Source organism: Solanum lycopersicum, chromosome 2, assembly GCF_036512215.1.
Source record: "Solanum lycopersicum chromosome 2, SLM_r2.1".
Classification (NCBI taxonomy): domain Eukaryota; kingdom Viridiplantae; phylum Streptophyta; class Magnoliopsida; order Solanales; family Solanaceae; genus Solanum; species Solanum lycopersicum.
Genome location: NC_090801.1, coordinates 32,960,091 through 33,032,179, shown reverse-complemented (window position 1 = coordinate 33,032,179; position 72,089 = coordinate 32,960,091). Strand labels below are relative to the sequence as shown.

At 37.0% G+C, this 72,089-nt stretch overlaps 1 pseudogene; it reads left to right on the top strand.

Annotated features, from left to right (window-relative positions):
* Nucleotides 1-11,937: 11,937 nt before the first annotated feature.
* On the top strand, nt 11,938-59,236 carry LOC138341994 (uncharacterized; annotated as a pseudogene).
* Nucleotides 59,237-72,089: the final 12,853 nt, after the last annotated feature.

The window sequence follows — 72,089 nt, the reverse complement described above, 5'->3', positions numbered from 1 at the left end:
ACCGAATATATTCAATAATCAATAACCCCTTCTTCATCAAGTCTTTAGGAGGTAAATTAGCCTGAATCAGCATTATATCCAAACTCATTTCTCTCCATTGAACTGACGATATAGTAATTTTGGTTCGATTTATTAGTCGAAGCATGAGACAATATACCTTGATATTTTCGAGCATTCTTTGATTCAAAGCACCGTTCCATCTCAATTGAAAAATCAAATAACGTTTCAAGAACAAACCTAGTTCTGCTTCCATGTTGCTTTCGTATTCTTTTTTATTTTTACCCTTTTTTGTGTCTGATTCAACGTAATACTTTTCAAGATCGGTTTGACGTTTTGAAAAAATAGGTCTCTGAATTCATTTTTTTCTATATCTAATCCACAATCTGTTTGACTTGGGGGTTCTTTTGCTTCTTGACTTCGATTCCTTATTTTCTTTATTTGATGGTAGAAAAAAGTTTTGGTTTTGGTTTTTATTTTGATTAACATTTTTATTTGTATTAAAATTAAAAAGAAGGAATTAGCTTGTTATAATCCATGGTTTTATTTTATAGACATTATAAAGTAGTACAATTTCTGGGAAGAACCAAAATTCCAGATTCAATATGGGACGATTAAATATTTTTCATTCATTCCCATCCAATCAAAAAAGTCCTTTTTTGAATTTTTTTTGGTTTTTTTTTTTTGGATTTTGATGAGTTGTAAGATATAAAAAAAACTTTTTCTCAATTTCATCAATTATTTGATAATTATTAATACCAATTTTAGTATTTGGATAACTGTTTGTATCGATCCTAACCCAGTCTTCAATATCTCCTTTTTGTCTAAGAGAAAAATGGATAATTTTTTCCAAACAAAATATTTTCTATCGAGATTTCTTTCTCTGTTTAGAATATTGCCCTTTCTTAGATATTTATTGATATGAAGATTGTCGGGCATATCAACAATGTTGTGTTTGGAAGTGTTGAAATTATACGAAATTTCTAAGTTCTTCTTTACTTGAAATTCAAAGGGTAATCTAGAAAAATATGATTCACTTTTACTTTCATAATTAATCGATTTATATGCTAAAATACTATATCCATAAAATTTTTGACAATTATCATTTTCGTTTGATAATGAATAGAGAACCGAATCATTTTTTTTTATTAATGAAGTAATTGGTCTTTTTTATATTAATTCCATTTGTTTAAGTTTATATTTTTATGTTGAGCCATACAACTTTGATTAAACCTAGTTCCCCATTTTTTTGGCATTAACGTAGACCATCTTATCTGAGATAAATCGTATTGATAATGCTATCTTAACCAGTTTTTCCGTTGATTTATTCTATAACTCTGAAGCTTCTTATGTTTTAATTCCGAATGAAATATTCCTAGTATTTTAAAATAGTCCTTTATTTTAGTCTTAAGGAAATAAGACGATGTGTTATATTGAAGAACATATCTAAATTTAGAAAAACTAATAACTTGGGTTTGTGATAATTTGTAAAATAAATAAACTTGTGACAAGTAGGATAAATCACAAAAACTATTTTTCTTACTAATACTATAAATTGACTTTTTTATAGTCGAAATAAACATAATGTGAATATTTTTTTTATTATTAATTTCTTCTTGATTTATTTCATTATTGGAGATGAATTTCTTAATAAATTTGCTTGTTGGTTTGAAAAATAGTTGTGTAGTAATTCTAGGAATACAAATTATAGATAATAATTGTCACAACCCAAATCCGGGCCGCGACTGGCACCCACACTTACCCTCCTATGTGAGCGAACCAACCAATCTAAACCTTAACATTTAGAGGTAATATCAACATAAAGTAATGCGGAAGACTTAAACTCATTAATAAAATCAATAACTATTATTATTCCCAAAATCTGGAAGTCATCATCACGAGAACATGTATAATCAAATTACTAAACTAAGAGTATTCTAAAAAGCTAAAAATACATACGAAGCTAGTCCATGCCGGAAGTTCAAGGTATCAAGACTTGAAGAAGAAGATCCAGTCCAAGCTAGAAGCATTAGCTCGCCCTGAATTTCCGATGTAGTAAGACTGGCTTGAGTTAATGTTGAGTCGAAGATGACGGCACGTTTGCTGCACTCCACAAATAAACAAGAAGAAAACAATAAAAGTAGGGGTCAGTACAAAACACGGGTACTGAGTAGATATTATCGGCCAACTCAAAATAGAAAACAGTATGTATTAAGCAATATCATAAAATCAACTAATATCCTTAGCATGCAGCATTTACAGTTACCATAACCCTTGGTTACAACACCAAGCACATCAATGAGGACTCACACCTCCTCATCATACTCATTTGGGAATTTAGTTCATTAGATTGGATATATTAACATATTTCAAGATTCATTATCTTTATTCCCCTCGTGTTGGTACGTGACACTCCGCTCCTCAATATACTATCCTGGTGTCGGAACGTGACACTCCGATCCTCATTCTATCCTGGTACTGGAACATGGCACCCGATCCATATTCTGTCCTGGTGTCGGAACGTGACACTCCGATCCTCATATACTATCCTGGTACCGGAACGTGGCACCCGATCCATATTCTATCCTGGTGTCGGAACGTGACACCCGATCCATATTCTATCCTTGTACCGGAACGTGGCACCCGATCCATATTCTATCATGGTGTCGGAACGTGACACCCGATCCATATTCTATCCTGGTATCGGAACGTGGCACCCGATCCATATTCTATCCTGGTGTCGGAACGTGACACCTGATCTATATTCTATCCTGGTACCAGAACGTGGCACCCGATCCCGTAATCTCACCACTTTCGTTCATCAAGCCTTCTTTTATACCAAGGCATCATCATTAACAAAGTAGATTAGGGTTTCTTTTCAAGATTTGGGATTTAATAGCTTCATCATGCTTATTTATTCACAATTACATAATCACATCATTCATGCAAGCATACAATTAAGCATATAGAAGGTTTACAATACTACTAACACATATCATTCGCTATTAAGAGTTTACTACGAATAGTGTATAAAAACCATAACCTACCTCCACCGAAGAATTGAAATCAAGCAAGTTAATCCTCAAAGCTTTGTGCTTTCCTCTTCTCTCGATCGTTTCTCTCTCTCCCTTCTTGTTCTTTCTGTTTTCTTATTCAAACCCTCTTTCTTTTACCCTAATTAGTATATAATTAAGAATAAAAGATGGCAATAATACCCCACTAATTAACTTAAGGTTACCTCTTTTAACCCCCAAGAATTTGAGTTATTAATATAAACCCATTAAATATATAATTATAGCAGGAATAGTCCAAAACGCCTCTTTAAAACCTAACCAGAAATCCGACTCCAACTTGGATTACGCAAGCTGTGACGGGCCGTCGCGCCTGCGACGGTCCGTCCTGCTGTCCGTCGCATAGTTCAAAAACTTGATTTTGGGTGAATGGCCTTTGACGGTCCGTCACACCTGTGACGGTCCGTCACACCTGTGACGGTCCGTCCTGCCACTCCGTTACGAAGTTCAGAGAGTCAATTTTCAGTACCCAATTTCAGATTTTCTAAGTGTTTTGAAACGAGATCCTGCGACGGTCCGTCGTGCCCTTGACGGTCCGTCGTGGGGTCCGTCGCTTCTGCCAGTTTTTTTCCAGAATTGAAATCTGTTGCTCAAAACGACTAAACATGTCGTTACAATAGATACCAATTTACCCATCGTTCGTCCCCGAACGATCACAAGAAGGAAAACAAGGGAGAAAAGGAGTACCTGAATCTGTAAACAGATGTGGGTATCTTTCTTGCATATCTGCCTCCTTCTCCCAAGTGACTTATTCAACCGGTCGATTCTTCCATTGCACCTTGATGGATGCAATCTCTCTTGACCTCAACTTGCGAACTTCTCTATCTACAATAGCAACAAGCTCCTCCTCATAAGACAAGTTCTCATCAAGCAAAACTGAATCCCAACGGATAATGTAGTTTCCATCCCCATGGTATCTTTTCAACATAGACACATGGAATACCGGATGTACTTCTGACAGACCTGGAGGCAAGACTAACTCATAAGCCACCTCCCCTACGCGTTTAAGTACTTCGAATGGTCCAATATACCTTGGACTTAGTTTACCCCTTTTACCAAACCGCATCACCCCTTTCATGGGCGAAACCTTCAGCAAGACTCGTTCTCCCTCCATGAACTCTAAGTCTCTAACCCTTCGATCTGCATATTCTTTTTGTCTACTTTGCGCCGCTAGAAGCTTTTCTTGAATAGATTTCACCTTCTCCATCGAATCTCTCAAAAGATCAGTACCCCAAGGTCTAACCTCGAACGCATCAAACCAACCAATGGGAGACCTACATCTCCTACCATACAATGCTTCAAATGGAGCCATATCAATGCTTGAGTTATAGTTATTATTGTATGAAAACTCCGCTAAGGGTAAGAAGCTATCCCAATGGCCACCAAACTCTATCACACATGCACGAAGCATATCTTCCAACACTTGAATCGTTCTCTCAGACTGACCATCGGTCTGAGGATGGAACGCAGTACTAAGGTCCAACCTAGTACCCAATTCCGCATGCAATGTTTTCCAAAACATAGAAGTAAACTGCGGGCTTCTATCTGATATGATGGATAGTGGAACCCCATGCAATCGCACCACTTCCGAGATGTAAAGTTTGGCTAACTTCTCTGCATTGTAAGTCACTTTTACCGGAATGAAATGAGCAGATTTAGTTAACCTATCAACAATCACCCAAATGGAGTCATACTTACCCATTGTCCTTGGAAGACCAACCACAAAGTCCATTGCAATTCTTTACCACTTCCATTCCGGATTGGGCATTCTCTGAAGTGTTCCTCAGGGCCTTTGGTGTTCATACTTTACTTGTTGACAGTTTGGACACTTGGCAATAAAGTCAACAATATCACTCTTCATTCTACTCCACCAAAAGTGTTACTTTAGGTCACGATACATCTTTGTTGCACCCGGATGTATAGAATACCTTGAACTATTAGCCTCTGTAAGAATAGTGTTGATCAAATCATCGACGCGGGGTACGCATACCCTTCCCTTGATCCTCAAAACACCTTCCTCATCAATTTGTGCTTCCTTAGACTCTCCTCGTAATACCTTATCTTGAATTCTGCGCAGTTTCTCATTATCAGACTGTCTTCCCTTAATCTTGTCAAGAAAGGAAGATCTTGCCTCCACAGAAGCCAACAATCCTCCCTTCTCGTTTACTTCTAATCTCATCAAGTCATTAGCTAGAGTCTGAACCTCTCTAGCCAGTGGGCGTCTAGAAGCTTGCAAGTGAGCTAGACTTCCCATGCTTCCCGCCTTTCTACTTAAAGCATCCGCTACAACATTCGCCTTCCCCGGATGATACAAGATAGTGATATCGTAGTCCTTTAGTAACTTCATCCATCTCCTCTGTCTTAAGTTCAAATCTTTCTGAGTAAAGACATACTGAAGGCTACGATGATCCATGTAGACCTCACACTTAACCCCATATAGATAGTGTCTCCATTGTTTTAATGCAAACACTACCGCAGCCAATTCCAAATCGTGGGTGGGATAGTTACGTTCATGCACCTTTAATTGCCTTGAAGCATAAGCAATCACACTCTTCTCTTGCATTAGTACTGCACCCAAACCAGAATAGGATGCATCACAATAAACAATGAAGTTCTTACCCTCTACTGGCAAGGTAAGGATAGGTGCGGTAGTCAACAAAGTCTTGAGCTTCTGAAAGCTTTCCTCACATTCGTCCGACCATACAAATGGAACATTCTGCTTAGTCAAGTTTGTCAATTGGGAAGCAATAGAAGAGAATCCCTTGAAAAATCGGCGGTAGTAGCTAGCTAACCCAACAAAGCTCCTTATTTCCGACACATTAGTAGGTCTTACCCAATTCTTTACTGTCTCAATCTTAGAAGGATCCACCATCACTCCTTCTTTAGAAACCACGTGCCCCAAGAAGGACACTACATCTAGCCAAAACTCACACTTAGAGAACTTGGCATAAAGCTTTTTCTCCCTCAACATTTCCAATACCATTCTCAAATGCTCTTCATGTTCCTTCTTGCACTTTGAGTATACCAATATATCATCAATAAATACGATCACGAAGAGGTCAAAATATGGCTTAAAAATACCATTCATCAAGCTCATGAACGCAGCAGGGGCATTCGTAAGACCAAAAGACATCACTACAAATTCGTAATGCCCATACCTCGTTCGAAAAGCAGTCTTTGGCACGTTCGTTGCCTGCATTTTCAATTGATGATAACCATATCTCAAGTCAATCTTAGAGAAGACACAAGCACCTTGTAACTGATCGAACAAGTCATCAATGCGAGGAAGAGGATACTTGTTCTTTATGGTTACCTTGTTCAACTGCCGGTAGTCTATGCACATCTGAAAACTCCCATCCTTCTTCTTCACAAAAAAAACCGGAGCACCTCAAGGGGATGCACTTGGTCTAATGAAGCCTTTGTTCAATAACTCTTGAAGTTGTGCCTTTAACTCTCTTAACTCTGCGGGAGCCATTCTATAAGGGGGTATAGAAATGGGGCGTGTGCCCGGTTCAAGATCGATACAGAAGTCAATATCCCTATCGGGTGGCATACAAGGAAGATATGTAGGGAACACATCCAAAAACTCGCGGACTACCGAAACCGACTCAATCGAAGGTACTTGGGTAGTGTAATCCTTGAGATGTGCCAAGAAAGCTAAACACCCTTTACTAACAATTTTCTTAGCACGAAGAAAGGAGATGATACGCACCGGATTGGAAGTGTAGTCACCCTCCCACACTAACGGATCTGTCCCAGGCTTGGCTAACGTCACCGTTTTAGCATTACAATCCAAGATCGCAAATTGCGGAGAAAGCCAAGTCATACCCAGAATTACATCAAAATCAACCTTTTCTAAGATAACTAAGTCTACATAAGTATTGCTCCCCACAAAAGTTACAAGACAAGACCTATACACCCTTTCAACTATCACAGACTCACCCATCGGAGTAGAAACACGAATAGGTATGTCAAGAAATTCACAATGTAAATTAAGACCATTAGCAAATGCGGAAGATACATAAGAAAATGTGGATCCGGGATCAAACAATACAGAAGCCATGCAATCATAAACCAGAAGATTACCTGTGATGACAGCATCGGATGCCTCCGCTTCAGACCACCCAGGGAAAGCGTAGCAATGGGCCCTCTCACTCGTTTGTCCGTTGCCCCTACCATGTTGTGATGTAGTGGCTCCAGTTTGCCCATCACCTCTGCCGTTTTGGTGACCACCATTGCCTCGACCACCACGTCCTCCAGAATAACGGCCTCTACCATGACTACCTCTACCTCTACCATGACTACCTCTACCTCTAACATTTGGAGGTTTGTAACTCTGTTTTGGACAATATCTCTTAATATGTCCAATCTCTCCACATCCATAGCACTCTCTGGGTTCATGCATAGGTCTCTCAGAGAAGTGTTGACCGGTCGGAGGTGGACCCCCAACTACAGTCTGTAGTGAAGACTGAATGGGTTGAACTGCGTAACCTCCGAAACCTTGTCCTCTAGAGTAAGAACCATTAAACTCACCTCCCTTTCGAAACCTTTTTGATGTCGATGTCGAGGTGAAGTCATTGGGCTTCACTCCTTCCACCTCAATCACGAAGTCTACCACTTCTTGGAAGGATATTGCTGTAGCCGCTACCTGTAAGGCCGAAATCCGCAACTCTGATCTCAACCCCTTCACAAACCGGCGAATCCTCTCTTGTGGACTGAAACAATGTTGCGTGGCATATCTTGATAGTGCGCGAAACCTAGCCTCGTAAGCATTTACGGACATCCTACCTTGCTCTAGGCTCAAGAACTCATCCCTTTTCCTATCCCTCAAAGTCTGAGGGATATACTTCTCCATAAACAAGCTAGAGAATGAGGCCCAAATCATAGGTGGTGCCTCTGTCGGTTGACACTCAACATGTGATCGCCACCACATTTTGGCGTTCCCTTGAAACTGATAAGTCACAAACTCCACACCAAACCGTTCTACTATACCCATCTTGTGTAGTAGCTCGTGACAGTCAACCAGAAAATCATAAGCGTCCTCCGATTCAGCACCCTTGAAGACTGGAGGTTTCAATTTCAAGAACTTACTAAAAAGTTCATGCTGATCATTTGTCATTATAGGCCCAGTAGTCAAACGTGGAAATGTGCGTATGTCCAATGAGGCCTCCATACGAGGAGCCATAGTGACTGCATGTTGTACTTCTGAAACCGGAGGTGTTGGTGTAGAAAACACTGGAGGTGCCTGACCTTGATCAGACAACACACTAAGATAAGCGAGAACATGATTGATCATCTCTGGGGTGGGTTGGGGTGGCAATTCCTCATTTTGCACTTGTTCATTCACCCCATCCTCCCCCTCTCTTATCACTTTCTCAGTCGGTGGAGGAGTCACCGCCCTAGTACCAGATGGGCTCGGTGCTTGTCCTCTTCCTCTAGAGGACGTCCTCCCACGACCTCTACCACGGCCCCTTGCCGCTGTTCTCCCTCGAGCCTAAGCCCCAGTGGCTGGCTCAGTTGTTTCTTGTCTCGCCGGTGTTGGTGTTGGCGTAGTCGGTTCTCTAGTTCTAACCATCTGCGAAAGAGAGTGAAGATGGTCAGATACCAATTCGTATCGCCTAGATACCAATTGGACTCAAGTAGTAGCACGAAAGAAAGAATGAAAGAGTGAAATTTTCCTAAAGTCTTATAGCCTCTCAAGGAAAAGTAAAGGCGTCCCCCTACCGTTCCTTAAGACCCTACTAGACCTGTTCTTGTGTGATGAGACCAACGAACCTAATGCTCTGATACCAAGTTTGTCACGACCCAAATCCGGGCCGCGATTGGCACCCACACTTACCCTCCTATGTGAGCGAACCAACCAATCTAAACCTTAACATTTCAAGGTAATATCAACATAAAGTAATGCGGAAGACTTAAACTCATTAATAAAAACAATCTAACCCTCCAATGAGTTTAAGTCTTCCGCATTACTTTCTGTTGATATACGTTGAAATGTTAAGGGTTAGATTGGTTGGTTCGCTCATATAAGAGGGTAAGTGTGGGTGTCAGTCGCGGCCCGGATTTGGGTCGTGACAAACTTGGTATCAGAGCATTAGGTTCGTCGGTCTCATCACACAAGAACAGGTCTAGTAGAATCTTAAGGAACGGTAGGGGGACGCCTTTACTTTTCCTTGAGAGGCTATAAGACTTTAGGAAAATTTCACTCTTTCATTCTTTCTTTCGTGCTACTACTTGAGTCCATTTGGTATCTAGGCGATACGAATTGGTATCTTACCATCTTCACTCTCTTTCGCAGATGGTTAGAACTAGAGCAACGACAACGTCAACACCAACACCGGCCAGACAAGAAACAACGGAGCCAGTCACTGGGGCTGTGGCTCGAGGAAGAACAGCGGCGAGGGGCCGTGGTAGAGGTTGTGGGAGGACGTCCTCTAGGGGAAGAGGACGAGCACCTAGCCCATCTGATACTAGGGCAGTGACTCCTCCACCGACTGAGGAGGTAATAAGAGAAGGGGAGGATGGGGAAACTGAACAAGTGCAACATGAGGAAATGCCACTCCAACCTACCCCAGAGATGATCAATCAGGTTCTGGCTTATCTTAGCGGGTTGTCTGATCAGGGCCAGACACCCCCAGTGTTCTCTGCAGCAGCACCTCAGGCTCCGGAGGTACAACATGCGGCTACTATGGCTCCCCGCATGGATGTTCCATTGGAAATAGGCACGTTTCCACGCCTAACTACTGGGCCTATAATGACAAGTGATCAGCATGAACTTTTTAGTAAGTTCTTGAAATTGAAACCTCCAGTCTTCAAGGGTGCTGAATCGGAGGATGCTTATGATTTTCTGGTTGACTGTCACGAGCTACTACACAAGATGGGTATAGTAGAACGGTTTGGTGTAGAGTTTGTGACTTATCAGTTTCAAGGGAACGCCAAAATGTGGTGGCGGTCACATATCGAGTGTCAACCAATAGAGGCACCACCTATGACTTGGGCCTCATTCTCTAGTTTGTTTATGGAGAAGTATATCCCCCGGACTTTGAGGGATCGGAAAACGGATGAGTTCTTGAGCCTAGAGCAAGGTAGGATGTCGGTTAATGCTTATGAGGCTAAGTTTCGTGCACTATCCAGATATGCCACTCAACTCTGTTTCAGTCCTCAAGAGCGGATTCGCCGGTTTGTGAAGGGGTTGAGGTCAGAATTGCGGATTTCGGCCTTACAGATAGCGGCAACGGCAAAATCCTTCCAAGAGGTGGTAGACTTTGTGATAGAAGTGGAAGGAGTGAAGCCAGACGACTTCACCACAACATCGACATCAAAAAGGCTTCGAAAGGGAGGTGAGTTTAATGGTTCTTACACTAGAGGACAGGGTTCGGGAAGTTACTCAGTCCGACCAATTCAGTCTTCACTACAGACTGTAGTTGGGGGACCACCTCAGACCGGTCAACACTTCTCCGAGGGGCATATGATCGACTCCAAAGAATGTTATGGATGTGGTGAGATTGGACATGTTAGGAGAAATTGTCCCAGACCAAGTTACAAACCCCCAATAGCTAGAGGTAGAGGTGGTCATGGTGGAGGCCATTTTTCTGGAGGGCGTGGTGGTCGAGGTAATAGTGGTCACCAAAACGGAAGAGGTAATGGGCAAACTGGGGCCACTACATCACAACATGGTAGGGGCAACGGACAGACGAACGACAGGGCCCATTGTTACGCTTTCCCTGGGCGGTCTGAAGCGGAGGCATCTGATGATGTCATCACAGGTAATCTTCTGGTTTGTGATTGCATGGCTTCTGTATTGTTTGATCCTGGATCCACGTTTTCTTATGTATCTTCCTCATTTGCTAATGGTCTAAATTTACATTGTGAATTAGTTGATATGCCTATTCGTGTCTCTACTCCGGTGGGTGAGTCTGTGGTAGTTGAAAAGGTATATAGGTCTTGTTTGGTAAACTTTGTGGGGAGCAACACTTATGTAGATTTGGTTATCTTAGAAATGGATGATTTTGACGTGATTCTGGGTATGACTTGGCTTTCTCCGCAATTTGCAATCTTGGATTGTAATGCTAAAACGGTGACATTAGCCAAGCCTGGGACAGACCCGTTAGTGTGGGAGGGTGACTACACTTCCAATCCGGTCCGCATCGTCTCCTTTCTTCGTGCTAAGAAAATGATTAGTAAAGGGTGTTTAGCTTTCTTGGCACATCTCAAGGATGACACTACCCAAGTACCTTCGATTTAGTCGGTTTCGGTAGTTCGTGAGTTTCTGGATGTGTTCCCTGTAGATCTTCCTGGTATGCCACCGGATAGGGATATTGACTTCTGTATTGATCTTGAACACGGTACTCGCCCCATTTCTATACCCCCTTATAGAATGGCTCCCACGGAGTTAAGAGCGTTAAAAGCACAACTTCAAGAGTTATTGAACAAAGGCTTCATTAGACCAAGTGCATCTCCTTGGGGTGCTGCGGTTTTGTTTGTAAAGAAGAAGGATGGGAGTTTTCGAATGTGTTTAGACTACAGACAACTAAACAAGGTAACCATAAAGAACAAGTATCCTCTTCCCCGCATTGATGATTTGTTCGATCAGTTACAAGGTGCTTGTGTCTTCTCTAAGATTGACTTGAGATCCGGTTATCATCAATTGAATATACGGGCAACGGATGTGCCAAAGACTGCTTTTCGAAGGAGGTATGGGCATTACGAATTTGTAGTGATGTCCTTTGGTCTTACGAATGCCCCTACTGCGTTCATGAGCTTGATGAACGGGATTATTAAGCCATATTTGGACCTCTTCGTGATCGTATTTATTGATGATATATTGGTATACTCAAAGAGCAGGAAGGAACATGAAGAGCATTTGAGAATGGTATTGGAAATATTGAGGGAGAAAAAGCTTTATGCCAAGTTCTCTAAGTGTGAGTTTTGGCTAGATGTGGTGTCCTTCTTGGTGCACGTGGTTTCTAAGGATGGAGTGATGGTGGATCCTTCTAAGATTGAGACAGTGAAGAATTGGGTAAGACCCACTAATGTGTCAGAAATAAGGAGCTTTGTTGGGTTAGCTAGCTACTACCGCCGATTTGTCAAGGGATTCTTTTCTATTGCTTCCCAATTGACGAACTTGACTAAGCAGAACGTCCCATTTGTATGGTCGGATGAATGTGAGGAAAGCTTTCAGAAGCTCAAGACTTTGTTGACTACCGCACCTATCCTTACCTTGCCAGTAGAGGGTAAGAACTTCATTGTTTATTGTGATGCATCCTATTCTGTTTTGGGTGCAGTACTAATGCAAGAGAAGAGTGTGATTGCTTATGCTTCAAGACAATTAAAAGTGCATGAACGTAACTATCCCACTCATGATTTGGAATTGGACGCAGTAGTGTTTGCATTAAAACAATGGAGACACTATTTATATGGGGTTAAGTGTGAGATCTATACGGATCATCGTAGCCTACAGTATGTCTTTACTCAGAAGGATTTGAACTTAAGACAGAGGAGATGGATGGAGTTACTAAAGGACTATGATATCACTATCTTGTATCATCCGGGGAAGGCGAATGTTGTAGCGGATGCTTTAAGTAGAAAGGCGGGAAGCATGGGAAGTCTAGCTCACTTGCAAGCTTCTAGACGCCCATTGGCTAGAGAGGTTCAAACTCTAGGTAATGACTTGATGAGATTAGAAGTAAATGAGAAGGGAGGATTGTTGGCTTCGGTGGAGGCAAGATCTTCCTTTCTTGACAAAATTAAGGGAAGACAGTTCGATGATGAAAAACTGCGCAGAATCCAAGATAAGGTATTGCGAGGAGAGGCTAAGGAAGCACAAATCGATGAGGAAGGTGTTTTGAGAATCAAGGGAAGAGTATGTGTACCCCGCGTCGATGGTTTGATCAACACTATTCTGACAGAGGCTCATAGTTCAAGGTATTCTAGACATCCGGGCGCAACCAAGATGTATCGTGACCTAAAGCAACACTTTTGGTGGAGTAGAATGAAGCGTGACATTGTGGATTTTATTGCCAAATGTCCAAACTGTCAACAAGTAAAGTATGAACACCAAAGGCCCGGAGGAACACTTCAGAGAATGCCCATTCCGGAATGGAAGTGGGAAAGAATTGCAATGGATTTTGTGGAAGACAATGGGTAAGTATGACTCCATTTGGGTGATTGTTGATAGGTTAACTAAATCTGCTCATTTCATTCCGGTCAAGGTGACTTACAATGCAGAAAAGTTAGCCAAACTTTACATCTCGGAAGTGGTGCGATTGCATGGGGTTCCACTATCCATCATATCAGATAGAGGTACGCAGTTTACTTCTATGTTTTGGAAAACATTGCATGCAGAATTGGGTACTAGGTTGGACCTTAGTACTGCGATCCATCCCCAGACCGATGGTCAGTCTGAGCGAACGATTCAAGTGTTGGAGGATATGCTTCGTGCATGTGTGATAGAGTTTGGTGGTCATTGGGATAGCTTCTTACCCTTAGTGGAGTTTTCATACAATAATAGCTATCACTCAAGCATTGATATGGCCCCATTTGAAGCATTGTATGGTAGGAGATGTAGGTCTCCCATTGGTTGGTTTGATGCGTTCGAGGTCAGACCTTGGGGTACTGATCTCTTGAGGGATTCGATGGAAAAAGTGAGGTCTATTCAAGAAAAGCTTCTAGCGGCGCAAAGTAGACAAAAATAATATGCAGATCGAAAGGTTAGAGACTTAGAGTTGATGGAAGGTGAACAAGTCTTGTTGAAAGTTTCACCAATGAAAGGGGTGATGCGGTTTGGAAAAAGGGGTAAACTAAGTCCAAGGTACATTGGACCATTTGAAGTACTTAAGCGAGTAGGAGAGGTGGCTTATGAGTTAGCCTTGCCTCCAGGGCTGTCCGGAGTGCATCCGGTATTCCATGTGTCGATGTTGAAAAGATACCATGGGGATGGAAACTACATTATCCGTTGGGATTCAGTTTTGCTTGATGAGAACTTGTCTTATGAAGAGGAGCCTGTTGCTATTTTAGATAGAGAAGTTCGCAAGTTGAGGTCAAGAGAGATTGCATCCATCAAGGTGCAATGGAAGAATCGACCGGTTGAAGAAGCCACTTGGGAGAAGGAGGCGGATATGCGAGAAAAATACCCACATCTGTTTACATATTCAGGTACTCCTTTTCGCCCTTATTTTCCTTCTTTTGATCGTTCGGGGATGAACGATGGGTAAATTGGTATCTAATGTAACGACCCGTTTAGTCGTTTTGAGCAACAGACTTCAATTCTAGAAAAACTGGCAGAAGCGACGGACCCCACGACGGACCGTCAAGGGCACGACGGACCGTCGCAGGGTCTCGTTTCAAAACACTTAGAAAATCTGAAATTGGGTACTAAAAATCGACTCTCTGAACTTTGTGACGAAATGGCAGGACGGACCGTCACAGGTGTGACGGACCGTCACAGACCCTTGGTGGAAATTTGGGTCTCTGAACTCTTCGACGACCTGCAGGATGGACCGTCGCAGGCACGACGGCCCGTCACAGGTTGCGCAAATCCCAGGCAGAATCGGATTTCCTTACACATTTTAAGGGACGTTTGGGACTATTCTTTCCTTAATTATAGATTTCGTGGGTTTATATTAATAACTCAAATTCTTGGGGGTTAAAAGAGGTAACCCTAAGTTAATTAGTGGGGTATTATTGCCATCTTTTATTCTTAATTATATGTTAATTTGGGGTAAAAGAAAGAGGGTTTTGAATAAGAAAAGAGAAAAGAAAAGCGAGAGATAGATTGATCGATTGAGAGAGAAAGAGTCGAACGAGGAAGAAGAATATCAAAGCTTGGGAGATTGCTTGTTGATTCCAATTCTTCGGTGGAGGTAGGTTATGGTTTTCATGCTTTCATAGTAAAGTCTTAATAGAGAATGATATGTATTGGTAGTATTGTAAACCCTACTATATGCTTAATTGTATGTTTGCGTGAATATGATTATGTGATTGTGATAAGATAAGCATGATGAAAATATTGAATCCCACATCTTGAAAGGAAACTTTAATATACATTATTAATGATGATGCCTTGGTATAGAAGAAGGCTTGATGAATTAAAGTAATGGGATTGATGATGCCTTGGTATAGAGAAGGCCTGATGAATTAAAGTAATGGGATTGATGATGCCTTGGTATAGAGAAGGCCTGATGATTTATAGAATGATGTAGGGGATCGGGTGTCACGAACCGACACGTAGAATTAGGGGATCGGGTGTCACGAACCGACACGTAGAATTAGGGGATCGGGTGTCACGAACCGACACGTAGAATTAGGGGATCGGGTGTCACGAACCGACATGTAGAATTAGGGGATCGGGTGTCACGAACCGACACGTAGATATAGGGGATCAGAGTGTCACGTACCGACACAAGAGGAATAATGAATATGAGGGATCGGAGTGTCACGTACCGACACAAGAGAATTAAAGATAATGAATCTTGAAAGATGTTAATATACTCAATCTAACGAACATAATTCCCAAATGAGTATGGTGTTGATGCTTGAGCCCTCATGGATGAACTTGATGGTACTTATTGATGATTATAATACTTGTTGTGGCTACATGTTGAGTTTTATAGTTGATTTACGATAATATTGATATATACTGTTCCCTATTTTGAGTTGGCCGATGATATCTACTCAGTACCCGTGTTTTGTACTGACCCCTACTTTTATATTTTCTTCTTGTTTATTTGTGGAGTACAGCAAACGTGCCATCGTCTTCAACTCAACAGTAATTAAAGCCAGTCTTACTACATCGGAAATTCAGGGTGAGCTAATGCTTCTAGCTTGGACTGGATCTTCTTCTTCAAGTCTTGATGCCTTGAACTTCCGGCATGGACTAGCTTCTTATGTATTTTTAGCTTTTAGAATACTCTTAGTTTAGTCATTTGATTGTAGATGTTCTTGAGATGATGACTTCCAGATTTTGGGGATGATAATAATAGTTTTGAATTGTTTTTATTAATGAGTTTAAGTCTTCCGTATTACTTTCTGTTGATATACGTTGAAATGTTAAGGGTTAGATTGGTTGGTTCGCTCAAATAGGAGGGTAAGTGTGGGTGCCAGTCGCGGCCCGGATTTGGGTCGTGACAATATATTGATTCTACCCTAAAGGAACTATAATAAACCTAGTTCAAAACATCAAATTCGTAAATGAATGAAACCCACTTGAAAACTCAAGTTATAAAAATACTTTGAAAGGGCCCTTTGAGGAAAGAAGTCTCAAAGGTTAATTAGAACTCACAACTAAACATTTGTTGAAGATTTGTAGGTGATATTGTCCATTTCTAGCCCCCAAAACCTCCCCCTAGTTTGTTTTAAATGATGTCTTCAAATAGAGTGAGAAAGAATAGAGAAGGAAGAGAGTTTATTTTTGTGAGTTATGGTTAGGCTAATGAGGGTTGGGATCCTTATATGGGGGGTGAAATTGGTCATTAATCTTTCTTTAATCGCTAAATAACCTCTAAACCCCTTAATTATTTTAGTTGGTCTTAACTTAAATTGTTTAGGAAAATGGACCCTCAAAACTTGAACCTCGTCGATGGGTCGTCTGTTAGTCGAGGGTTAGTCCCCCCTACGTCCTGCACAATTGTCGTCTTGGTTAGAGACTTGTCCACGTGAGTGCTTTCCCAGTTTTGCTAATTGTTGGATGCTAGTTGTCATTGATTCCTCGTCGATTCACACATTAGTCGTTCTTTGGCTTTCGTGCTTTGCAACACATCGAAGTCATTGTCGCCTCCTACATACTAGGGTCTTCCTCAAGCTGCCTTGGTTAGTCCTTGGGGAGTCGTACCCAGACGTTTTTACCATGAATCACATTAGAAAAATGTTATACACACTTCCACCTAATTTCATGAATTACCGACTCCTAAAAAGTTAGTTAAATAAGCCAAGGCACGCTAGTACCCCTTAGAACTAGTTTCCAAACGTCATGGACATTCTTGGACATTTTAGTTCCTAAACTTCCTAATGACCTAAATTTATTAGAATGTTTAGACCCCCTGTCCACCTACACAAGAGGAAGACTTTAGTTTAAAAGATTAGACCTTCACAATATCTACTTGAACTATCTAAACATTAGAATATACAATACTTTGGACTAAGCCCAAAGAAGACATAAAATTAAAGACTAAGACCTAAGGAACTTGTGGATATTGATCTAGAATCGATGACAAACCAATACATCATCTTCAAAGCCTTAGAAACCTATCCAATCTCCATGCAACATCAAGAATTCAAATACCTACACATATGTCAAAAAGGGAAAAGAAGGGGTTAACACATTAGATGTACTGAGTATGTAAGCCATGCAAAAACCATGAAAAAGGGAAATTTAGTACATATAAAGTTTTTCATGAATTTTGATATAAACATCATACTATAATCATAAGAACAACATTAACAACATAGAAAACACATAACAAATCATTTAAGCAATTCTTAATTTTTTGGAAAACATTACAGTGAACTTACTTCACTCTTGCAGTGAAGTCCTTCACTATAAAAGGAAGTTTCTTAGGTTCACTCTACACACCTTTTATCACATAATTCCCTCACTTGAATATATCCTATGACTCACTTAAGTGAGACAAAGAGAGACCGCCCACTCACCAATGGTAGGCACTCCTAAATGATCCTTAAGACCACTCATAATGAGACATATACTTACAAATACATCAATCACATGAACATGAGATCCTCCTACCGAAGGTGACTCTAAGATCATCTTGAGTGAGTTGGGAAGTAACCGCCCACACAATCCCTTCCACACACACTTAAGAGATCCTATAGACTACCATAGAATCATTCTCACTTAACAAAACATAGATAATATTATATTCTCCTTTCAAAGTCTATCGAAAATCTTACATGAGTAAATCAAGAAGATAGCATCAATTATTGGCCTCTTCAGGATTACCTAAGTAATCCTTAAGTCTACCTAAAGATTATATCATCTCTACACAACCAACCAACTTCCCTAATTAGATTCATTCTTATGACTTATCTATGTAAGATAATAAGTAACCATTGTTATACAACCTTCACAGCTTAACAAGACAACCCTTAACAACTATTAATTAGTACTACTTCATTTAACATACTTTAAATTAAGTCATTACATTCATTAGTTCATTAAGAGACATTCATCACAAAAGAGATATTCAAGTAACTTTCTTGGACGAGACCTAGGAACTTCAGCTAACACCTTCAAAAGCTATTGTGCAATGTCTAGATAGTGTCACATACCACCACCTAAACCTTATAGAACTTCTATAATGCTAGTAAGTATCCCATATGATGACAATAGACAATAACCGACATAAACCATGGTAGAAAGGCATGGAATACAGAGTTCTCACCTTCTTCAATGAGGGTGTTCTACTTGCCAATTGTAGAACTTGGACATATCCCATGTAGTCACATGGTCAAGGAATATGAAGGGCATGTTTTTGTAATCTAGTCTCATCCTTTAACTAGAATTACTTCCTTTAACATACTCACCCGTTTCTAGCTTTCGTTCTCATAAAGAAATTCAAATTAAAGGTTCATACAATTGGGTTCCATATCTAGTTCGTAACCCAATCACATTTACCGTACCAAAGAGGTCCTCTAGGGCTACCTTCTAATGGAGACAAGAATTTCATCATTACTTTCCTAAAGGATTGATATGATGCCGTTCCAGCCAATCAACCTTATGTCCATCATAACTTTACTTAAAGGATATCATTATGACTTTTGACTTCAACATACATAACCTTACCACTATGTTCAAGGTTTCACATAAAGGACCCTCTTAACATCATTCAAGGTCTCCCATATCATTTATACTTTCAATTCTAATAGACTTTTGCATGCTATCTCATATCGTTTATACTTTCAATACTAATAGACTTTCGCATGCTAAGTAACTACATCACATGTTCATATTTATATTCATACAAGCATCTAGTAAGGCAAACAAATCAACCAAGACAAGACACCATATACTTCACCTTAAAACATATTACATGTAATTTTATAAGAGAATAGGAATAACCATTTTCATCTTTAAGTCCTCCTATACACTACCATATCATGATCATATAACCATTATATACTCATATAGTCAAGTAGGAATAACTATGTATCAATCCTAAGACTACACATAGAAGCACAGAGTCATAGTCTACATGATCTCCTAACATACATGGAAAGAACACATACTTTCAGAATACTTCTCATATAGATAAATGTTTTCATACATCAAAGTAAATCAATAGTACAAATAATCACAGTACTTCAAGTAGTGTCGACAAGGCCATGACTATTCAATAAAGAAACAACGCAAGGAACATCATTTCACATATCACCATAACCATAAGTGGACCATTCCAATAACAATATAATTTAAGTCTCATTAACGTAAAATAAAAGGAATTAGGGAATCCTACATCCACTCCATCTTACCACTTCAACATCAAGGCTAAATCATCCAATTCGATATCATAAGGCCCTTACCCATGGCCATAACAAACAATTCAACATAATTATAAAAATATTTCATTAATCTAGGTCAATTTGTTACATATTCATCAATATAATGAAACTTAGATATGAATTTATTACAATTATTACATCAATCAAAAGCCTATATGAAACTTCATTTGAATTCATAAACCTTAAGTCAATATAAATTCAATAAGCCTAACATTTAATAGATCTAAGAATGTGCAATATTCAATCATAAAATTGAAACAGCACAAAAACAAATTAAGAATAATCTATACATGAATCAGAAGACTATAACAATCTACACCTCAATTCATCAACAATAAAGCATGATCGCATAACCCATATTTTAGTCAAATCAAGAGATTTGTGAAGTTCAACGTTCATGGAGAATTTAATTGGAAAACATCAATTAAACATCAATAACATCATAACTTAACATTTGAAAGCCTTTCATGCAAGAACCCAAGACATAGAGTAGAAATTGGACTTTTTATTCTTTTTGAAATCTTTGAAAATCATCTTTGAAATTGGCCCTAAGGTAATAGGAAGCCTTAGTTGAAAAAATCTCATACCTTATTAGAAGAACTCAATGATAATTGAAGAATAAGCTCCATTGAAGAATCATCTTCAAGCTCCATCTTCACTTTGAACTTTCATGGAGATTTTTGAAGAAATTTTGGGAGGAAATGTGCTTTGATTGACGTGTTAGAGTTGCAGTGAGATTTTAATAACTTATATAATCTTAAAATACTCATAAACCCTCAAAACAACCTTCCTCACATTTTATAATACATGGGACAAATTTCCCAAAAACCCTAAGTCCTTAAAAAAAACTGGCAGGCACCTCACAGCACCATCGACGGTCCATGGGTGAGACTAGGCCCCATCGACGGGCTCTCGTGGTTTTCTACTTCTTTCCTCAACCTTACATCTTTCAGGCTCCGTTGACGCCACCCATGGACTATCTATCATTTTGGTCGTCCTTTGGCACTGCCTGGCAGTGTTGAGCTCAAAGTTTGGGTCCTCTTTTAGGGCCCCTTGTTGGTCCTACATTGAGTCATACCCAGAAGTTTCAAACACAAATATGATATACTAAATGTTTAGGGCTTACAAGACGAGTTTTATCCAAAACAAACATACGTAGACACGCAAGGTCATTTAAAGACAAATATTTTTTGAATGCCATGGATCTTCTTGAACGTTTTACCTCCAAACATAACGAAACATGACACACTGCCTATATATACTATAATAACTCATTTAAGGATCTTATAACCTGACGATTCAAACGTAAAAACACATATGAGGCACAAAGGTCACTTAGTCGTTAGACGTCTTGGTCATCTAATGACGTTTGACTTCAATGCACTGATACTCTTAGACACTGACTCAAACCCACATTACAGACCATTTTTTGACCTTAGACCATCATCACAACCATGTTAGGCTCTAGCTTCACCTACGTTATTTTTGGGGTCTTACATTCTCCCCAACTTGGACAACATTCGTCCTCGAATGACACTTTTCACTCTCCGAACACTTCCAAGCATAGAGACTCAACTTAGAAGCTCAGGTCCATGCCATATAACATCTTATACAATACAAATATATAGGATAACATAAATTTCACATAATTAGGAGAATCATTACACAACAAGAAACAAGAAAACATTCTTTAACTCATCATGCTTTAAACTCACAGGCTTCATCCTAAATAAAAAAAAAATCATTTTATATTCAGTATCATACTTATATACATAAATTCTAACCACATTACAATAATTTTTGAGCAAATAATGAATTGGTCAATTTTCGAAATTCTCATAGTGAGTAGGCAGCGCTACAGTGAACATGATTCACAACTTTTTACAATGTAACACTTATGAAATTTATTACAAATGCTATACAAATAAATCTGATAAAACCATTTAGACATTCTCACTATTTAACTATATGTAACAATTAGTAACCTACACTAGATGCACATGAATCATGAGGAAGATATCATGCAAGAAAACTTATTTTCTCATTCAACGAAACATCTATATATATATATATATATACAGATATATATATATATATACATATATATATATATATAAATATATATATCATAAGGAGAATGTTAGGAACTTCACTACAAAAGAATCCTACAAATCAAGTTACCAAGAACTCTTTTGTTTTAGACCTGAATAAACACATACAGAAAAGTTAAGGGTACTTCACTCCCAACAACAATAGTCTTCACCATTCTCCTCCACTTAGGAGAAACCCATACTAAGGTCAACATAACATCCACTACAATGGACTGACTCCCTTAAGGAACTTTAAACCTTACAAATACTTTCTCACTAAGGTCAATCTCATGGAGATTAAAGACTCTCAAATGTCTCATCATCTAGCCAATACCTCCCCCTTACTAAGAAAAATCACCTTTAATCTTTCAAATGTCCTCACCTCTGTTCCTATGGTTGGAGACTTATAAAACTTGAAATTATCTCAACAATCATGCCTTCACATTTCTTGCAATATACCTTACAATTCTTATCCAACTTAACTACCCTACAAAAGAAAACCATGCCAATCTATGGTCAAAACCACATTCTATCACACCTCATCTCACAAGTCACATCTCATCTTTTTCTCTCCCTCAATCCAAACTTCATAATGTATCCCTCAAGGGACAAACACTAAAGGGAAACAGGGGAAAGACACAATATATAAAGCTCTAAGACACGACTAGATGAATGAAGAAGTGAAACTTTTCTTAGCACCCAATAGCCTCCTATTCATAATGTGGCGCACTTCACATTATAAACAAGACCCTACTAGATGTTTTTCATGAGACAACTAAGACACCCCCCTAAAACTTATGCTCTGATGCCAAGCTTGTGAGGACCCATAAGTACACCCAAGAAGATAGATCTTCCTTGTGTCATCACACGATAAATGAGAATTCAATAAGTCTTATCAAAGTCTCTCATATTATTCATTGCATAATAAACATACTAAAACGAGTAAAATTTAAAAATTTCTTCACACATGAAGAACTCTTTCATAAAAAATACTTAAGTGGAAGACATTCATTTAGAACATTAAACCTTTACAATATCTATTTGAACGATCTACTTTAGAGTATAAAATATTTGGGACTAAGCCCATACAAGACATAAAGGTAAAGACTAAGACTTAAGGAACTTTTGAATAGTGTGCTCGAATCGATGAGGACTAATCAATACATATTTTTAGAGCCTTAGAAACCTATCCATTCTTCGTAGCACATCAGACTTCCAATTTCCTACACTTCATTCAAAAAGGAAAAAGAAGGGGTTATCACATTAGATTTACTAAGTATGGATGCCATACAAAAACGATGACAAAAAGTACATTTAGTAAATAGCATGCTTTCCATGAATTTCTATTAAAATATCATACAATAATCTTAAGAACAACATTATAACAACTTAGAAAACACATAAGAAATCATAAAAGCAATTATCACATTTTTTTAGAACATTACAGTGAGTTCACTATACAGTGAAGTTTCTTAGCTTCACTCTACACACCTTTTAACAGAAGACTCACTTAAGTGAGACAAAGAGAGACCTCCCATACACCTTTTATAGGCACACATAAATTATCCTTAACACCACTCATAATGAGAAAGACACACTTAAAAATACATCAATAATTTGAAAATGACGTCCTCCTACTAAAGGTGACTCTAAGTGCTACTTCAGTGAGTTGTGAAGCGACCACCCATACAATCCCTTACACACACATAGAATAGATCATATAGAATACCTAAAATAGAATCATTTTCACTTAACAACACATACATAATATGGCATTCTCCTTCCAAATTCTATCAAAAAGACTTACTTAAGTAATTTAAGAAAATAACGTCCATGATTGAATTCTTCAAGATTACCTAAGTAATCCTTAAGACTACCTAAGTCTTAGATAATGTCGACATAATCAACCAACTTCTCTAACTAGGGTCATCCATAAGAGCTATCTAGGTGAAATAAGAAGTGACCATTCCTTTGCCCACTTCACACCTTAACTTGACAACCCTTAACTAGTCTAGATAAGTACAACATTATTTAACATACTTTCTTAAATTGGCATTACATCCATTAGTTCATTTAGAGACTTTCATCACAGAAAGGATATTAAAGTAATGGTCTTGGACATGACCTAGGGACTCCGAATAGCACCTTCAAAGCCTATTGTGCAATGTCTAGACAGCGTCCCATACGACCACCTAAACCTTATAGAACTTCTTTAATTCTTGTAAGTATCCCATATGATGATAATAGGCAATAACAGACATGGACCATGGTAGCAAGGCATGTAATCTTGATTTCTAACCTACTCTAATGAGGGTGTTCTACTTGCCAATGGTAGAACTTTGACACATCCCATGTAGGCACGTGGTCAAGGAATATTAAGGGGATGCTTTGTAATCTACTCTAATCCTTTTAAAAAGAACTACTTCCCTTACCATAATATCATGACCGGAGTCTAGACCACATACGAGATGGGGGTTATTAAACTCTGAGAGGTCGCAGATAAGCCTACTTACATCATCGTTACTTCATCTAGGTTAATTTTAGTTTAAAATTTTAACTTATTATTTACTTATTTCATATGAAACATATTCTACTGAACATCATAGGTTTTGACCATCAATAATCTAATATTAAGATCATCAAATGAAAGGAATAGTGTAATACTACATTATATAAAAACTTGAAAAAATGACACAAATACAATGTCTGAAATAATATGGGAAGGAAACGATAAAGTAACATACTCCACTAACTCATAACTAATTCTAATATAGAATATAATGAGCAAGCGTCCTTGAAAGAATAAGGGACTACCAAGTCTGCGTAAATTCTCCACGTTCGGATAGGTTAAGCATCAACCTTTAAGCTCTAACGACTACCTGTGCCTGCACCTAAAATGTAGAGTTGTATGGGGTTAGTACACACTTGTCCTAAATATGGTTATATGCAAGCACACACCAAGAACATGCATAATTAAGAAGAGCTCTTTCTAACGATGTGTGTTATGGAATGTAAAGTTAGCGGACTTGCCGAATTCGGATTAGAAAAGTCATGTTATGAGTGTAACGTACATAATCATACTTATCATTTTGCAAAAAAACAAATCACATATTGCATATCATATCACATAGTTCATATCATTCTTTCATATGCCATGAGACCTTTGAATCATGGACTTGACATTAGGACTTCTCAAAATGAGGGCTCAACATATGGGACCTCAACTAGGGAGCCTTATTTAGAATGCACAGAGTCTGCTTCATTCATTCATACGTACTTCATTTTTCTTTTTTTCATATACTAGTGCAACCACCACTCATACCTAGGATGTAGTTTAAGACACTCATGGGTTTCAGTGTGCAATTACCAAGAATAACCAAGTTTCATTAATTAAGTCTAGCTCACCTCTTGATTTTATATCCTAACACCTTTATTAATTTTCATTTCATTATGTGCATTTGATGAGGCTAGCCTCATTCATTTTTGGGAACTTTAACCTTAACCGATATTAATCATGTGAGCATCGTGATATCCAGTTTCTGCCCTCGCCGAAAAGAGGTGAAATCATCGGCCAGAGTGACCCGAACATGCTAGCGTATATAGGGAGTCGAACCCTACTAGATACCTATATTGGAAGTAGAAGTTCAAAGGCTAAGAGATATAAGGATACCCATACCCGGCATGCCTCATAGTCTCATGTCATGAGATTTACGTGAACCTCCGCCCTTCTCGAAGGAAGGTATCAGAACTCATAGCTAGCCCATTGATTCTTCGTATAAAGTTCTATTACATTCAACTCATTGATCATCAAAGATGGCTTCTAGCATGAAGACGTCATACCTCATTAGATGATTTCTCATCTCATTATTACTATTAAGAATGCATTAACTTTAATACATTCATTCGAGTGTTCATAGAGACTGGTCTCTTCATTAACTTTACACTCTTATAGATGAGTACATTTAGGTAACATTTACTTAAAATCATTTGAGATTTCTATAATCTTTCATATTAGCCTAATATCATGTTGTCACCACATTCAGAAGCTTTAGCATATTTGCTCTTGATAATTGCTCACCACTTTACGTGAATGTTCATTTCATCGTATGCCAATGACCTTAGAATTTTTGTGTGTCTAATACTCTTACTTAACCCCTCTAGTTTTCATTATCTCATCACATAACATCTAAGGTTCACTTACCGTTAAATGTATGCTTGACTTATGAGTCTACACATACAAGCCATTTTGTATCCTCCTTACAACATTTTATTATTTAATTCTTTAATGACATGTATATGGTTAGGACTTGGTATCAATGCCCACTGACCTCTAGCATTTAAAAATATATTTTAGAACGTCATTTTTTTACAGTAAGCTGCCCAAAACAAATTTCCAGAATGCTAGAAATTTGTTCACCTCTTTACATTCCAATTTCTCAACTTTTCGATGTTAGATTTAGGATATATTTTCGTGTAACATCTAGTGAATCTTTAGGTGAGTTTTAATAGTTATTTTCAAGAATTTAATCACCTTTTTCAGTCCATTTTTCTAACCCTCTTTCACGTTAAACATCAGGACATTTCGAGTAGTTTTTTGGGAGATCTTTAGGTGAATTTGCAAGGTTACTTTTAATAAAGAATTATCATTAAATTTAAAACCTATGAACTCATATGAACATAATTTTTTTAACATATTCATATACGTAAAATACAAAATATAACATGTAAAAATCAAGGCTTCAAACAATGGCTAACTTTCACCACACACATGCACAATACAAGTTAAAATAATTTACTTTTACGGAAAACAACTTTCATAAATATATTCATCACAAATATCACATTACAGGCCTAATATACCAGCAGACATACCAACATATGATCATTGGGAGCTAGTGACAGGGATCATTTAATGGTGAAAAACCCTAGTTTTTGGAGTAGATTCATCAGAGAATTAAGGGTCTCTTCAGAAAAGGACAAAGAGCATGAAAATCAATGCCTTATTTCACGTCGTCCAACACTTCAACTTGCTTCAAAATCCACCCCAAATCAAACTTTCACCAACTAATCTCACACCTTACCCAACACTAATATAGCATATTGCTTTACGTTTTCTTATTGCTTTGTCGTTTGTAATTTGCATGTAAGATCTTCAAGTATGAAGAACTATTGTTTATATTATTATTCTTATTTTTTGTTTCTATTTTTTTAAGCAGAGAGAACTTTAAAGAGAGTGTTGAAGAGAGGAGGATAAATGTGATAGTGGATAGATGTGTGAGAGAGTGTTTCCTTATGGCTAGAACTTTAGGCAAGCCTTAGTCAAATATGGTTTAATATTTAATAAATAATAAGTAATAGTAAAAATCTGCTTTTCCTTTTTCTTAAATCATCCATTAGTTATTACTTTTTTTAATTAATTCACAAAATTAAATCATTGCTCCTACGTAGGTTCGAACATGGGTGGAGCAAGATATTGATTGTAGGACAATTTTGGCCCTTTCTTCCTAAAATACCCCTCTAACATAATAATTAAATAATTAATAAAAATTTTGGGTAACCACGATACTACTCTTAGCCTATAAAAACATTTTACACTTAGAGAGTCCAAACATAAGATTTCCCCTTTTTAATTCGGGTAAAGATTTATCCGGGTAAATCTTCATAATAGGGTGACCAACATGGCTGGACCAAACCTTTCCTAGATCAACTAACCCACCAACTTAGTTGGCTTTGCTATTGAAGAGATTTAGAGATCTGGTTCTATGCGCATCAATCCGTGTGAACCCGGTCTATTCCTAGGCATTCTAGACACATTTAGCATTACGTAGTACATCAATTTTAGGGTTTTTAGATTATCCCCCCTTAGAAATATTCATCCCCGAATGGAACTTCATATAATCTAGCACAATGTCAGTCATATCATGACATAATCACTATGCATAGTCATGCTATAGAAACAAAGAATGGAGAGATAAGGAAACTTTGACTTAAGTTTAGGAAGTCTAAACTTAAAGACTGAAAAAATGAAAATAGTGCGATCTCATATAGTCCTTGGCCTCCCACGTAGAACCGTACACAAAATGATTCCTCCACAATACCTTCACTGTGGAAACATCCTTGTTTCTCAACCGCTTGATCTGTCTGTCGAAAATTTCAACTGGTACCTCCTCATAGGACAAGTCTTCATCAACCCCCAAACCTTCAACAGGTAGAATAAATGCTGGATCACCTAGTCACATGAAAGACTGGATGAACAGAAGCTAGCTTTGCAGGCAATGCCAAATCATAAGACACCTCACGCACACGCTTTAGGATTTCATAAGGCCAACATATCTCGTACTCAACTTCCCCTTTCGTGCCAAACCTCATCACCCCTTTCATATGTGATATTTTCAAATAGACCTGGTCACCAACATAAAAATCTAAGGTCCGCTCTCTATTGTTTACATATGACTTATGCTGACTGTAGGCAGTAGCCCACCTATTCCTTATAATCCTGACCTTCTCTAAGGCCTCGTGAATGATCTCTGGACCCAAAATGGATGACTCTCCAACCTCAAATGACCAAACTGGAGACCTACACCTTCTACAATATAGTGCCTCAAATGTTGACATCCCAATGCTAGAATGACAACTGTTATAATACGAGAACTCTATCAAAGGCAAATGATCGTCCCAACTATCTCTTAAGTAAATCACACATGCTCTAAACATGTCTTCCAATATCTGTATTGTGCGCTCTGCTTGCCCATTAGTCTAAGGATGAAAGGGAGTACTATGTTTTACCTGCGTGCCTAAGCTCATCATGAGGGATATCAGGAAATGTAAAATGAACTAAGCTCCTCTATCTGAACGATAGACAAAGTAATCACATGCCATCTTACAATCTCATCAATGTAATGTATCTCATAATCCTTTGCTCTGTATGTAGACTTCATAGGGATAAACTGCGAAAACTTAGTCATCCTGTCCACAATAACCCACATGAAGTCATGTTGTCTCCTAGTCTTCGGAATACCAACCACGAAGTCCATATTAATATCCTCTCACTTCCACATTGGAATCTCGATAATCTTGGTAATACCATCAGGCTTAAGATGTTTTACCTTAACCTACGGAAAATTAGGATATTTGCCAACATATTCAACAATATCCTTCTTAGATACATTTTACCAATAGAACTACTTAAGATCATGATACATCTTTGTAGAACCTAGATGTTTGGAATATCTAGAACCATGGGCCTCTGAAAAAATCTGGGTCCACAAATCATACACATCTGGTATACGCAGCCTGTCCTGGTACCTAAGTATGTCGTCATCTCCTAAAGCAAAAGATTCATTCATCTTAACCAACACTAAGTCCTACAGCTCCATTAACACAAGATCAAGATACCGAGCCTTCATGACTTCAACTACTAGGGATGATTCAGAACTAGTACGAATTTAAACACCCCCACTAGGAGAGTCAACTAACCACACACCCAATCTGGCTAGTCTTTGTATATCTTTCACTAACTCTTTCTTCTCATCCTCAATGTGGGTTGTACTTCCCATGCTCATCCTGCTCAAAGTATAAGCTACTACATTAGCCTTGCCTGGATTGTAGTGGACATTAATGTCATAGTCCTTCAACAACTCCCACAACCTCCGCTGACGTAGATTCAACTCCCTCTATGTGAACACGTATTGAGACTTTTTTTTCTATGAACACATCCACATGCACTAAATACAAGTAGTGCCTCAACAGTTTCAATGCAAAGACCACAGCTGCCAACTCCAGGTTATGACTGGGATTAGTCTGCGCTCATAACACCAAGGAATCAGACATTAGTGAAAGAATGATAAGATCAGAAGAAAGGAAAATTTCCTACGCATCATGGAGTCTCTAATTCAGGATAGTGGTACACTTCACTGCCATGACTTAGAAACCAATCGATGTGGTTGATGTGAACTTATTATCCTTGGAATTTAATCTAGTGCTCTGATATAAACTTTCTCACGACCAGAGTCCAGCCCCCAGACGATACTGGTGTTGTTGACCTCTATGAGGTCACAGACAAGCCTACTTACGTCATTGTTAATTAATCTAGGTTGATTTTAGCAAAAAATTTGAACTTTTTATTTACTTATTTCATATGAAACATATTCTACTTAACATCATAGGCATTCACCATAAACAATCTATTACTAAAATCATCAAATGAATGGAATAGTTTAATATTGCATTAAATGTAAACTTTCCAAAACGGCACCAATACAATGTCTTAAATAATTTGCGAAGGAAAAGCTACTAGAACATACTCTACTTACTCAAACCTATATCTAAGCTATAATATACTGGGTAAGCATCCTCCAAAGCATGAGGGCCTACACGTCCTGATGAATTCATCACGACCACTTGTGCCTGCACCTAAAAATGTAGAGTTGTATGGGATTAGCACTCACTTGTACTAAGTAGGGTTATATGCAAGCATACACCAAGGACATGAATGATTAAGAAGTGCTCTTTCCTAATGATATGTACCATGGAAAGTCAAGTCAGTGGACTTCCCAAATTCGGATTAGGAAAGTCATGACATGAGAGTAACATGCATTATCATACTTAACATTTTTAAAAAAGAACATAATATATTGCACATGTCATATCACGTAGTTAATATAATTCTTTCATATGCAATGAGAACTTGGAATCATGGACTTCACATTAGGACTGTGTAAAATGAGGACTCAACATATAGGACCTCAACTAGGCATCCTTCATGAGAAAACACAGAGTCTACTTCATTCAATCATACGTACTTCATTTTTCATTCTTTCATATACTAGTTCAACCACCAGTCATACCTAGGATGTAGTCTAAAACTTTGATCGGGTTCCCTTTGCTATGAACAAGAATAACCTAGTGTTATTACTTAAGTCTAATTCACCTATTCATTATCCTATCCTAACACCTTTCTTTTCGTTCATTTCATTATGTTCATTCGTTGAGGCTGGCCTCACTGTTTCTTTGTGTACTTTAACCTTAACCGACATAGATCATGTGAACATCATGAAATCTGTTGTCTTACCCACACCGAAAAGAGGTGAATCAACGACTAGAGTGACCAAAATTTGCTAGAGTATATAGGGAGTCGAACCCTGCAATATCCCTATATTGGTAATATAATTTCAAAGACATGGAGATATAAGGAGACCCATACTCACCATGCCGGACAGTCTTATCTAATGAGATTTACATGAACCTCCTCCCTTCCAAAAGGAATGTATCACAACTCATAGCTAGCCTATCGGTGCTTAGTATAAAGTTCCATTACAACGAACTCATACATCATGGAAGTTGGGTTCTAGCATGAGGAAATCATATCTCATTTGATGATTTATAATCTCATCATTACTATTTAGTATGCATTGACTTCAATACATTCATTAGAGACTTCATAGAGACTGGTCTCTTCATTAATTTTACACTCTCATAGATGAGTACATTTTGGTAATATTTACATAGACTCATTTGAGATTGTTCTCATATTTCACATTAGCATATTATCATGTTGTCACCATATTCATTAGCTTAAGCACATTTGGTCTTCATAATTGTTCACCACTTTACGTGAATGTTAATTTCATCGTATGCCTATTCACTTGGCGCTTTAGTTTGTGTTAAACTCTTACTTAACCCCTCTAGGAAGTCATTATCTCATCACATAACATCTTTGGTTCACTTTCTGTTAAATGTATGCTAGACTTATGAGTCCACACATACAAGCCATGAGGATTCCTTAATAGTTTGTCTGAGTGATTCATATTTCATCACCAAGACTTATGCATCTTGTAAATATGCAAAGATATTGATTTCGATCTTTAGAGGCAGCATTCAATAAATATTTATTTTCATATGACTTATGTGTCAATACGGAATCGGTGAAGCGAACCCAATTTCGAATCCCTTGTATAACCCTTAAGCTTATATTAAACTCTATAAATGCATTTTTTCGATTTGGGGAACCCTAGTTCGATCCCTATCACTCCCATAATATTTTTCTTTCTTTTTCTCCGCTCTTTTTAGTTAATGGCAAGGAGGTTGTGGGATGGATCCCCCAAAAGCTCATTCTTTTTCATTTAATTTATCTATGAACTTTCTCACCTATCCAATCGCTTGTGGGTTCAATCCCCACTCAAAACATATATTTTTCGATTCAAGAGTTTGTGGATTCGAATTCCCATAACTTCACCTTATTTTAATTTACATTTTCTCCTTACCTTCTCATTCTGCCAAGAGGTTGTGTGTTTGAATCCCACATAACTCATTTTTATTACATCTTTATTTCATTCTTCTCCTCTCTCCTTCATCCGTCCAAGAGGTTGTGGGTTCGATCCCCACATGTCTCACTTCATTTTCTTTTATTTTCCCCCTTACTTTTCACTTGAGCTTTACCCCATTTCTTATCCTCCTTAACACATTTTATTATTTAAATTTTTTATGACATATATATGGTGAGGTCTTGGGTTCAACCCCCTCTTACCTTAAGCATTTTAAAAAATATTTTAGAACGTGATTTTTTATAAAGTAAGCTGCCCAAAAACAAATTTCCAGAATGCTGGAAATTTGTTCACCCTCTTTGCATTCCATTTACTCAAATCTTAGATGTTAGATTAAGGATAAATTTTCATGTAACATCACGTGCATCTTTAGGTGAGTTTTCATGGTTATTTTCGAGTATTAAATCACCTTTTTGCAGTCCATTTTCTAACCCTCTTTCACGTTAAACATCAAGACATTTCGAGTAGTTTTAGGGAGATCTTTAGGTGCATTTTCAAGGTTACTTTCAATTAAGAATTATCATTCAATTCAGCAATTTTTAACTCATATGAACATCACATTTTTATCATATTCATATACGTAAAATAAAACATTAAACATGTAAAAATAGAGGATTCAAACCATGGCTAACTCATGTCACACACATGCACAATGAAGTTAATATAATTCCTTTTTTCGGAACACATCTTTCATGAATATAGTCATCAAAAACATCAAATTACACGCTTAATCTACCAGAAGAAAACCAACCTAAGATCATTAGGAGCTTGTAATAGGGAACATTTAATGGTGAACAACCCTAGTTTTCAGAGTAGATTCATTTGAGACTTCAGGGTCTCTTCAACACTTCAACTTTCTTCAAAATTCACCCAAAACCAAACGTCCACCAATGAATCTCACACCTTACCTGACTAGAATATAACGTTTTTCTTTACACTTACGTATTGCATTGTCATTTGTAATTTTGCGTATAAGTTCGTTAAGTGTGAAGAACATTTGATTTTGTTATTATTCTGATTTTTGGTTTCTATTTTGTTAAGAAGAGAGAACGTTAAAGAGAGTGCTGAAGAGAGGGAGATAAACGTGACAATGGATAGATGTGAGAGAATATGTTTCCTTAGAGCTAGGACTTTAGGAAAGACTCAGTCAAATAAGGTTAAATAATTAATAAATAATAATTAATACTAAAAATTTTATTTTCCTTTTTGTTAAATCAGACATTAATTGTTAATTTATTAAATTAATTCACCAAATTAAATAATCAAATTAAATCATTGCTCCCTCCTAGGTTCGTACCTAGGTGGAGCCATATTTTGCTAAAAGGCCAATTTCGGCCTTTCTACCCAAAATTTCATTCCACCTTATTAATTAAATAATTAATTAAATATTTTAGGTAATTATGATACTACCCTTATCCTGGAAAATTTTTTTTTAGAGTTCCCCTTTTTAAGTCCGGTAAACACTCATCCACGTAAATCTTCATATTCGGGTGACCTACATGGATAGAACCTACCTTTCCTAGGCCAACTATCTCACCAAGTTAGTTATCTTGGATGTTGAAGAGGTTCAGATTCTAGTTCTACGCACATCAGTCCATGTAAATCTGCTATAATCGTAGGCATTCTAGACACATTAAACATTACTTAGCATAGCCATTTTAAGGGTTGTAACACATTCTTACTCAGTGCTAGCCTTCTTTATCATGTAGTAATTGACATTAATGGTTCATACAATTGGATTCCATATCTAGTTCCTAACCGTATCACATTTACCTTACCAAAGAGGTCCTCTACGGTTACCTTCCAATTGCGACAAGAAGCTCATGATGACTTTCTTAAGGTTTGTTATAATATCTTTCCAGAAAATCAAACTTACTACATCATTCCTTTACTTGAAGGATACCAATAAAACTTTCAACATCAACATACATAACCTTACCACTAGCTTCAAGGTTTCACATAAAGGACCCTGTTAACATCATTCAAGGTCTCACATATTATTTATACTTTCCAAGACTAAGAGACTTAAGCATCATATGCCTAGACATCACATATTCATAACCATACAAGCATCAAGCAAGGGACACAAGTCTATCAAGACAAAACACCACATACTTCACCTTAACACATATTACTAGTCATCATATAAGCACTTATGAATAACCATTATCATCTTTATTTCATCCTATAAACTACCATATCATTATAAATATAAGAATTATAGACTAATATACTCAAGTAGGAACAACCATGTATCAACCCAAAAACTACACATAGAAGAAACGCATTTAAAGTCTACATGATCCCCTAACATACATGGAAGAACACATACTTTCACAGTACATCTCCCATATAGAAAGGTACTCATACTTCACATAAATTAACTATACAAATCATCATATAACCAACAAGGCCATGATGATCATATTGCATAAAATAATGCCAACAAGGCCACATCAACTACAAGTAAAGCACATAGTACATCCACTATAAGTGGACCATACCAATCACAACTTAATTCAATCTAATTAACATAAAATAAAGTGAATTAGGGAAGCGTACCACTAATCCGTTCTCACAACTTCAATCCATAATTAAATCAGCCAAATCAATATCATAAGTCCCTTACACGTGGACATATATGAAAACCAATATATCAATTAAATATAATTGTTAGCTCATTAATAGCCCATAGAAAACTACACTAGAATTTGTAAACATAAATTCCATATCACTTAACCCAAAAATTAGTCAAAAACTAGGGTTCATCAACTAAATGGGTTCATAGGTGTATTGAGTAAAAACAATAATTAACAAAAATTCAATAAATATTCAATGCTTTAAAATCTTTAATTCAAGAACCCATGGATAGATAATGAAATTGGACAATTCATTTCTGAAAACACTATAATACTCTTCAGAAGTTGGGCTCCTTGAAGAATATAGTTTCAAGGATAAAAATTCATACCTCAACAATGATAATACTCCAATTTTATTACTAATCACCCCTCAGATATACAATCCACGCACTTATTTAATTTTTGCACCAATGGAGTTCTAGAGAATTTCTAAGGGAATTTGGGTTTTTATTTAGAAGAATGAATTTTCTAAGTGTTTAAGGATTATAAACATGTTGAAAATACACAAAAGACCCCTATATAACATATCTTTATCTTATTTGGACATGTAGTGAATTTACCAATTCACCCCTTGACTTAACAGTGACCTTCCCAGGAGACAACCTCACAGACGGATGACCTCCAACGAACCGTCCCTCAATCAACGGACTATTTTGTTTGTCCGTGCTTTGGTACTGAGGCTGGACCTTTGATTGTCCATATCCCATGCCAATTTACTGACCCAAGAAACCCATCATTTGAGATTCGACTGGTCCACGAGCTGTCTACTTACTCCATCGTTTGGGGATATCTTGGCAGTCTTCACTTCAAAGAAAGGGTCCTTCCTGAAGGAATCTTGGTTGGATCATGGGGACTTTCACCTTGATGTTTCAAACCCGAATATATTCATATACATGTTTAGGACATCACACATGAATTACATAAAAAAATAACACGTAAAAGTCAACAAGACATGCCAAGACATACAAGGTCGTTTCAAGGAAAACCTTTCAAACGCCATGGACGTTCTTGGAAGTTTGACCTCCAAACTTCAAGAAACATGTTAAACTGACTATAAATACTATAATAAGTCATATATTGACATAATTAATTTATAAAATAAACATATAAACATAAAACTATATATGAGAAATATAGATTACTTAGTCGTCGAATGTCTTAGTGGTCTCTTGATGTTTTACTTCAAAATAACCTTAAATTCTAGACGTTTCCCCAACACCACATTATAAACAAATTTAGGTACTTATACAATCATTACAACAATGTTAGGATATATATTAACCCAAGTAATTTTTGAGGTATTTCAGTGTTCTTCAACATTGAAGTGAGAAAGAAAAGAGAAGGTGGAAAATTTGGATTTGAGAATTATAAGGGCTTACGTTATTTTAATTAGCTTAGGGAATTTATATAGATCCTTAACTAACATAATTAGAACTAATTAACCCCAAACTAATTGTTCAACCACCTAATTATTTAATTTAGCAAACATAAAAACGAGCAGCAAAACTAGTCCCTTACATACGAGACCCCGACAAATGATCTATTTGTCAAAAGACAGCCAAGGGAATAACCATCATGTTGGTCCGCCGTTTAGATCAGAGACTTGTTAAAATAGTCCTCCAATGGATTTGTCTATGTGATAATCGATGGTAACCATCGACGCCCCGTCAATTTACACAGTATTCATTGTGGGCACTCGTTTGTGCACACTGCCTTTTGACAACTATTTGCCAAATGCAAGGGTCCCCCTCAAGGGACATCGGTTGGTCCTTTAGGAGTCGTACCGAGACATTTTCACTAAAAACTAACTCTAATACGTGTTACACACCCTTCCACAAAAATTCTTCGTTTTTAAACTCCCAAAACATAGTCAAATAGGCTAAGGCATATTAGCACCTCATTGAACTAATTTTCTGATGTCATGGACGTTCCTTGAATTTTTGATTTCTACTCTTCTTAATTCACCTATATACATTAAAATTGACCTTAAAACAGTATGTAAACTCTGTGACACCTATATTAGGCTTTAGAACACGTCATAGACATTTGGAGTACTACATAGACTTACTGCAAGTTGTGGATGGTGTGCCTATACGGTAAGGTTATGAATGTTATTAATGATCCTATTTTGAGTTTCCTAATATTTCTCCATGTTAAGAATCACTTTGAGCGATGGATGTAAAGTGGAGTAACTTAGATACTCAAATTGTGACCTTTTTAAATCCTTACCTAGTGGAGTGTGAGTTAAGATATGTAAGAAATCGGTTCCTTCTTGAGAGATCAAAGGAGATTATTTTAATAAGGGTTTGCATTATCTTTATTGAGTAAGGATGGTAAGTAAAAAACTCTCAATAATGATATAGGTTACTCTTTGATGGGTATACCCTATATGGGTGGTTATGAGTTGACTAGTAAGGTTGTTGATATCCCTATCTTTTCCTTTGATTCTTGCAAAATATTTTTCACCGAAGAGTTCCGAGTAGATTTTTCATGTTCTGGAGTCTTGCACATAACTTTAAGTTGAATGTCCTCCATATTTTATGCATGTCTTAAATGACAGTATGTTATGCATGTTTTGAAGGATCCTTATTGCATAAGAAGAGATTTTTGATGGATTGTGTTGTCTAATTATTTTGTACACCTTTATATGATAAATGCTCATTCGATTGAATAAAATGAATGAATGAACATTCTATATAACACTTTTGAGGTGAGGGTAGCTATAATATCTCGAAAATGACTTACGTGAACTAGAACCTAAAATGGTTTTCATGATTGTATAAGATCAAACATTACTCTATAATGTGTTGTTGAGTGTGACTTAGAGTTTAGGTGCATTGGATGTCAAACATTAAAGGACGACCAATATGTTCGACGAGTAACTCGCCTATGCGCCTAATATGTAATTTTTATGTTTTTATTTGTGATTCATGAGGTTATAAGATCTTTAAATGAGTTATTATATTGTATATTGTAAGTTTTAAAGTTTCGTGATGTTTGGAATTGAAACGTCCAAGAACGTCCATGTCTTTCGAAAGTATTGCCATAAAATGACCTTGTGTTTCTAAGCATGTTTCATTAAGTTTTACGTGTTCGTTTTGGGTAAAATTCATGTGATAGGTGATAAACTCATATACAAGTCTGTTTGAGTTGGAAACGTCTCGGAAAACATCCCTAGGGACCATTTAAGGGTCCTTGAGGAATGACCAATTTGGTGACCAAGTCTATCCAAGACAGCCTAAACCACGGAGGTAATCGACACCGAGTAGTTAAGCTGACACCTTGTTGGTATGGTCTCATCGATTCGTACTTAGTATTTGGAGAGAAGAGACCAATGTTGCGTCCCTGAAACAATCGAATAAAGGACAATATGGTCCATTTTTGGACAAACGATCCGTCGACTGCCAACCTTCGATTGGCACTGCCTCTGCAGGCAGTTTACTGCCATGTGAGGGGTGAACTTGTAAATTGACACCACTTCAAATTAAGGGTATTGGATGTTTCTTGAGGGTCTTTTGGGCATTTTAAGAATGTACATAAGCCTAAAACACTAAGAAGATTTCATTCTTCAAAAATCAAGACGTCCATTAAAGCCAAAACTCAAGGAAGGTCTTGGATTGAATAATTGTGTTGATATTATTATTCAAATTAAATAGTTATCTTCATAAAATTATTATTTCTGATCCTTGAAACTCTCTTAATCAAGGAGCCGAACTTTCAAGGATGTTTTCTAAAGTTTAAAAGTTGAATTGTCCAAAATCATATTCTGTCTATGGGTTCTTGCATTAACGATTTACAAAAATTAAAGAATGATTTTATTGTTATTGTATTGATGATTTTAAACTAAAATAACCTATGATTCCATGAAATGTATAGTTTTTGAATAAATTATGGTTTACTTGATATTTATCTAATGTTTATGAATTTTAATGTAGTTTAATATGGGCTGTTGATTGTTGTAATAATTGTAGTAAATTGATATCTAGGGTGCATTACATTGATGAATATATAGGAAATTGACCTAGTTTCATGAACATCGTTATAATTATATTGAATTGTTGGTTATGGCGATGGGTAATTGCCCTGTCATATTGAATTGGTTTATTTGGCATTGGATTGAGGTATTGAGGATGGAGTAGTGGTAAGCTGTCCTATTTCCATTATTTTATGATTAGTGGATATTAATTATGTTTTGATTTGTATAGTCCACTTATGGTGGCGGTATTATGTGTTTTACTTGCAATTCATCTATCCTTGTCGGTGTTATTTTAACTAATATGATGATCATGGCCTTGTCGGCGAACTACTTGAAGTAATGTGATTATTTGTGTAGTTGATTATTTGAAGTATGATAATATATACCTACATGATGAGTAATGTGAACGAATGTTTGTTCTTTTATTTGTGTTACTTAGGTGATCATGAATAACTCTTATTACGGTTTTGTTTGTAAAATTTTAGGGTTGATGTATGTTATTCCTACTTGACTATATGATTCTATCATGGTCATATTTATGTGATATAATAGTGTATAAGTTGACTTGAATATAATAAGGGTAATTTTAATGTGTTTCTAGAATGACATGTAATATGTGTTAAAGTGAATTATGTGGTGTTTTGTCTTGGTTGACTTCTGTCCATTACTTGACGTATGTATGATTGTGAATATGATATGTCATTACTTAGGATGCTAAAGTCTCTCAGGCTTGAATGTATTATTGATATAAGACTTCAAATTGGATTTAAGAGGGTCCTTTATGTGAAAACTTGAACATATTGCTAAGGTTATGAATGTTAAAGTCGTAAGTCGTAATAGTATCCTTCAAAGTAAATGAATGATAGACTTAAGGTTAATTTTCTGTAACTGCATCATGCTAATCCTTAGGAAAGTCATGATAACCCTTTTGTTGCCATTGTGAGGTATCCCTAATTGACCTTTCTTTGTCAGGGAAAATGTGCTTGGGTTATGAGCTTAATATGGAACGCCTTTATATGAACCTTAATTGTAAATTACTCTATGGGAATGAAATCTAGCACCGAGTAAGTATGGTAAGATAAGTAGTTGTAGTTAAAGAATGAGACTAGATTACAAAGCACGCCCTTAATATTCCTAAATCATGTGCCTACATGGGATATGTCTAAGTTCTACCATTGGAAAGTAGAACACCCTCATCAGAGTAGGTTTGAAATTCGGATTCCATGTTTTTCTATTATGTTCTATGTAGGTTATTGCATATTCTCATCATATGGAATACCTATTAGCATTAGAGAAGTTCTATGAAGTTTAAGTAGTGATATGGGATGCTATATAGACGAGTCTTAAGAATCGCTCTAGTTAGGGAAATTGGTTAATTATGTGGACATGGTCTAAACATTGGAAATCTTAAGGATTATTTACATATTCTTGAAGAGGTCAATTATGGATGTTATGTTCTCAATTTACATATGTCTTTTAATAGCCTTTGGTAACAAAATGTCATATTATCTATATGTTGATGTGTTTGATGTCTTGTAAGTGTGTATGTGTCTTATTAGAAGAAGTCTTGAGCATTATATGGGTATGCTTAGGGAGGCTGCACATGAGGTCTCTCTCTCTGTGTTGCTTAAGTGAGTTATACGATATCTTTTAGTCAGAAAACTACATTCTAGAAAGTGTCAAAACGGACGACGAAAATACATCACTTTATGAGTGATGCAATTCATTGTACATTTAATATAGCTTACTGTTAGGTTGGCTAAAAAATGAGAATAAATCATTTAAATTTTATATTATGTGTTTCTAAGTTATGAAATGTTGTTCTTATGATGATAATATTGTTTTTGAATGAAAAGATTCATATTCCTAATAAATGTTCATTTTCATGATTTTTATGCATAATGTCATACTTAGTACATGTGGTTGTACTAATCAATGCTTTTATCTATCTCTATAGTTGTTGGTAGGTGAGAACTTTTAGGAAAAAAGACTTGGATTGTAGCATCATTCAAGTGAGGTCAAATTATGTCCGCAATTGACTCGAGGGCCATATATATAGATTGTCTTTATATTTCTTATCAAAGCATTGTAATAGACTAAGTATTTCGAAATTAGTATTATGTATGGGCCATGTCCCAAAAGTAATCTCGTGTCTTATGTTTACTCAGATTGAGACATAGTTTTTCCTATGACTTCATCTAAATGAGATTTTTAATGACTATGAAATGTTATATGAAAAGCGTTAATTCTTCACTACTTTTCATTATTTATATGCGATGAAAGATATGTAAGGGCTTTTGAAAGACCTCCGAGAGGTCAAGTATGCCGTGTTACAGTCCGAGATTAACCCTAACTTCTAGGGTGTGGTTTGGGGATGTGACAGTATCGTAGCCCCATAAGGATGTTTTGAGTTTTCCTTAAATGAGAAAAGATGAGTCTCTTTATAGAATATGTTGTTTTGTGATTTGGGATGTGTTAATATAGACTTACTTTTGAAAAGTGATGGTGCATCTAGCAAATATTTATATATATGTGTGCCTATGAATTTTAATAGCATTCATAATTGTTGTATGTTTATGAAAACTAGTTTTGTTCTAGAAATAAAAATAATGTTAAATGACTTTTTATTATTGTGATGTTCTTGGTGTAACCTACCATTTTACCCTAAAAAGGAAGTAAGAATGAGCATACTTTGGTTAGAAGTAAATAAATTCTCATAAAAATTAATTGACCTTTATGAAATTCTTGTAAATGAACTTGATTATGAAGAGAAGAAAATTCCTCCTCGACCATGACTACACATTGTATCAATATGTATAAATGATAAAACTTTTGTTGATCATTCCTATGTGCGAATTGCAGGTTATTACATGATAGAACTTATGATGTAATGATGAGCCTGACTAAAATTTAAGAAGGTAGTTCCTCAAAATAGCAATGAGTATGAAGAAGCAAGTATGCATGGAAATATATGTATGAATAGACTAGGTTTATTAAGTTTTTTTAAGTTCATAATAATACGAAATTGTTGTTCGTTCTAAGATTTGTTCATTGACTATGATGTTGTGTATTGTGGGCTGCTAGTAGGATCTTGGAGTTCTTAGATGTTCCTTAAGTGTCATTCAAGGATGAATGATCCCATGTGGGGGATAATGTAATGACCCTCAAATCAAACTCGATGATCTAGAGCCTCACATGTGCATTAAAAGCAAATAATATGTATTTAAACTTTTTCACATCTTGTAATAGTCGTTTTAAAGAGTTTTGAAGTCAAACGTCAAGGGACAATCATGACATCCTTAAACTAGCCTTTTGTGTGCTGGTGTGTCTTCGAATGTTTGCCTTGTTTTTATGCATTATTCGTAATCTAGGAATAGTAGAGGTTACCCTAGTGTATTATTAAAAAAGTTTAAGGTCAAAACATTCTCGAATAACTTCCAGATGACAACCATAAGGTCCTTGAGGAGGAAGGACCCAAATTTTGGACAAAGAAGCTGTGAAAGGCAGCGTGCAAAACAAACTGTCTCCGAATCGCCTGACTTAAACGAGGCTCACTGCCTCAAAATTTAGTTCAGGGAAAATTTGGAATTGCCTCTACTATGCACATCCACAAACTAGATTTGGTTGCCTTATTTTAATGTAAATTTAGGCTTTATTAAAATGTCCAATAAGTATGGATGTTTTTTGGGAACTTTGGGAGTAATTTATATATGGTTTTTAAATCTTATTTAACCCTTTTCCCAAGGAAAAACGTCAATACGCAATTAGGAACTAAAAATCCAGAACTCACATCTCTTTAAAATTCTCTCAAACATCCATTGGAGGCTAAAGTTAAGCTTAAGCTAGACGATGAATTTTCAAGTGCTTTCTTCTTCAAATTGTATGGGATATTCTTCAACTACAGTATGGTAACCCTTGAACTTTTGTTAACCTTTCAGATAAGGAGTTCTTTCAAATGTTTTTCAAAGAGATTTTATGATTAAAAATCCCAACATTCAATCTACCCATGGGTTCATCGTCAAAAGAAATTCAAATACATTCTGCTCATGAATTGATGATTATTCAATGTTTCTATTGTTATTTCCTCAGCAGTTTATGAAAGAACCCATGATCCTTCCATTTCTTAATTTACCACACAATATTGGTCTGTTGATCTTTATTAGAGGTTTATCATATTATGATTTGATTATGTATTTTTTTTTTACTGCTATTGTTATTAATATAATTTGATTATGAATTGTTGAGAATTGGTCTATGGTGATGGTAGCTTGGAGAATTGATAAGTTGACCTAAATTCTTAAAAATGGTATTGGAGTTTACATTGTGTGGTATTGTTCTCTTATGGTGTGGTGTTTACATTCTTTTCGATCTCTATATGATATGATTATGCCCTTTTAAGTCAATAGATATAATGTGAATTTTGTTTATGATAGTCTTGTGTAGTGTACCATTCTAATATCCTGATGAAGTCGTGGTGACTATATTATGTTTATATGTGATTATGGTAGGGTAAGGTATGGTCTACCTGTTTGATAAGGATTGATACCCTAGTAGAATGACCTCCTACCAATGTATCCCTATATAAATATGTGATCATACGCATGTTAGGAGTTTTTTATTTAGTTGTTGAATATGTTCTTGCTTAAAATGAATTGACCTTTGTGAAATGTTGGTATATAACCTTGATCGTGACACGTGTGTATGTTAAAGAGAAGGAAATTTAATCTAGACCATAAACTTAACTTGGTATGAATATTTCTAAATGATAAAACTTTTGTTGATCATACCTATGTGCGAATTGCAAGTATTACATGATAGGCCTTATGATTAAATCATGAGCATGCCTAAAGTTGGAAAAGGTAGTTTCTCAAAATGGCAATGGTTATGAAGAAGCAAGTGTGCATGGAAATATTTGTGGGACTAGACCATATTTATTATGTTGGTTTAAATGCACGATAGTAAGAAGGTTGTGTTCCTTCTACCCTTGGTTCATTGACTGTGATGTTGTATATTGTCGGCTGCTAGTAGGTTCTTTGAGTCCTTGGAAGTTACTTAAGTTACATTGTAGGACAAATGTTTCCATGTGGGGGATAATGTAATGACCCTCAAAATGAACTACGATTATCTACGGCCTCACATGTGCTTTAAGAGTATATAACATGTAAATAAAGTCTTTCACAGCTTGTAATCGTCGTTTAAAAGAATTTGGAAGTCAAAAGTCAAGGAACGACTAAGAAATTCTTAAACTAGTGTTTTATGTGCTAGTGTGTCCTTGTATGTTTGCCTTGTTTTTATGTGTTGCTCACAGTCTAAAAACATTAGAGGTTACCCTAGTGTCTTAATAAACATGTTAAGGGTCGAAACGTTTGCGTACAACATCCCGAGGACAAACTTAAGGGTTCTTGAGGAGAAAGAACTCAAAAGTTTGACAGATAAGCTGCCAAATGAAGTGCGCAAAACAAAGATATGAGGTCAGTCCGTATCAACAAGAGATTTATTGGAATCGCAACTATTCTAAATGAACTAACCAACAATTATGTAAAAGTTTTTAGTTTTCTAGCGTCGGCCTAAATAAAAAAGGCTATGTGTAAAGTAGTGTCGGCCACTTGAACAAAGCAGTAAGTCTTTGGCTTTACCTCATAATAAAATAAGGCCTTTTCCAAACAACTCTCTCTTCTTCTAAATTCCGCTTCCACCCCTAAATTGGTATCAGAGCTAGCTAACAAAATTAAAGCTATGACAAACGGATCATAAATGACAAACCTACATAAACAGGTACACTCATATACATTCATGACTAGCTAAATTGTTTTATTCCCAAGAATCTCTTGTTGACTATAATTGTTTATCATGTTTTAATAATGTTATAATAATCATCTTTAGAAAGTTTGCTACGGAAATATTCAGCGAGTAAGTATGCCCAGACTATGTCATCCTAATGTTGAAACCGTTAGGCAAGAATGCCGATTAGGGGAGTAAGTAGAGTTGAGGCGCTGTTAGGGTAACCGATCAAAGAAGAAAATCGTAATAGTGACCAAACGAGATGATTATTAAATCATAATTATTACATAATAAATAAGTATAATCTATTAATAGATTAGAAGGAATAAAATTTTAGCGAAAACATGTTAAAATGAATTCCTATTTACTAGATGATGATGTTAATTACAAGATATTAATATTCTATATATTGAAAGGTCTTAATACTGGTATAAAAAGAATAATTTATAAGAAATTATTAACATATGAGATAATCGAAGAAACAATCCAAGGTTGGACAGAATTAATTATACCAGATGATTTTGACATAGATTTATATGATGAACTAGAATTATTCATAGATGAATGATACATTATTTATACTTACAATACTGGAAGGGAACTAAAGAAGAAATAGAACTACTTAAAAATTACTAATTGAAAATTTATACAAATATTTGAGAACTAGAGAAAATGAATATTTAGAATATATTGTAAACAACACTAATGAAATACAACGATTAGATCTATTTAAAAAAGAATATTAAAAAAATATTTTATTCTTAAAATAATGAAGAATAATCCAACATCGAATAAGGTAACTACCATAACAAAAACTAAGATAGAAAGAAAGGTAAGAAAGACACAGAAAAAGTTAAACACCTTACACATAGAATATGAATTATTACAACTTACTAAAAAAAAACTAGCAAAACAAACTTTTTGATAGATATAATATCTAAAACAGAATATAAATATGTTTGTTATCTGAAAAAAAAATATGAACAATGAAATATATAAGCAACAACTGATAGAAAAAATAATTGAAAAAAGACAAGAGTTAAAATACAGAAAAGAAAGGCTAGAAGAAAATATGTTAGCATGAGTATGTAATAAATCAATATTAGCACATAGAAAAGTTATATTTATAATAGAAATACAAATAAATTACCTCGAATATAAATTACAAAATGAATTATAATGAATAAAGAAGAATTTGCAGTACACGAAAAAACATATGAAAATCAAGACGGCTTAATAATAAAAATAATATTTTCAAATTTAGAAAGACGATATAAAAAAATAGGAAATAACTTGTATTTAATGTTAGAAAATGAAACAACAAAATTAGAAGATAGTTTAATAGCTGTGGTAAGAATAACAAAGGAAAACTAAGAAATACATAAATCAAAAGAGATTGAAAAAATAAAAACACAAGCAGAGCAGGAAGTACAACATCTAAAAAAACTAAAAAATACAAAAATAAGTGAATTAGACAAAGAATTAGCTAAGCTAAAATTATTATATGAAACCAAACAAAAAGAAAAAACAGATAGACAAAGATAAAGAAGTTGAATTAACTAATGAACTAAATAAGATGAAACAAAAATTAAATGAAAATCATGAAATAGACGAAATAAATAAATCAGGTACAATGAACGATCAAAAATCAGAAATTAGTGATATAAATGAAACATACATAGAAATTATAGAACAAGTAAATAAGCCGAAAACATTAGAAATAAATACAGGAGATATAAATCAAACTAGCACCAACTTATTATACAGATAGTTATGAACGATCAGATAGAACAAATACAATATGGAATAGTAGATTAAATAAAAAACGGACACCTAAACCAATAAATAAACAATATAAATTTTTAGATCTAGATTGTGTTATAGATATAAATAAAGCAATCATACTATGGGTAGGAAATATATCTAAACAACTAATTGATAACAAAATAACAATTAAAGAAACGCCATGATATATAGAAAGAACATTTGTTGGAACAACGAAATTATGGAAAGGAAATTTACCCCAGAAAGTCTAGAAAAACATAGGAGTTATAAGAAAATAGATGGATCTCCATCAAAAACAAATATAGATATACTAGATAAATATGAATTAGCAATACGAAATGAATTTGTAACGACCCGTTTAGTCGTTTTGAGCAGCAGACTTTATTTCTGGAAAAACTGGCAGAAGCGACGGACCCCACGACGGAACGTCATGGGCACGACGGACCGTCGCAGGGTCTCGTTACAAAACACTTAGAAAATTTGAAATTGGTACTGAAAATCGACTCTCTGAACTTCGTGACGGAATGGCAGGACGGACCGTCACAGGCGTGACGGACCGTCATAGATTGTTAAGTGGAAATTGACTCTCTGACCCTTGCGACGACCTACAGGACGGACCGTCGCAGTCACGACGGCCCGTCACAGGTTGCGCAAATCCCAGGCAGAAACGGATTTCCTTACACGTTTTAAGGGACGTTTTTGGACTATTCTTTCCTTAATTATAGATTTCGTGGGTTTATATTAATAACTCAAATTCTTGGGGGTTAAAAGAGGTAACCCTAAGTTAATTAGTGGGGTATTATTGCCATCTTTTATTCTTAATTATATGTTAATTTGGGGTAAAAGAAAGAGGGGTTTGAATAAGAAAAGAGAAAAGAAAAGCGAGAGATAGATTGATCGATTGAGAGAGAGAGAGAGTCGAACGAGGAAGAAGAATATCAAAGTTTGGGAGATTGCTTGTTGATTCCAATTCTTCGGTGGAGGTAGGTTATGGTTTTCATGCTTTCATAGTAAACTCTTAATAGAGAATGATATGTATTGGTAGTATTGTAAACCCTACTATATACTTAATTGTATGTTTGCGTGAATATGATTATGTGATTGTGATAAGATAAGCATGATGAAAATATTGAATCCCAAATCTTGAAAGGAAACTTTAATATACATTATTAATGATGATGCCTTGGTATAGAAGAAGGCTTGATGAATTAAAGTAATGGGATTGATGATGCCTTGGTATAGAGAAGGCCTGATGATTTTACAAAATGATGTAGGGGATCGGGTGTCACGAACCGACACGTAGAATTAGGGGATCGGGTGTCACGAACCGACACCTAGAATTAGGGGATCGGGTGTCACGAACCGACACGTAGAATTAGGGGATCGGGTGTCACGAACCGACACGTAGAATTAGGGGATCGGGTGTCACGAACCGACACGTAGGATTAGGGGATCGGGTGTCATGAACCGACACGTAGAATTAGGGGATCGGGTGTCACGAACCGACACGTAGAATTAGGGGATCGGGTGTCACGAACCGACACGTAGAATTAGGGGATCGGAGTGTCACGTACCGACACAAGAGGAATAATGAATATGAGGGATCGGAGTGTCACGTACCGACACAAGAGAATTAAAGATAATGAATATTGAAAGATGTTAATATACTCAATCTAACGAACATAATTCCCAAATGAGTATGGTGTTGAGGCTTGAGCCCTCATGGATGAACTTGATGGTACTTATTGATGATTATAATACTTGTTGTGGCTACATGTTGAGTTATATAGTTGATTTACGATAATACTGATATATACTGTTCCCTATTTTGAGTTGGCCGATGATATCTACTTAGTACCCGTGTTTTGTACTGACCCCTACTTTTATGTTTTCTTCTTGTTTATTTGTGGAGTACAGCAAACGTGCCATCGTCTTCAACTCAACAGTAATTCAAGCCAGTCTTACTAACATCGGAAATTCAGGGTGAGCTAATGCTTCTAGCTTGGACTGGATCTTCTTCTTCAAGTCTTAATGCCTTGAACTTCCGGCATGGACTAGCTTCTTATGTATTTTTAGCTTTTAGAATACTCTTAGTTTAGTCATTTGATTGTAGATGTTCTTGTGATGATGACTTCCAGGTTTTGGGAATAATAGATGTTGAATATTGATAGTTATTGAATTGGTTTTATTAATGAGTTTAAGTCTTCCGCATTATTTTCTGTTGTTATTACATTGAAATGTTAAGGTTTAGATTGGTTGGTTCGCTCACATAGGAGGGTAAGTGTGGGTGCCAGTCGTAACCCGGTTTGGGTCGTGACAAACTTGGTATCAGAGCATTAGGTTCGTTGGTCTCATCACACAAGAACAGGTCTAGTAGAGTCTTAAGGAACGGTAGGGGGACGCCTTTACTTTTTCTTGAGAGGCTATAAGACTTTAGGAAAAATTTCACTCTTTCATTCTTTCTTTCGTGCTACTAGTTGAGTCCAATTGGTATCTAGGCGATACGAATTGGTATCTGACCATCTTCACTCTCTTTCGCAGATGGTTAGAACTAGAGCAACGACTACCCCAACACCAACACCAGCACCGGCGAGACAGGGTGCGTCTGAGCCAGCCACTGGGGCTGTAGCTCGAGGAAGAGTAGCGGCAAGAGGCCGTGGTAGAGGTCGTGGGAGGACGTCCTCTAGGGGAAGAGGACGAGCACCTAGCCCATCTGATACTAGGGTGGTGACTCCTCCACCGACTGAGGAAGTGATAAGAGAGGGGGAGGATGGGGTGAATGAACAAGTGCAAAATGAGGAAATGCCACCCCAACCTACCCCAGAGATTATCAATCAGGTTCTGGCTTATCTTAGCGGGTTATCTGATCAAGGTCAGGCACCTCCAGTGTTTTCTGCGCCAACACCTCCGGTTTCAGAAGTACAACATGCGGCTACTATGGCTCCCCGCATGGATGTTCCATTGGAAATAGGCACGTTTCCACGCCTAACTACTGGGCCTATAATGACAAATGATCAGCATGAACTTTTCAGTAAGTTCTTGAAATTGAAACCTCCAGTCTTCAAGGGTGCTGAATCGGAGGATGCTTATGATTTTCTGGTTGACTGTCACGAGCTACTACAAAAGATGGGTATAGTAGAACGGTTCGGTGTTGAGTTCGTGACTTATCAATTTCAAGGGAACGCAAAAATGTGGTGGCGGTCTCATGTCGAGTGTCAACCAACAGAGGCACCACCTATGACTTGGGCCTCATTCTCTAGCTTGTTCATGGAGAAGTATATCCCCCGAACTTTGAGGGATAGGAAAAGAGATGAGTTCCTGAGCCTAGAGCAAGGTAGGATGTCGGTTAATGCTTATGAGGCTAAGTTCCGTGCACTATCCAGATATGCCACTCAATTATGTTTCAGTCCCCAAGAGCGAATTCGCCGGTTTGTGAAGGGGTTGAGGTCAGAATTGTGGATTTCGGCCTTACAGATAGCGGCAACGGCAAAATCCTTCCAAGAGGTGGTAGACTTTGTGATAGAAGTGGAAGGAGTGAAGCCAGACGACTTCACCACAACATCGACATCAAAAAGTCTTGGAAAGAGAGGTGATTTTAATGGTTCTTACACTAGAGGACAGGGTTCGGGAAGTTACTCAGTCCGACCAATTCAGTCTTCACTACAGACTGTAGTTGGGGGACCACCTCAGACCGGTCAACACTTCTCCGAGAGACCTATGCTTGACTCCAGAGAGTGTTACGGATGTGGGGAGACTGGACATATTAGGAGAAATTGTCCAAAATAGAGTTACAGATCCCCAATAGCTAGAGGTAGAGGTGGTCATGGTAGAGGCCGTTTTTCTGGAGGGCGTGGTGGTCGAGGAAATGGTGGTCACCAAAATGGCCGAGGTGATGGGCAAACTGGAGCCACCACATCACAACATGGTAGGGGCAACGGACAGACGAACGATAGGGCCCATTGTTACGCTTTCCCTGGGCGGTCTGAAACGGAGGCATCTGATGCTTTCATCACAGGTAATCTTCTTGTTTGTGATTGCATGGCTTATGTATTGTTTGATCCTGGATCCACGTTTTCTTATGTATCTTCCTCATTTGCTAATGGTCTAAATTTACATTGTGAATTACTTGATATGCCTATTCGTGTCTCTACTCCGGTGGGTGAGTCTGTGGTAGTTGAAAAGGTATATAGGTCTTGTTTGGTAAACTTTGTGGGGAGCAACACTTATGTAGATTTGGTTATCTTAGAAATGGATGATTTTGACGTGATTCTGGGTATGACTTGGCTTTCTCCGCAATTTTCAATCTTGGATTGTAATGCTAAAACGGTGACGTTAGCCAAGCCTGGGACAGACCCGTTAGTGTGGGAGGGTGACTACACTTCCAATCCGGTCCGCATCGTCTCCTTTCTTCGTGCTAAGAAAATGATTAGTAAAGGGTGTTTAGCTTTCTTGGCACATCTCAAGGATGACACTACCCAAGTACCTTCGATTGAGTCGGTTTCAGTAGTTCGTGAGTTTCTGGATGTGTTCCCTGCAGATCTTCCTGGTATGCCACCGGATAGGGATATTGACTTCTGTATTGATCTTGAACCCGGTACTCGCCCCATTTCTATACCCCCTTATAGAATGGCTCCCGCGGAGTTAAGAGAGTTAAAAGCACAACTTCAAGAGTTATTGAACAAAGGCTTCATTAGACCAAGTGCATCTCCTTGGGGTGCTCCGGTTTTGTTTGTAAAGAAGATGGATGGGAGTTTTCGAATGTGTATAGACTACAGACAACTAAACAAGGTAACCATAAAGAACAAGTATCCTCTTCCCCGCATTGATAATTTGTTCGATCAGTTACAAGGTGCTTGTGTCTTCTCTAAGATTGACTTGAGATCCGGTTATCATCAATTGAAAATACGGGCAACGGATGTGCCAAAGACTGCTTTTCGAACGAGGTATGGGCATTACGAATTTGTAGTGATGTCCTTTGGTCTTACGAATGCCCCTGCTGCGTTCATGAGCTTGATGAACGGGATTTTTAAGCCATATTTGGACCTCTTCGTGATCGTATTTATTGATGATATATTGGTATACTCAAAGACCAAGAAGGAACATGAAGAGCAATTGAGAATGGTATTGGAAATGTTGAGGGAGAAAAAGCTTTATGCCAAGTTCTCTAAGTGTGAGTTTTGGCTAGATGCGGTGTCCTTCTTGGGGCACGTGCTTTCTAAGGATGGAGTGATGGTGGATCCTTCTATGATTGAGACAGTGAAGAATTGGGTAAGACCCACTAATGTGTCAGAAATAAGAAGCTTTGTTGGGTTAGCTAGCTACTACCGCCGATTTGTCAAGGGATTCTCTTCTATTGCTTCCCTATTAACGAACTTGACTAAGTAGAACGTCCCATTTGTATGGTCGGATGAATGTGAGGAAAGCTTTCAGAATCTCAAGACTTTGTTGACTACCGCACCTATCCTTACCTTGCCAGTAGAGGGTAAGAACATCATTGTTTATTGTTATGCATCCTATTCTGGTTTGGGTGCAGTACTAATGCAAGAGAAGAGTGTGATTGCTTATGCTTCAAGACAATTAAAAGTGCATGAACGTAACTATCCCACTCATGATTTGGAATAGGCCGCGGTAGTGTTTGCATTAAAACAATGGAGACACTATTTATATGGGGTTAAGTGTGAGATATATACAGATCATCGTAGCCTACAGTATGTCTTTACTCAGAAAGATTTGAACTTAAGACAGAGGAGATGGATGGAGTTACTAAAGGACTACGATATCACTATCTTGTATCATCCGGGGAAGGCGAATGTTGTAGCGGATGCTTTAAGTAGAAAGGTGGGAAGCATGGGAAGTCTAGCTCACTTCCAAGCTTCAAGACGCCCATTGGCTCGAGAGGTTCAAACTCTAGCTAATGACTTGATGAGATTAGAAGTAAATGAGAAGGGAGGATTGTTGGCTTTGGTGGAGGCAAGATCTTCCTTTCTTGACAAAATTAAGGGAAGACAGTTCGATGATGAGAAACTGCGCAGAATCCAAGATAAGGTATTGCGAAGAGAGGCTAAGGAAGCACAAATCGATGAGGAAGGTGTTTTGAGAATCAAGGGAAGAGTATGTGTACCCCGCGTCGATGGTTTGATCAACACTATTCTGACAGAGGCTCATAGTTCAAGGTATTCTATACATCCGGGCGCAACCAAGATGTATCGTGACCTAAAGCAACACTTTTGGTGGAGTAGAATGAAGCGTGACATTGTGGATTTTATTGCCAAATGCCCAAACTGTCAACAAGTAAAGTATGAACACCAAAGGCCCAGAGGAACACATCAGAGAATGCCCATTCCGGAATAGAAGTGGGAAAGAATTGCAATGGATTTTGTGGTTGGTCTTCCGAAGACAATGGGTAAGTATGACTCCATTTGGGTGATTGTTGATAGGTTAACTAAATCTGCTCATTTCATTCCGGTCAAGGTGACTTACAACGCAGAAAAGTTAGCCAAACTTTACATCTCGGAAGTGGTGCGATTGCATGGGGTTCCACTATCCATCATATCAGATAGAGGTACGCAGTTTACTTCTAAGTTTTGGAAAACATTGCATGCAAGATTGGGTACTAGGTTGGACCTTAGTACTGCGTTCCATCCTCAGACCGATGGTCAGTCTGAGCGAACGATTCAAGTGTTGGAGGATATGCTTCGTGCGTGTGTGATAGAGTTTGGTGGTCATTGGGATAGCTTCTTACCCTTAGAGGAGTTTTCATACAATAATAGCTATCACTCAAGCATTGACATGGCCCATTTGAAGCATTGTATGGTAGTAGATGTAGGTCTCCCATTGGTTGGTTTGATGCGTTCGAGGTCAGACCTTGGGGTACTGATCTCTTGAGGGATTTGATGGAAAAAGTGAGGTCTATTCAAGAAAAGCTTCTAGCGGCGCAAAGTAGACAAAAAGAATATGCAGATCGAAAGGTTAGAGACTTAGAGTTCATGGAAGGTGAACAAGTCTTGTTGAATGTTTCACCCATGAAAGGGGTGATGCGGTTTGGTAAAAGGGGTAAACTAAGTCCAAGGTACATTGGACCATTTGAAGTACTTAAGCGAGTGGGGGAGGTGGCTTATGAGTTAGCCTTGCCTCTAGGGCTGTCCGGAGTACATCCGGTATTCCATGTGTCGATGTTGAAAAGATACCATGGGGATGGAAACTACATCATCCGTTGGGATTCAGTTTTGCTTGATGAGAACTTGTCTTATGAGGAGGAGCCTGTTGCTATTTTAGATAGAGAAGTTCGCAAGTTGAGGTCAAGAGAGATTGCATCCATCAAGGTGCAATGGAAGAATCGACCGGTTGAAGAAGCCACTAGGGAGAAGAAGGCGGATATTCGAGAAAGATACCCACATCTGTTTAAAGATTCAGGTACTCCTTTTCGCCCTTGTTTTCCTTCTTTTGATCGTTCGGGGACGAACGATAGGTAAATTGGTATCTAATGTAACGACCCGTTTAGTCGTTTTGAGCAGCAGACTTTATTTCTGGAAAAACTGGTAGAAGCGAGGGACCCCACGACGGAACGTCATGGGCACAACGGACCGTCGCAGGGTCTCGTTTCAAAACACTTAGAAAATCTGAAATTGGGTACTGAAAATCAACTCTCTGAACTTCGTGACGGAATGGCAGGACGGACCGTCACAGGCGTGACGGACCGTCATAGATTGTTCAGTGGAAATTGACTCTCTGACCCTTGCGACGACCTGCAGGACGGACCGTCGCAGTCACGACGGCCCGTCACAGGTTGCGCAAATCCCAGGCAGAATCGGATTTCCTTACACGTTTTAAGGGACATTTTTGGACTATCCTTTCCTTAGTTATAGATTTCGTGGGATTATATTAATAACTCAAATTCTTGGGGGTTAAAAGAGGTAACCCTAAGTTAATTAGTGGGGTATTATTGCCATCTTTTATTCGTAATTATATGTTAATTTGGGGTAAAAGAAAGAGGGTTTTGAATAAGAAAAGAGAAAAGAAAAGCGAGAGATAGATTGATCGATTGAGAGAGAGAGAGAGTCGAACGAGGAAGAAGAATATCAAAGCTTGGGAGATTGCTTGTTGATTCCAATTCTTCGGTGGAGGTAGGTTATGGTTTTCATGCTTTCATAGTAAACTCTCAATAGAGAATGATATGTATTGGTAGTATTGTAAACCCTACTATATGCTTAATTGTATGTTTGCGTGAATATGATTATGTGATTGTGATAAGATAAGCATGATGAAAATATTGAATCCCAAATCTTGAAAGGAAACTTTAATATACATTATTAATGATGATGCCTTGGTATAGAAGAAGGCTTGATGAATTAAAGTAATGGGATTGATGATGCCTTGGTATAGAGAAGGCCTGATGATTTACAGAATGATGTAGGGGATCGGGTGTCACGAACTGACACGTAGAATTAGGGGATCGGGTGTCACGAACCGACACGTAGAATTAGGGGATCGGGTGTCACGAACCGACACGTAGAATTAGAGGATCGGGTGTCACGAACCGACACGTACAATTAGGGGATCGGGTGTCACGAACCGACACGTAGGATTAGGGGATCGGGTGTCACGAACCGACACGTAGAATTAGGGGATCGGGTGTCACGAACCGACACGTAGAATTAGGGGATCGGGTGTCACGAACCGACACGTAGAATTAGAGGATCGGGTGTCACGAACCGACACGTAGAATTAGGGGATCGGGTGTCACGAACCGACACGTAGGATTAGGGGATCGGGTGTCACGAACCGACACGTAGAATTAGGGGATCAGGTGTCACGAACCGACACATAGAATTAGGGGATCGGGTGTCACAAACCGACACGTAGAATTAGGGGATCGGAGTGTCACGTACCGACATAAGAGGAATAATGAATATGAGGGATCGGAGTGTCACGTACCGACACAAGAGAATTAAAGATAATGAATCTTGAAAGATGTTAATATACTCAATCTAACGAACATAATTCCCAAATGAGTATGGTGTTGAGGCTTGAGCCTTCACGGATGAACTTGATGGTACTTATTGATGATTATAATACTTGTTGTGGCTACATGTTGAGTTATGTAGTTCATTTACGATAATATTGATATATACTGTTCCCTATTTTGAGTTGACCGATGATATCTACTCAGTACTCGTGTTTTGTACTGACCCCTTCTTTTATGTTTTCTTCTTGTTTATTTGTGGAGTACAGCAAACGTGCCATCGTCTTCAACTCAACAGTAATTCAAGCCAGTCTTACTACATCGGAAATTCAGGGTGAGCTAATGCTTCTAGCTTGGACTGGATCTTCTTCTTCAAGTCTTGATACCTTGAACTTCCGGCATGGACTAGCTTCTTATGTATTTTTAGCTTTTAGAATACTCTTAGTTTAGTCATTTGATTGTAGATGTTCTTGTGATGATGACTTCCAGGTTTTGGGAATAATAGATGTTGAATATTGATAGTTATTGAATTGGTTTTATTAATGAGTTTAAGTCTTCCGCATTATTTTTTGTTGTTATTACATTGAAATGTTAAGGTTTAGATTGGTTGGTTCGCTCACATAGGAGGGTAAGTGTGGGTGCCAGTCGCAATCCGGTTTGGGTCGTGACAGAATTTGGTGGCATGCCCACAAAAATAAATGAACAAAATAGATAAAAAATAATAAATAGACAACTCATGACAAAATTAGCTATATGTAAAATGTATTATATAGAAGAATATACATGTGCATTTAAAGAATATTATTACAAAGCAAGATATGAGATAAATGAAGCAAAAGAAATAAAACAACAATATTTTAGAAAACTACCAAAACCATTTAGTACAAAAATAATTAAAGATTGGAACAATGAAGGATTAACAGATACTTTAGGACCTACAATAAAAATTTTACATTAATGGTTTGTAGAATTATGTGAATACAAAAAAGAAAAAATAAAATTGGAAAAAGTATTAATTAAAAATCTAGGATGTTATAAAGATAAAACAGCACCACAATTTGGTTGCACAGATAAATATTATAAAAAACAAAGACCTAAACGACACAAAAATTATAGAAAAACAAAAACTAGATATAAATACAAAAAACCAAGACAAAGATATTATGTAAAAAATTATAAAATAAAGAGACCGTATAGTCCAAAGAGAAAACTATCAGAATGTACTTGTTACAACTGCGGAAATATAGAACATTTAGCTAGAGATTGTAAGTTACCTAAAAATCCAAAAGGAAAAAAAATTGCAGAAGTAATTATATACAATGACAAATACATGCAAATAGATTACATAGACTATGAATTAACTGAAAATGATAGTATATATGAAGTATCAGATATAGAAACTGAAATAGAAAATGAAGAAACAAATATTGATCTAGATAATGATGAAGAAATCTAATGTATGAGGATGACATAAAATAATATCAAAAGAAGACTATCAAAATTATGAATTATCAGAAAAAAATTTATATTTTATAATACAATCTTTGAACAAATAAAAGGAAAATAATTAGATTTAAGTGTGTAATGACCTCTTTATTAGTTTTGAGCAGCAGATTTTATTTCTGGAAAAACTGGCTGAGACGACGGAACCCACGACGGACCGTCATGGGTACGACGGACCGTCGAGGGTGTCTCGTTTCAAAAGACTTAGAAATTCTAAAAAATGGGTACTGAAATCGACTCTCTGAACTTTGTAACAGAATGGCAGGACGGACCGTCACAGGCGTGACTGACCGTCACAGACTCTTCAGAAAATTGAGTCTCTGAACTCTGTGACGGAGCAGCAGGACGGACCGTCGCAGGCACGACGGCCCGTCACAGGCTGCGTAATCCTAGGCTGGGTCGGATTTCTTTTAAGTAATTTAAGGGGCGTTTTGGACTATTCCTGCTTTAATTATAAAGTTAGTGGGTTAATGTTAATAAGTCTAACTACTTGGGAATTAAAAGAGGTAACCTTGAGTTAATTAGTGGGTTATTATTGCCATCTTTTATACTTAATTATATGCTAATTAGGGTAAAAGAAAGAGGGTTTGAATAAGAAAAAGAAAAGAACAGAAAGAGAGGGAGAAACGCATGATCAAGAGAAAGAAGAGAACAAAGCTTTGGGAAATTGCTTGCTTGATCAAATTCTTCGGTAGAGGTAGGTTATGATTTTTATACTATTCGTAGTAAGATCTTAATAGCAAATGATATGTATTGGGTAGTGTTGTAAACCGTTCTATATGTTTAATTATGTGTATGTATATTGTGATTATATAATTGTGATAAAATAAGCATGATGAAGCTACTGAATCCTAAATCTTGAAAAAGAAACCCTAATCTACTTTGTTAATGATGATGCCTTAGTATAAAAGAAGGCTTGATGAACGGAAGTAGTGAGATTAGGGGATCGGGTGCCACGTTCCGACACCAGGATAGTATATGGATCGGGTGCCACGTTCCGGTACCAGGATAGTATATGAGGTTCGGAGTTTCACGTTCCGACACCAGGATAGTATATGGATCGGGTGCCATGTTCCTGTACCAGGATAGTATATGAGGATCGGAGTGTCACGTTCCGACACCAGGATAGTATATGGATCGGGTGCCACGTTCCGGTACCAGGATAGTATTTGAGGATCAAAGTGTCACGTTTCGACACTAGGATAGAATATGGATCGGGTGTCACGTTCTGACACCAGGATAGTATGATGAGGATCGGAGTGTCATGTTCCGACACCAGGATTAGTAAAGAGAATGAATCTTGAAAAATGTTAATATACTCAATTTAATGAACCTAATTCTCAAATGGGTATGATGGGGAGGCTTGAGACCTCATTGATGAGCTTTGTGTTACGACCAAGGGTTATGGTAATTGTAAATGCCGCATGTTTAGTATTTTAGTTGATTTTATGATATTATCTGATATATACTGTTTTCAATTTTGAGTTGCCCGATGATATCTACTCAGTACCCGTGTTTTGTACTGACCCATACTTGTATATTTTCTTTTTTATTATTTGTGGAGTGCAGCAAACGTGCCGTCGTCTTCAACTCAACCGCAACTCTAGCAAGTCTTCATTACTCCAGATTTCAGGGTGAGCTAATGCTTCTAGCTTGGACTGGATCTTCCTCTTCATGTCTTGATGTCTTGAACTTCCGGCATGGACTAGCTTTTTACTTATTCTAGCTTCTTAGATACTCTTAGATTAGTAATTTGAGGATAGATGTTCTTGTGATGATGACTTCCAGATTTTGGGGATAATAATAGTTGTTGAGTTTTAAGAAGTTAATGAATTGATTTTCATGAATGAGTTTAAGTCTTCCGCATTGTATTTTGTTCATTATGTTTAAAATGTTGGGGTTCAAATTGGGTGGTTCGCTCACATAGTAGGATAAGTGTGGGTGCATGTCGCGGCCCGATTTGAGTCATGACAAACTTGGTATCAGAGCATTACGTTCGTTGGTCTCATCACACAAGAACGAGTCTAGTAGAGTCTTAAGGAACGGTATGGGGACGCCTGTACTTTTCTTTGAGAGGCTATAAGACATTAGGAAAATTCCATTCTTTCGTTCTTTCGTGCTATTACTTGGGTCCAATTGGTATCTAGGTGATACAAATTGGTATCTGACCATCTTCACTCTATTTCGCAGATGGTTAGAACTAGAGCAACAACTGCGCCAACACCAGCACTGACGGGAAAGGGTGCGTCTGAGCCAGCTACTGGGGTTGTAGCTCGAGGAAGAGCAGCGGCAAGAGGCCGTGGTAGAGGTCGTGGGAGGACGTCCTTTAGAGGAAGAGGACAAGCACCTAGCCCATCTGATACTATGGCGGTGACTCCTCCACCGACTTAGGAAGTGGTAAGAGAGGGTGAGGAAGGGGAGAATGAACAAGTACAGAATGAGGGATTGCCTCCCCAACCTACCCTAGAGATGACCGATCAGGTTCTTGCTTATCTTAGCGGGTTATCTGATCAGGGCCAGACACCTCCAGTGTTTTCTACACCAGCGCCTCAGGTTCTGGAAGTACAACAGGCAACTGCTGAGCCTAGAGCAAGGTAGGATGTCGGTTACTGCATATGAGGCTAATTTTCGTGCATTATCCAGGTATGCCACCCAACTTTGTTTCAGTCCACAAGAGCGGATTCGCCGTTTTGTGAAGGGGTTGAGGTCAGAATTCTTCAGCCTTACAGGTAGCGGCTACGGCAAAATCCTTTCAAGAAGTGGTAGTCTTCGTGATAGAGGTGGAAGGAGTGAATCCAGATGACTTCACCATGGCATCGACATCAAAAAGGTTTCGAAAGGGAGGTGAGTTTAGTTGTTCTTACTCTAGAGGACAGGGTTCAGGAGGTTACTCAGTCCGACCAATTCAGTCTTCACTACAGACTGTAGTTGGGGGTCCACCGCAGACTGGTGAACACTTCTTTGAGAGACCTAAGCTTGAATCCAGAGAATGTTATGGATGTGGGGAGACTGGACACATTAAGAGGTATTGTCTGAAACAGAGTTACAGACATCAAATAGTTAGAGGTAGAGGTGGTCATGGAAGAGGCCGTCATTCTAGAGGGCGTGGCGGCTGAGGTAATGGTGGTCACCAAAACGGCTGGGGTGACGGAAAAATGGGAACTACTGCAGCACAACCTGGTAGAGGCAACGGGCAGCCAGGTGATAGGGCCCATTGTTATGTCTTCCCTGGGAGATCTGAAGTGGAGACATCTGATGCTGTCATCACAGGTAATCTTTTGGTTTGTGATTGCATGGCTTTTGTATTATTTTACCCTGGATCCACATTTTCATATGTATCTTTCTCATTTGCTACTGGTCTTAAATTAAATTGTGAATTGCTTGACATGCCTATTCATGTTTCTACTCCGGTGGGTGAGTGTGTGATAGTTGAGAAGGTGTATAGGTCTTGTCCTGTGACTTTTATGGAGAGAAATTCTTATGTAGACTTGGTTATCTTAGAAATGGTTGATTTTGATGTAATTCTGGGTATGACTTGGCTTTCTCCGAATTTTGCGATCTTGTATTGCAATGCTAAAACTGTGACGTTAGCCAAGCCTGGGACAGATCCGTTAGTGTGGGAGGGTGACTACACTTCCAATACGGTTCGTATTATCTCCTTTCTTCGTGCTAAGAAAATGGTTAGTAAAGGTTGTTTAGCATTCTTGGCACACCTCCGACATGATACTACCCAAGTACCTCCAATTGAGTCGGTTTCGGTAGTCCGTGAGTTTATGCATGTGTATCTGCAGATCTTCCTAGTATGCCACCAGATAGGGATATTGACTTCTGCATTGATCTTGAACCGGGTACTCGCCCCATTTCTATACCCCCTTATAGAATGGCTCCCGCGGAGTTAAGAGAGTTAAAAGACCAACTTCAAGAGTTGTTAAGCAAAGGCTTCATTAGAAAAAGTGCATCCCCTTGGGGAGCTCCGGTTTTGTTTGTGAAGAAGAAAGATGGAAGTTTTCGGATGTGCATACACTACCAACAATTGAATAAGGTAACTATTAAGAACAAGTATCCCATTCCTCGCATTGATGACTTGTTCGATGAGTTACAAGGTGCTTGTGTCTTCTCTAAGATTGACTTGAGATCCGGTTATCATCAATTGAAAATACGGGCAACAGATGTGCCAAAGACTACTTTTCGAACTAGGTATGGGCATTACGAATTTGTAGTAATGTCTTTTGGTCTTACGAATGCCCCTGCTGCTTTCATGAGCTTGATGAACGGGATTTTTAAGCCATATCTGGATCTCTTTAGAATCGTATTTATTGATGATATATTGGTATACTCAAAGAGCAAGAAGGAACATGAGGAGCATTTGAGAATGATATTGGAAATGTTGAGGGAGAAAAAGCTTTATGCCAAATTCTCCAAGTGTGAGTTTTTGCTAGATGCAGTGTCCTTCTTAGGGTATGTGGTTTCTAAGGATGGGGTGATGGTGGATCCTTCTAAGATTGAGACAGTGAAGAATTGGGTAAGACCTACTAATGTGTCAGAAATAAGAAGCTTTGTTGATCTAGCGATCTACTACCGTCGATTTGTTAAGGGATTCTCTTCCATTGCTTCCAAATTGACGAACTTGACTAAACAGAATGTTCCATTTGTATGGTCGGATGAATGTGAAGAAAGCTTTCAGAAGCTCAAGACCTTGTTGACTGCTGCACCAATCCTTACCCTTCCAGTGGAAGGTAAGAATTTCATTATCTATTGTGATGCATCCTATTCGGGTTTGGATGCAGTGCTAATCAAAAAGAAGAACGTAATTGCTTATGCTTCAAGGCAACTAAAGGTGCATGAACGTAACTATCCGACCCACGATTTGGAATTGGCCGCAGTTGTGTTTGCATTAAAGCAATGGAGACATTATCTATATGGGGTCAAGTGTGAAGTCTATACAGATCATCGTAGTCTACAGTATGTCTTTACTCAGAAAGAATTGAATTTGAGACAGAGGAGATGGATGGAACTACTGAAGGATTATGATGTTACCATCTTGTATCACCCAGGAAAGGCTAACATTGTGGCAGATGCCTTAAGTAGAAAGGCAGGGAGCATGGGAAGTCTAGCTCACTTGCAAGTTTCTAGACGTCTATTGGCTTGAGAGGTTAAGACTCTGGCCAACGGCTTTATGAGGCTAGAAGTAAACGAGAAGGGAGGATTGTTGGCTTGTGTGGAGGCGAGATCTTCTTTTCTTGACAAGATCAAGGGAAAACAGTTTGATGATGAGAAGCTAAGCCGAATTTGGGATATGGTGTTGCGAGGAGAGGCTAAAGAAGCAATAATGGATGAGGAAGGTGTTTTGAGAATTAAGGGAAGGGTATGTGTGCCCCGTGTTGATGATTTGATCCACACTATTCTTACGGAGGCTCATAGTTCCGGATATTCTATACATCCTGGTGCAACCAAGATGTACCGTGACCTAAAGCAACATTTTTGGTGGAGTAGAATGAAGCGGGACATTGTGGAGTTTGTTGCCAAATGTCCGAATTGTCAGCAAGTAAAGTATGAACACCAGAGGCCTGGAGGAACACTTCAGAGAATTCCCATTCCGGAATGGAAGTGGGAGAGAATTGCAATGGACTTCGTGGTTGGTCTTCAAAAGACATTGGGGAAGTTTGACTATATTTGGGTAATTGTGGACAGATTAATTATGTCTGCTCATTTCATTCCGGTCAAGGTGACTTATAATGCATTGAAGTTACCCAAAATATACATCTCAGAAATTGTTCGATTGCATGGAGTTCCACTCTCCATCATATCAGATAGAGGTACGCAATTTACTTCTAAGTTTTGGAGAACATTCCATGCTGAATTAGGTACTAGGTTGGACCTTAGTACTGCATTTCACCCTCAGAACGATGGTCAGTCTGAGCGAACAATTCAAGTATTGGAGGATATGCTTCGTGCATGTGTGATAGAATTTCGAGGTCATTGGGATAACTTTTTACCCTTAGCGGAGTTTTCATACAATAATAGCTATCACTCGAGTATTGATATGGCTCCTTTCGAAGCATTGTATGGGAGGAGATGTAGGTCTTTCATTGGTTGGTTTGATGCATTTGAGGTTAGACCTTGGGGTACTAACCTTTTGAGGGATTCATTGAAGAAAGTGAAATCTATTCAAGAAAAGATTTTAGCGGCTCAAAGCAGGCAAAAAGAATATGCGGATCGAAAGGTTAGAGACATGGAGTTTATGGAGGGTGAGCAAGTCTTGCTGAAGGTGTCGCCCCTGAAAGGGGTAATGCGGTTTGGTAAAAGAGGTAAGCTAAGCCCAAGGTACATTGGACCATTTGACGTACTCAAGAGAGTAGGGGAGGTGGTTTAAGAATTAGCCTTGCCCCCATGACTGTCAAGAGTGCATCCGGTATTTCATGTGTCTATATTGAAAAGATACCATGGGGATAGAAACTACATCATTCGTTGGGATTCAGTGTTGCTTGATGAAAATTTGTCTTATGAGGAGGAGCCTGTGGCTATTTTAGATAGAGAAGTTCGCAAGTTGAGGTCAATGGAGATTGCATCCATCAAAGTTCAATGGAAGAATCGACCCGTTGAAGAAGCCACTTGGGAGAAAGAGGCAGACATGCAAGAAAGATACCCGCACCTATTTACAGATTCAGGTACTCCTTTTCGCCCTTGTTTTTCTTCTTGTGATCGTTCGGGGACGAACGATGGGTAAATTGGTATCTATTCTGACGACCTATTTAGTCGTTTTGAGCAGCAGATTTTATTTCTGGAAAAACTAGGTAAATTGGTATCTATTGTAACGGACCGTCGAGGGTATCTCGTTTCAAAAGACTTAGAAATTCTGAAAAATGTCTCCGAACTCTATGACGGAGCAGCAGGACGGACCATCGCAGGCACGACGACCCGTCACAGACTGTGTAATCCCAGGCTGGGTCGGATTTCTTATAAGTAATTTAAGGGGCCATTTGGACTACTCCTGCTTTAATTATAAAGTTAGTGGGTTAATGTTAATAAATCTAACTACTTGGGGGTTAAAAGAGGTAACCTTAAGTTAATTAGTGGGTTATTATTGCCATCTTTTATACTTAATTATATGCTAATTAGGGTAAAATAAAGAGGGTTTTAATAAGAAAAAGAAAAGAACAGAAAGAGAGGGAGAAACGTACGATCAAGAGAAAGAAGAGAACAAAGCTTTGGGAAATCGCTCGCTTGATCAAATTCTTCGGTGGAGGTAGGTTATTGGTTTTATACTATTCGTAGTAAACTCTTAATAGCGAATGATATGTATTGGGTAGTGTTGTAAACCCTTCTATATGCTTAATTATGTGTTTGTATGTTGTGATTATATAATTGTGATAAAATAAGCATGATGAAGCTATTGAATCCTAAATCTTGAAAAAGAAACCCTAATCTACTTTGTTAATGATTATGCCTTAGTATAAAAGAAGGCTTGACGAACGAAAGTAGTGAGATTAGGGGATCGGGTGCCACGTTCCGACAACAGGAGAGTATCTGGATCAGGTGCCACGTTCCATTACCAGGATAGTATATGAGGATCGGAGTGTCACGTTACGACACCAGGATAGTATATGGATCGGGTGCCACGTTCCGGCACCAGGATAGTATATGAGGATCGGAGTGTCACGTTCCGACACCAGGATAGTATATGGATTGGGTGTCACGTTCCGGTACCATGATAGTATATGAGGATCGGAGTGTCACTTTCTGATATCAGGATAGAAAATGGATCGGGTGTCACGTTCCAACACCAGGATAGTATGATGAGGATTGGGGTGTCACGTTCCGACACCACGATTAGTAAAGAGAATGAATCTTGAAATATGTTAATATACTCAATTTAATGAACCTAATTCCCAAATGAGTATGATGGGGAGGCGTGAGTCCTCATTGATGAGCTTGGTGTTACGACCAAGGGTGTAAATGCCGCATGTTGAGTATTGTAGTTGATTTTATGATATTATCTGATATATACTGTTTTCTATTTTTAGTTGGCCGATGATATCTACTCAGTAACCGTGTTTTGTACTGACCCCTACTTGTATGTTTTCTTTTTGATTTTTTGTGGAGTGCAGCAAACGTGTCGTCATCTTCAACTCAACCGCAACTCTAGAAAGTCTTCATCACTCCGGATTTCAAAGTGAGCTAATGCTTCTAGCTTGGACTGGATCTTCCTCTTCATGTCTTGATGTCTTGATCTTCCGGCATGGACTAGCTTTTTACTTATTCTAGCTTCTTAGATACTCTTACATTTGTAATTTGAGGATAGATGTTCTTGTGATGATGACTTCCAGATTTTGGGGATAATAATAGTTGTTGAGTTTTTAGAAGTTAATGAATTGATTTTCATTAATGAGTTTAAGTCTTCCGCATTGTATTTTGTTCATTATGTTTAAAATGTGGGGGTTCAGATTGGGTGGTTCGCTCACATAGTAGGATAAGTGTGGGTGCCAGTCGCTGCCCGATTTGGGTCGTGACAAAGTGTTGAAAAAATACTTGAAATACCTATCCTTAAGGTATTGGTTCAAAAGACAAAAAGATTAATACTATGTAGTTAGCCAAAAAGAAGACATCATAGATTGTAAATATACAAGAGGAAAGGCACAAATACCTATACTAAGTAAGAGGATAATAAATAAAGAATTACAAGATGTAAAAGCTAAAACACCCATAAAATACGTACACTTGGGAGGAACAGAAATATTAATAAAAGCTTGTTTTCGAGAAGGAATAGATACACCTATTGAAATATATTTAGCAGATGATAGAATTATATATCCTATAGAAAAAAGCGTAGTTAGTGCAGTAAAAGGAAACTTACTATACAAAAAATTAAAATTTCTAATAAGTGTCAACTACTCAGTAGCATTAATAGATAGAAATATAGATAAATCATTAGTTCTATATTGGAAAATGTCTTGAATAGAACTAGCACCAGGCAGCAAAATATTTACAACAAGATAAAAAAAACCTATATATATTAACAACAAAACATAAAGTAACGGCAAGAAATAAAATTGATAGAATAAAAATAGAAAATCCTTTTGAAATAATAATTACTATAATAGACAAGAATGACTAGAGCTACAAAGAAATGGACATAGAAGAAGATTTAGAAATTGTAAAAGAAAAATTGTGTACTTCAAATGTATCAAATACATTAACTAGAACTACCTAATCAAGAATGAGCACATCTAAAAGAAACTATGAAATTTCTCAAAATTCATTAAATACAGAAGAAATAACACCATACCACTATTTTGTAAGAGGAATAATAGACCAGAGAAAATATAAAATTTTAATAAACATAGGACAAGAAGAAAATTATATAACGAGAGAATTAGTACTAGAAACCGAAATTATAAAAATAGGACACTTATGCCCAGGATTACCCAGTGAGATATTAACCACAAACGAAGAAATAATAGAAAAAAATAATTATATGAGGAATACCATTAGTAATACAATTTAAAATTTACCAAGGAAACCCGAATATTACCCTAGGAATAAAATGGTTAAAAAAAGTTAAATCATACAATATAGAGAATGAACAATTAACAATAATTTATCAAAATAAAAAAATAATTATCAAAAGAACAAAATGAATAATGAAAATATATATACTTGCAAAAGTTATTGTAGAAGATACCGCAACATATATTATACCACCATGATAGATACAGGAGCAGCAACAAATATATGTAAATATAATTGTTTACCGGAAGAAAAATGTGAAAAATTAAAAACACCTATGGTAGTAACACGATTTAATAATGAAGGAAGTATGATTACATATAAAGCAAAAAATAAAAAAATACAAATATGGGATAAGATACTAACAATAGAAGAAATGTATAATTTTGAATTTACAACAAAAGATATGTTATTAGGAATGCCGTTTTTAGAAAGATTTTACCCACATATTATAACAAAAACACATTGGTTGTTTACTACACCATGCGGAAATATAATAAGAGCAAAAAGAGTAAATAACAAGCAACGTGAACCAACAAGATGGATAAAAGGAAGTGAAAAAATAAACCAGGAAATTAAAAATATAAGTAAAAATCAAATAACAAAATTATAAATAATCATATTTACAGTACATAAAGTTAAAATAATTAACGAACAACTAGAATTATTATATAGTCAAAATCCATTACAAGGATGGGAAAAGCATAAGATGAAGGTAAAAATTGAAATAATAGATGAAAATAGTATAGTAACACAAAAACCATTAAAATATAATTTTGATGATTTAGAATAATTCAAAATGCATATAGATGAACTATTGAAGAATAATTATATACAGGAAAGCAATAGTAAACATACAAGTCCAGCATTTATAGTTAATAAACATAGTGAACAAAAACGAGGTAAAAGTAGAATAGTCATAGATTATCGCAACTTAAATGCTAAAACTAAAACATATAATTACCCAATACCAAATAAGATACTAAAAATAAGACAGATACAAGGATATAACTATTTCAGTAAATTCGATTGTAAATCAGGATTTTATCACTTAAAACTAGAAAAAGAATCTAAACAGTTAACATCATTTACTGTACCACAAGGATTTTATATACGGAATGTTCTACCATTTGGATATAAAAAAAGCACCAGGAAGATACCAACATTTTCTGGACAAATATTTTAACCAATTAAAAAATTGTATTGTCTATATAGATGATATATTATTATACTCAAAAAAATAAGATGAAAATATCAGGTTATAAGAAAATTTTATACACATAATTAAACATTCTGGTATAAGACTAAGTAAAAAGAAAGAAGAAATTATGACACCTCAGATAGAATTTCTAGGAATACAAATATATAAAAATGGGATAAAGATGCAAACCCACATAGTACAGAAAATAATTACCCTTGATGAAAATATACATACAAAGAAGAAATTGCAATCCTTCTTAGGATTATTAAACCAAGTAAGGGAATACATACCAAAATTAGCAGAACATTTAAAATCATTACACAGAAAACATAGGAAAGATGTCGAATATTATTTTGACAATAAAGAAATAGAACATATAAGACATATTAAAAATTATGTAAACCAAAACTATATTTTCCCAATGAAAACAAATTATTTACTTATATTGTTGAAACAGATTCGAGGAATCACATTTATTGAGGAGTCTTAAAATATAAATATGACAAAGAAAAAATAGAACAGCATTGCAGATATTACTCAGGATCCTATACAGAAGCACAATTAAAATGGGAAATAATTAGAAAAGAACTATTTGGATTATATAAATGTTTATTAGCTTTTGAGCCATATAATGTTTATAACAAATTTATTGTAAGAACACATAATACGCAAGTAAAATGGTGGATAAAGCGAAAAATACCAGACTCAGTGACAACAAAGAACATAAGGAGAAGAAAAGAAACAATGAAAAATTCGTAAATAGTAAGACACATTCATGAACAGAAAAGGTCGTTCATGAAAGGTCATAGGTGAATAGTAGGAGTCATGTGTAAATAGTAAGAGTCATTATGTAAATTTTTTTTATTTTCTAGCGTCGGCCGAAATAAAAAAGGCCATGTGTAATGTAGTGTCGGCCACTTGGCCAAAGCAGTAAGTTTTTCTTCTTGTATAAAAGGAGAATTTTCCCTCATAATAAAATAAGGTCTTTTCCAAACAACTCTCTCTTCTTCTGAATTCCGCTTCCACCCATAAATTGGTATCACAACACATCTAAAAGAAACAATGAAATTTCACAAAACTCATTAAATACAAAAGAAATAACACCATACCACTATTTTGTAACAGGAATAATAAATCAGAGAAGATATGAAATATTAATAAACACATGAAACGAAGAAAATTATATAACGAGAGAATTAGTACTAGAAACAGAAATTATAAAAATAGGACACTTATGCCCCGAATTACCTAGTGAGATAGTAACCACAAACGAAGAACTAACAGAAAAAAAATAATTATAGGAGGAATACCATTAGTAATACCATTTAAAATCTACCAAGGAAACCAGAATATTACCCTAGGAATAAAATGGTTAGAAAAAGTTAAACCATATAACATAGAGAATGAAAAATTAACAATAACTTATCAAAATAAGAAAATAATTATCAAAAGAACAAAATGAATAACGAAAATATATATACTTGCAAAAGTTATTGTAGAATGATACCACAACAGATTTATACCCCCATGATAGATACAGGAGCAGAAAAAAATATATGTAAATATAATTGTTTACCGGAAGAAAAATGGAAAAAATTAAAAACACCTATGGTAGTAACAATATTTAATAATGAAGGTAGTATGATTACATATAAAGAAAAAAATATAATAATACAAATATGGGATAAAATACTAACAATAGAAGAAATGTACAATTTTGAATTTACAACAAAAGATATGTTATTACGAGTGCTGTTTTTTGAAAGGTTTTACCCACATATTATGACAAAAACACATTGGTGGTTTACTACACCATGCGAAAATAAAATAAGAGCAAAAAGAGTAAATAACAAGTAACGTGAACCTACAGGATGGATAAAGTGATATAAGTGAAACATATACAGAAATTATAGAGCAAGTAAATAAGCCGAAAACATTAGAAATAAATACAGGAGATATAAATCAACCTAGCTAATAAAAAGTTAAAACCCTGGATAATTGCCCTAGGAGTAGTGCTAGTTGGACAACACCAACTTATTGTATAGATAATTATGAACGATCAGATAGAACAAATGCAATATGGAATAGTAGATTAAATAAAAAATGGACACCTAAACCAATAACTGAACAGTATAACTTTATTGATCTAGATTGTCTTATAGATATAAATAAAGCAATCTTACGATGGGTAGGAAATATATCTAAACAACTAATGGATAACAAAATAAAAACAAAAGAAACGCCAGGATATATAGAAAGAACATTTGTTAGAACAACGAAATTATGTATAGGAAATTTACCCCTAGAAAGTTTAGAAAAACATAGGAGTGACAAGAAAATAGATGGATCTCCATAAACAACAAATATAGATATACTAGATAAATATGAATAACCAATACAAAATGAATTGGTGGCATGACCACAGAAATAAAAGAACAAAATAGAGAAAAAATAATAAATAGACAACTCATGACAAAATTACCTATAGGTAAAATGTGTTAAATAGAAGAATATACATGTGCATTTAAAGAATATTATTACAAAGCAAGATATGAGATAAATTAATAAAAAGAAATAAGACAACAATATTTTAGAAAAGTACCAGATTCATTTAGTACAAAAATAATTAAAGATTGGAACAATGAAGGATTAACAGATACTTTAGGACCTACAATAAAAATTTTGCATTAATTGTTTGTAGAATTATGTGAAAACCAAAAAGAAAAAATAAAATTGGAAAAAGTATTAATTAAAAATCTAGCATGTTCTAAAGATAAAACAGCACCACAATTTGGTTGCACAGATAAATATTATAAAAAACAAAGACCTAAACGACACAAAAATTATAGAAAAACAAAAAATAGATGTCACGACCCAAAACGAGCCGCGAGTGGCACCCACACTTATCCTACCATGTGAGCGAACCAACCAATCTAAACCCCAACATTTCAACCATAATAAACAGAAAATAATGCAGAAGACTTAAAACTCATTAGTGAAATCAATTAATAACTGCTAAAATTTATCAATTACTATCCCCAAAATATGAAAGTCATCACCACAAGAACATCTATCCTCAAATTACTAAATCTAAGAGTATCTAATAAGCTAAAATAACTAAACAGCTAGTCCATGCCAGAACTTCAAGGACATCAAGACATGAATGAGAGAGAATCCAGTCCGAGCTAGGAACAATAGCTCACCCTGAAATCAGACGTGATGAAAACTGGCTAGAGTTGCGGTTGAGTTGAAGACGACGGTACGTTTGCTACACTCCATAAATAACAAAGAGAAAACATACAAGTAGGGGTCAGTACAAAACATAAGTACTGAGTAGGTATCATCGGCCAACTCAAAATAGAAAGCAATATATATCGAATAATAACATAAAATCAACCATAACACTTAACAGGTGACAACAACAAGTACCATAACAATTGGGCACAACCCAAGCACATCTATGAGGACTCAAGCATCCACACCATACTCATTTGGGAACAGGTACATTAAATCTGAGTATATTATCATAATTCAAGATTCATTATCTTTACTATCCTTGTGTCGGAATGTGACACCCGATCCATACTATCCTGGTGTCAGAACGTGACACTCCGATCCTTTACTATCCTGGTGTCGGAACGTGACACCCGATCCTTACTATCCTGGTGTCGGAATGTGACACTCCGATCCTTTACTATCCTGGTGTCGGAACGTGACACCCGATCCATACTATCCTGGTGTCGGAACGTGACACTCCGATCCTTTACTATCCTGGTGTCGGAACGTGACACCCGATCCATACTATCCTTGTGTCGGAACATGACTCCGATCCTTTACTATCCTGGTGTCAGAACGTGACACCCGATCCATACTATCCTTGTGTCGGAACGTGACAGTCCAATCCTTTACTATCCTGGTGCCGGAAGGTGACACCCAATCCATACTATCCTGGTGTCGGAACGTGACACTCTGATCCCATAATTCTACGTGTCGGGTCGTGACACCCGATTCCCCTATCTCATTCTTTCAGTTCATCAAGCCTTCTTTTATAAAAAGGCATCATCATTAACAAAGAGGTTTTTAAGGTTTAAGATTCAATAGCCTCATCATGCTTATTTTATCAAAATTATATAATCACATCATGCAAGCACACAATTAAGCATATAGAAGACTTTAAGAAATTACCAATACATATCAATCGCTATTTAGAGTTTACTATGAGATAGCATAAACCATAACCTACCTCCACCGAAGAATCGTGATCAAGCAATCTACTTTTCCAAAGCTGCGTTCTTCTCTTTCTCTCGCTCGTTTCTCTCTTTTCCCTTCTGATTTTTCCTTATTCAAACTCTTTTTCTTTTACCCTAATTGCCATATAATTAAGTTTAAAAGATGGTAAAAGTAAACCACTAATTAATTCAAGGTTATCTCCATTAACCTCCAAGTAATTGAATTATTAACATTAAACCACTAACTTTATATTCATAAGCAGGAATAGTCCAAAATACCCCTTAAAACTTTTAACAGAAATCCGACCCAGTCATGGTTACGCAGCCCGTGACGGTCCGTCGTGCCTGCGACGGTCCGTCATTCTGAGTCGTCACAGATTTCAGAGACTCAATTTCATTTAACAGGTCTGTGACGGCCCGTCATGCCTGCGACGGTCCGTCCTGCCATCCCGTCACAAATTTCAGAGTGTCGAATTCATTAAAGACTCTGTGACGATCCGTCGTGCCAACGACG